The following is a 72,089-nucleotide window of genomic DNA, read 5'->3' on the forward strand; positions in this document are numbered from 1 at the left end:
GTCATACCAGGTTGTATATCTGCGATACTTTTCTATTGGGATTCAGGAGTACACAAAGCGGATTTTACTACTTTCTAATGGTTTAAGATTTTAGTCTAACATTCGGTAATTACTTTTGGCACATTGGGTTAAAATCATAATTTCCCCTTCAGGTTTTTTTATTGCAGCTACAAATTCTGGAAAAAAACACGTTGCAGTTTTAATATATTTCGAAACTTTCGAATTTCATAGGCTGAAGTACTCACACCTCTCAACGTACAAGATTGTTACTATACCTGTCCATTCTTATAGTATCCATGATTTTAAGAATGGACAGTTACAGGTTACTAATGGACAGGTACAGTACAAAATCCTGTATAATGGACAAAACTAACAAAGGATTACATCACAACCGTGTTTTACTACTATGTTACACAACACATTTATAAAGAAACCAACATAGTTTTGGGTAATTGTGGTACTAGTATACATTTTTTTTTAAACTTCATCTGGCGGTCGTTTTGTTTTCGGCCATTTTCACCTATAAAAATTATTTGTCAGATGGCTAATATACAGTTTTGAACTCAGCATACAGCATTATACTAGAAAAGTATATGGGACCTAAAAACTTATAAAATGCAAGTACCTACCACATTTATTGAAATGTGGACTAGATTAGAATTAACTGGAAGGTAACGTTTGTTCAAGATATTCAGTGTTGTTATATATTCTGGTCGTTTGGGATCATGGGGTCCTTTCAACATGCGTGAAATAGGGCTCCGCTTAAGCCGGTGCTAGGGGAGTGAAAAGTGTTGCACATTTTATTACCTCTGTTGACAGACTCAATCAAATCAAGTCCGTCATTGTCCTTCCTGGTTGCATTCTTGGCTTCTAAAGGATCTTTTTACAAATTTTATTATTATATTACTATAGCAACTGCACGTACGCTGCTGTTTCATAGATGTATATGTATATAGATATCCCACAAAATACAAATGAAAAAACATTGAAAGTTTGAAAGATGTAATATGTTAACGTGTACTTACAACTCATTATCGTAATTACACAATTTTGCACGTCGAATGGATAACGCATCAGATTCATACGACAGTAGTTTTTTGTCGAAAATCTAGAATGAAAAAGAGACAAATGTAAGATCTCATTGGCCGTTACACAAGAGAGCTTCCCCACGCCAAATTTTCCTTCCTTTCGTTTTGTTTGATTAGGAAGGAGAGCGAAAATACGACATAAATGGCAGGGACTGTAGGCTTAAAAGAATGACTACGTGCATTCATTCTAGTGGATCCCTTGCTATCACCATCCTTCAATAAAGATTGTACTTTTAGCAAAATACAACCGAAGTGGGATTGGAAAATTCTCATCTCACCTAAGGAAACTGATAAAGGCACTATATAATTGTTACAAGGCGAGTTTTGAATAAAAAAACGCTGACAGATTTTCCATTCGTCTTGTTATTTTTATGGGTGTGTTGGAGGCGGGGGGTGGGGCGCCGTTTTTCCACAGTATTTCAGTCATGTAACAGCGGTCAGTAACTTAACCAGTGTTCCTGGATTCTATATCAGTACAAACCTGTTCTCTGCAAGTAAATGCCAACTTCACGACATGATTTATCAGAGGTGGAGGACGCATGATTGCAGACACAATGTCTTTTATCAAATCGTCGCGCAGAACATACGCCCCACCCGGGGATTGTACTCGCGACCAACACTCCCTACTGAGCTAAGCGGACGGGCATTCGTCTCGTCTTGTTAAAAAAACCATCACGACCTAGTGATCTTTTTCCGCCCACAAAAACTTCATTAAATCATTCTTATAATACAGGTAATATATAGCTATACTACATGTTTTCAGGTGGACAGTATAGGCCCTTCCTGAATAAATGTGCTTTCACAACTTTATCTGCAAACGTATTCAGTCGATCTCTTTTCAGCATAGTTACAAGAATATAGATGAATATCTGTCTTGCATTGTTGAAACAAAGTATGATTGAAAATAAACTAAATACACTGATTAATATACATATTACTAAATAAATCCAATAAAATATTTAGACATTAAACAAATTGTCTTGGCCTAATATATGTCACCGTAAATTTGAAACTAAATCCTGGTATATTTCTTATTTTTCCTACAAATCATGTATAATTACCATCATAGAAATACAAAATACAGTTATTTTGTGGTGCTTCTTTAACTCACAGTTTCGGTCCGCATTTTGACCATTACATTCGCTCTATGTACATGAAATAATTTCACAAAAAGACTTAAATAAGATCAAGGAACCAAAAGGTGTGCGGTTTTATTCAAAGATTACAAGTAAGCCTTACATAATGTCATAGAATTCCCAAAAAATGGCCGATTTTACAGTTGGAACTAAACTAGCAGACATACATTTTTAGCTTTACCGGTACTGTTAATTCATCTGTCACCTACTAGAGGGACTACTGTTTCAAGTACATGTAGCATAGCCTCTGTAAACTGGTTCAAGAGTACAGATCGTTCATACATTTTATTATAACTGCCAAGGTAAAAATAGCATGGAAATAGAAGTTGATACGGAAGACATGTACTGGTAGCGCTTTTGTTGTTGTAAAATGTTAAGCTCGTCATTCATTGTAACTATTTAATCTTAAGACATTCACTGAATTCATACTGTCCCAGAAGTTGAGTATTAAAATATCGAGAGCGGACATTCGCCCTTACCGAAATATTATAGTTTGCCGCGAACACTTGCTGCGATCACGCCGCGAATATCCGGCGAACATGCCGCGAACACTTTGATACAATTGGTATAATTGTTCGCGGGATGTTCGTTTGGTGTTCACTTTTCACATACAAATTAGTTTTGCCGCGAACTTCCCAACAAGTAGCTGTTAACTTCCCGCTAACAAGTTGCTGCGATCATCCCGCGAAATAGTTATTGCGAAAATGTAATGTAATAATCCCATCAGGATCAATGTAAACAAGCTCTTCAGCTTTTATAAATGAATGTGCATCCGTTTTTCTCTCATTCCTTATATACAGGTCTGGTGTCCAAACCAGAGCGACCCTTTCCCCTGTTAGATCAAGTCGGCTGTAGTTTGCGATTTCTTTGAATGCTAATCGCTCATCTTGCCACTGCATCCTCATAAGCATCATTATTGTATATTCCTGAAAAATAGTAGTATTGATTACAGGACTTTTATCAAAAAGTTGCATTTCTTTGTAAATGTAAAATGATATCTTTGTTATTGTGGTAACGTAAATGATACGAGTACGGCACACAATGAGACTGTTACTTATTTACATTTCATGTAAACAGTCAGTCGAGACTGGGTAGGGTATCATATAGCTTGTCTATGGTATGATATTCCTATGAGGCATCACAATTAAGTTTGGAATTCTGCTCACTGCTACAAGTACATATTGTCGTTTTTATGCCTGAAAAAGACGTTAAACACGAACGCGCACGCATTCCACACGCACACATACACACAGGGGAATAAATCAGTAAGTCTTCCAGGCGCGTAGCGTGGTATACTCAGTTACTTGCTTGAGTAAACTTTAAAATTAAAACCAAAAAACAAACAAAGCTAACTTTTCGAAAAAAGACGATAAAAGTTAAAGGCTAAGGGGGGCAAGGCACTCTAGGTTACATTAGTGTTATTGCTTTTAATTAATTCTAAAGTTCAGTTAAAGTTCTATACAAATTGAAACACCCCCTATTCGTAATACATTCATGTACACTATTGCTTAGCATTGTCTTCGCGCTCTATTCTAAAAATACATTTAACCATCGTTGTCTGTACTGAGTATCCGAATGGAATGTTTACATGCCGAGAAGTTCAAAATGGCGAACGCTAATGACCCTCCATTCCAAGATTTATTTGATCCACGCATTGAAAAGAACGATGCAGTGAAAACTCATATGTTGAATTACTAGTATCTGTAAACAAGAAAAGTCATGGCCTCTTAATTAAAAGTCACCACGAATTTATACCTGCTAAATGTAAAGTTTGCGATACATATCCTTTATTCAAATTCACCATATACAATAGAATACAGTTATTCTTTGGTGGGTTTTCAGTAAAGGCGCCATATTTTGGCTTAAATATGTTTCTATTAAATTTGGTTATATTATTATGAATATACATTTTGTTCTTAATGTATCTTATAAATGCCAAATCAAGAAAAAGATGAACTAGCCGGGAATTGAACCTCATTACCATCTTTGTCGCTACACCACTTGTATTACAATTGTGGCAGTTTATGTAGAGATAACGCATATTTTTGTGTTATAACATCTGCAGGACCCCGATGATACTGGTTGTTGCCCGAGCCTGGTAGGGCATGGAATAGACATGCGCGAAAGGTATTCTAGAATAAAATGCGAATAAAACTAAGTCTTATAAATGAATACATTCTCCCTCAAGGTCACCATAAAATGAGTTGCTTTTCACGTTGACATGATTTCCTTTTGAATTATCCGTTTTGGGCCGTTATACGTTTATGCTTTGCATAGGAAAACGCATACAAAAAGTGTTTTAACAGCACGTGAGCGCGAGAATCTCTCGTACGCACACGTTTTCAAAACACCCATGAAAAGTGAAAAGAACAGAGTTTTATGCTAGATTGAATATATTCCTCGAGCAAAGCGTTAAAGCGCTGTAAAATTTGTAAAAACAACTACTCCTCATGTTTTTCATAACATTCAGTCTGTCAGTAATTGAGTTTCAAAGCTTTATTAAGAAATATCAATTTAATAATTCATCATATTTCCGGACCTCTCTCCATAATTCAGCAGTAAATATGCTCAGAGTAAAGAATTCGAGTGTATGTAGAGTCTAACAAAGTAATGCTAACGGTCATGCCTTCTTCTTTTTCATGCCTCTATAGAAACTAGGTGTGCCATGTTAATTGTCAGTTGCTAAATATCAGATATCAATGCTTAATGCCAAACACCTTATGCAAAATGTTTTGAAAACGAAATGACATTTATTAAGTAATATATGGAAAGCCGGTGCGCCATGCTATATGCCAAATCCTAAACATACGAGGAATCTTTCAGAACGTCTGCCACATTTACTTTACCCACTATGATAAAACGATTAAGTACAAAACAAAACTGTCTTTTCTGAACATAAGTTGTTATGATTATATTCTGAATGTTATAGATCAGAATATGTCTGAAGACAATATATAAAAATATGTTTTAAATATTGCTTAAAACTCCCCAGAGGCAACCACTTGTCATCTTTATTTCAAACTTTTCGCGGTGGAGATCCCCCGGACCCACACCAGTGGGCCCACTCCCTCTTCAGTAACTCCATTTTAACTCACGCTACGTCCTGTCTTCTCCCGCACGACTTACTTGTGGTCGGAGACATAGCAAGCAGGTGACTCCTATTGAAATCTTGGATTAGCAGGTCAAGGTCACAGTACCCCCGGAACAGTTACACCCTTTCCCGATGATAACTTGAGAACGAAAGGGCCTATCACAAATAGGGAGGTTGAACATGACCAGCAAATGACCCGTATCAATTCTGTGGCCGGTCGGTCAAAGGTCAAAGTCATACTGACCAAGGACAGTAGTCTTTATTTATACACGTTTTTGTGTATTATCATCTGCAGAAGCCCGCGGAAATATTTATGACCGAGACCGAAAGTCGAGTTATTACAAACATTTACCCATTAACAATAATTTTTCATATTACTTAAAATTCTGGTAAATAGGAGCACAATTTCAAGAATAATAACTTTACATTCGTGTTATTTTGGGTACGGACACACTCCGAGTACGGATGAGTACGAACGTAGTGAAAAGATGTCTAGCTTTTTTGGTTAATTCTTCGAGAAATTAGATTAAAACGTACTGACTGATACTTACAAAAATCATTTAAAACATTTCTAAAAATAACCAACCGCACAAGTTACACGCGATTCTTAAACATTCACTGAAAAAAAAATGAATCAACGCCGACTTCTAAAAGGGGAGTAAACAGGGGGTGAAGCGAGTACGAACGTTGTTGGGGCAGTGCGTTAAGTGTTGCTAACTGATACTGTAACAGCAAAACGTGCTATGGATTAGATTGCATCTTTTATGCTACAAGAAAAGATTGTTTATTAAAGAAACAAGACGCAAACACAAGATTTCAGTCTGTGCAGAAATACAGATACGTTCCTTGGAAAACATTTCAATAATAAAAATCTGGTATTAACAGCACGTGAACTGCCTTGTTTGCACACGATTTTTCTCCCGTTGATACATGCTCGGATCGAGTGAAAAAAGTAGTTTTTATGCAAGAATGTCAGATAACAAGATAATGTTTCGGTCTAACATCTTATTTGATAGGGAGAAAATTTTTGACTGGTTAATGACCCATGATTTTTGATTTTAGGTCAGAACGTAATAATATTTGGCTGTACTATTATTATACTCTCGTTTTATTTCAAAACTGATTAGAAAATCACATTTTTAGCTCACCTGTCACAAAGTGACAAGGTGAGCTTTTGTGATCGCGCGGTGTCCGTCGTCCGTCGTCCGTCCGTCAGTCCGTGCGTGCGTGCGTCAGTCCGTAAACTTTTGCTTGTGACCACTCTAGAGGTCACATTTTTCATGGGATCTTTATGAAAGTTGGTCAGAATGTTCACCTTGATAATATCTAGGTCAACTTCGAAACTGGGTCACGTGCCTATAAAAACTAGGTCAGTAGGTCTAAAAATAGAAAAACCTTGTGACCTCTCTAGAGGCCATATATTTCACAAGATCTTCATGAAAATTGGTCAGAATATTCACCTTGATGATATCTAGGTCAAGTTCGAAACTGGGTCACGTGCCGTCAAAAACTAGGTCAGTAGGACAAATAATAGAAAAACCTTGTGACCTCTCTAAAGGCCATATTTTTCATGGGATCTGTATGAAAGTTGGTCTGAATGTTTATCTTGATGATTTCTAGGTCAAGTTCGAAACTGGGTTATGTGCGGTCAAAAACTAGGTCAGTAGGTCTAAAAATAGAAAAACCTTGTGACCTCTCTAGAGGCCATATATTTCATGAGATCTTCATGAAATTTGGTCAGAATGTTCACCTTGATAATATCTAGGTCAAGTTCGAAAGTGGGTCACGTGCCCTCAAAAACTCGGTCAGTAGGTCAAATAATAGAAAAACCTTGTGACCTCTCTAGAGGCCATATTTTTCGTGGGATCTGTATGAAAATTGGTCTGAATGTTTATCTTGATGATATCTAGGTCAAGTTCAAAAGTGGGTCATGTGCCCTCAAAAACTAGGTCAGTAGGTCAAATAATAGAAAAACCTTGTGACCTCTCTAATGGCCATATTTTTCATGGGATCTGTATGAAAGTTGGTCTGAATGTTTATATTGATGATATCTAGGTCAAGTTCGAAACAGGGTCATGTGCAGTCAAAAACTAGGTCAGTAGGTCTAAAAATAGAAAAACCTTGTGACCTCTCTAGAGGCCATACTTGTGAATGGATTTCCATAAAAATTGGTCAGAATGTTCATCTTGATGATATCTAGGTCAGATTCGAAAGTAGGTCACGTGCGGTCAAAAAGTAGGTCAGTAGGTTAAATAATGAAAAAACGTTGTGACCTCTCTAGAGGCCATATTTTTCATGGGATCTGTATGAAAGTTGGTCTGAATGTTTATCTTGATGATATATAGGTCAGTTTTGGAACTGGGTCAACTGCGATCAAAAACTAGGTCAGTAGGTCTTGAAATAGAAAAACCTTGTGACCTCTCTAGAGGCCATACCCTTGAGTGGATCTTCATGAAAATTGGTCAGAATGTTCAACTTGATGATATCTAGGTCAAGTTTGAAACTGGGTCACGTGCCTTAAAAAACTAGGTCAGTAGGTCAAATAATAAAAAAACCTTGTGACCTCTCTAGAGGCCATACTTTTCATGGGATCTGTATGAAAGTTGGTCTGAATGTTCATCTTGATGATATCTAGGTCAAGTTTGAAACTGGGTCAACTGCGTCAAAAACTAGGTCAGTAGGTCTATAATTCGAAAAATCTTTTGACCTCTCTAGAGGCCATATTTTTCAATGGATCTTCATGAAAATTGATCTGAATCTTCACCTTGATGATATCTAGGTCAGTTTCGCAACTGGGTCATGTGCGGTCAAAAACTAGGCCAGTAGGTATAAAAATATAAAAACATTGTGACCTCCCTAGAGGCCATATTTTTCATGACATCTTCATGAAAATTAGTGAGAATGTTCATCTTGATGATTTCTAGGTAAAGTTCAAAACAGGGTCACGTACCTTTGAAAACTAGGTCAATAGGTCAAATAATAGAAAAACCTTGTGACCTCTCTAGAGACCATATTTTTCAATGGATCTTCATGAAAATTGGTCAGAATTTTTATCTTGATAATATCTAGGTCAAGTTCAAAACTGGGTCACATGAGCTCAAAAACTAGGTCACTATGTCAAATAATAGAAAGTACGACGTCATACTCAAAACTGGGTCATGTTGGAAGAGGTGAGCGATTCAGGACCATCATGGTCCTCTTGTTGTACTTTGTCACATTCATGTAAGCTGATGATTTACAGCCAAAACCAAAATTATGACCCACTTTAGAAAAATCCTTGTGGCCTATATTCTTGTTCATCTATTACAAACACGTGATGAATAAACTAACATTTAAAAGAGGTTCTTACATTAGCCAAGGCATATGATTTGTATTTTTGTACCATCAGAACTATTTTTCTAGTTTTTGTTTGCAGTAAAATTCGAAATATAAGCATGTTGTTTATTTCTGCTTTGTCGTCAAGTATACTGAACCATATAATAACTCTGTTAAAGAGAATTCCTATAGTTTTTTTCCTTTCATAGAATTTTTTTAAATTCACATATATGATAGGAAAATTTGTGCTGAAAACAATGAACAAATAAAAACAATAGGTCACCAGGCTTGTTTTTGTGAAAAATTGTTTTAAACACACCCACTGTTGCCGAAACTGCCAGCGATTTTTCAACATTTTCATAATTTTCTGCTTTTTTATAAATACCAACCAAAATATACATCCAGGCAGCACAATACGGTTTTTTCTTTTTATACTTATTTGATATCATAGTCATATTTGTAATACTCTGTCCTTACAATAATGGGTACAAATGAAAAAAAATATTGTTTCATATTTACTTTAGTGAACTTTTTTCAATGAAAAATACCCATAGTGAAGAATATTTTTTTTTTAATTTTGAAAAAACTCTTTCATAAATTTTTTTCTTTTTCTTCTTGTGTATAGATAATTGTATTGTGAGCATAAAAATGGCTAAAAATGTATGGGTCACCAGGCTAAATTTTATGTTAAGACCGCTAGAATACAACACCTGTTCGGACGGAAATGGCGTGAACCTGGCCAAATTGATTACATGTATGTCTGCTAAAAGTTAAAAAAAAGTTTTAAAAATTCTTAATTCTTTCTATAATTGAATACTAAATAATCTGAAAGGTGATATTGTCTTATCAGTACTAAGTCAATTATCTTACGTTATATGAACAACACTGTCTTTGTACTAAAATGCGATGTGTAAACACAACCACAAAAATAGCAAGATACCTGTCAGGCATGATAATTGTCAATACAACATAAACCAGTATCAACATTTGATTACGGCTGTAACTTATCAAAAATGTTATTTCATTCAAAATTCCTCATATTTAAGATTGTCTGTAACATGTTTCAACAAATGTTGACTTCAGTTCAGTTTTCCATAGAAAGTGCTGGCTGCGCAGAAAGATGCGCATAAAAAACTATAGGAATTCCCTTTAAGGGGACGCATATTGCAACATTCAAAGTTCATACAGAAATGCGGAAGGGGTGCATATTCAAGAAATCGATGGTGGGAAAATAAAAAACATATTCCTTAACTGATATAATACTGATGGACACCTGTAATATTCAGTATTTTGTGGATAAGGATGTGGTACTATGAATGTAATAGGAAAACAGAGGTCTTTGTGAAAGTACATTCAACACAAAATATTAAGCTTTTGTATAAGGAAAAAACAGGTTTTTACAATAACAGTGTTCCAAATAATGTTGAAGGGATGAGATTTTCTTTCTAACACACCTGGTTTGCTTAAACATGTAAAAATTTAACGCCACGTCATTTCAGCTCGGGATGGACGCCATATTTCTCATTGATAAAAATGTAAACAAAAAAAATCAGAGTGGGATTAGCATTGCAAGGGCATAACACGACATTCTACACAATGGATATCTTAGAACAGATATATAAGACGCTACACAGGTCAGATGGGTTAAATGCATAATGGCGATCACTTGAAATTCATCTTGAAAAGGTGGTTAATTTTAGTTTATTTACATGGTTTTTAATTTTCCCACGACTTCTCGGAGATTCACTGCAAATGTATTACTGCGCCGGACGAAAAGTAACTCTAATAAACAACGGGAGACAACTTAGGTGTCAGCACGTGAACGATTTAAAAAAAAAAAACATGTCGATGATTATAATTTCTTATCAAATAATGAATCCTATTCAGATATTCGTCTTTAATATTAGAAAATTATTAATTTCTGTGGACATTTGTCAAAACATATTTCTTACATTGGACTACTTTGCGCATCAAACTGGTTTCCGCTTCAGTTGTGAGGCACTTCCGTTATACTTTTTGACAACAATAACAAAACACAAAATGAATCAATAAAGTCACTTATAAACCGACTGCTACTTAAATCAGTGTAAGTAAAGTTGTTATTACACCATTATACATGTTCGTTACGTTATGAGATAAAGTTTATCTTGAACTGCATAATCCATTAATTACGTTTAGATGATATTGCATTTACAACTTATTTGACCCCATTTTTTTACGTGAATGACAGCATTCACGTGCAACTCGTGCAAACAGAGTTATGAAAAGTATGGTGGAGAATTCAAGGACAAATTATAAATGACATTAAAGTGAGGATAAATTAATAATGGCAACATTTCTAGGCCCTTATTGTAAGCCACTAGACTTCTGTAACATAAATGTTTAATGTATTAAGTGGAATATACTCTTTTAGTTTTGGAATGTGGCATTCCTTGACCACCGTATCTTTTCTTATGCACTACTTTGTAAACAAACTAAATAATGTGTTTTAGCTTACATATGCGAAATGAAAAGCAAGACAGTGACCATATTTCACATTCTTTCTTTAAATTAGAATCTGTAGGACATTGATAAATGTTTGGACAAGGTGAAGCACTATTATTTTCGCACCAAAAAGTCTTAATTGTTGACTTTGAATGTACACAATAAGTCTTATGTAATTCAACAATAACTTTCTTGTTTCAGTTTTCTCATTTTTATTTTAGTGAGCAATCCTTTGTGTACTTATAACAGTTGAAACAGTATCCATTTCATGTACCAAAACCTTGTACTTTTTTGCAGGTAAATTTTATCATACCCCACCCACTTTTTTCTAAGTTCAAAGTATGCGTCCCCTTAATAGCACAGGAGTACATCTGTGCACCAAAACTTCATGCAGTATTTTGATGAGGGTTCATTGTAATTGTTGATAGACATTTTCAATAATTAAAGCACAAAATGCATGTATCCCGGTCGTATATTTTACTGTCGCCCAAAACAATACTCTACTACCGTAACATGTACTAATATTTATACAATACTCATTTTAACCGAATTAAGGTTACTCGGCAAAAATGACTCCCCTTGTACACCATACCTTCAAGTGACCAGGGAATTCTGGGTCAGGTATATAAACGCCCGTCTCGCCAGATTCCAGTCTTTTCGATTCTGAGTCAGAGTCATTGATAATTAAACAAAAATTTTAGTTTAAAAACTTCTTAAGACTTAATATTCTGTTTCCAAACAATAATAGATATTAATTTAAGATGTTGCTGTTATAAATTTGTAATTTTTTACAGATCTAAAATGCGATTTAAGCAGGTTTTAAATACGACCACGTGGGAGCACATGGTGAGCACATGTGAAATATTGTAGATTAATAACCTTGTCTGTCAAACTTTAGATGATCACATATAATCGATGATTAAAAAAAATGTTATCAATTATTTATAAATATCTTATTGCATGCATTTATACATCTAGATCTTGGTCTATAAATAAATAATAGAATTTGATTTGTTGACGTAGTATCTTCATTAGTAACGGAGATATACCCATTTTAATTTGAAAATAAATGGAGGTAATTTGACATAAAATCAGTCCATAGTCATCTACCTTGATTGTCTCAGTCCAACTAATGACAATACTGAAATTTCAAATAAGTCCTATAGGACTTACAGATATAAATCCATTTGATTACAATCAGGGGAGGTAATCAGTTATTAAATAACCATGGAACCTACGATTGGATCTGACAGATTCATCATGGAATCCAAGATTTATTGTTGTTGAAGATATTTTGGAAGTTTGTATCAAATCAAACCATAAATGAAGTCTCTAAATGGGTGCAAAAGCCAAAATAGCAAACTGAGGACATTAAAGGGGACATAACTCATAACCCATGAAGGAATCTGGCCAGTGTTAAAAAGAACCAAGCTAGATCTTGCGGTGATACAAGTTGTGTGCAAGTTTGGTTAAAATCAAATCATAAATGAAGCTGCTATTGTGCAGACAAGGTCATACTCTGGAAACCATCATGGGATCTGGCCAGTTTAAGAAAGGAATTGAGATCTTATAGTGACACACATTTTGTGCAAGTTTGATTAAATTCAAATCATAAACGAAGCTGCTATTGTGCAGACACGGTCAAAATAGCTACTTCTGGCTTTTTCAGGGGCCATCACTCTGGAACCTATGACGAAATCTGGCCAATGCAAGAAAGGAACCAAGATCTTATGGCGATATAAGTTGTGTGCAAGTTTGGTGAAAATAAAATCATAAAAGAAACTGCTATTGTGCAGCCAAGGTCAAAATAGCTACTTCTGGCCCTTTCAGGAGCCATAACTCTGAAACCCAAAACAGGATCTGGCCAGTTCTAGAAAGGATCCAAACAAAATCTTAAGGTGATACACGTTGTGTGCAAGTTGGGTAAAAATCAAATCCTAAATAAAGCTGCTATTGTGCAGACAATGTCAAAATAGCTAATTCTGACCCTTTCAGGGGCCATAACTCTGGAACCTATAATGGGATCTGGACAGTTCAAGAAAGGGACCGAGATCTTATGGTGATATAAGTTGTGTGCAAGTTTGGTTTATAAGATCATAAATGGAACAACTATCGTACAGACAAGAAATTGTTGACGGACAGACGCACGCACGCACAGACGATGGACGAAAGGTGATCATAGAAGTTCACCTTGTCATTATATGACAGGTGAGCTAAAAAAATAACGACGTGTGGAATGAATAATTCTGTCCTATACATATTACTTGACAATATAAACTTTGCAAAAATAACACGCGTAATATCTACGTGATTTTTTTTAAAAAATTTACCAACTGTCGTTTACAATGTTGGATTTCCGACGAGTAGTCCCACTATGAAAACATTTACAAAGGAAAAATTGAAGTCAGGTTAAAAGACCACAGACTCCCAAATACTAGTTTTTTCAGCAGTGTATGTATGACTGTATACACTAAGACAGTGAGGAACAACATGAAATTTCATTTATGTCAACAGATGGACTTGGACAATCAGTGAAGATACATATTGACTGAATTTATGAAAAATTACCTCCCTTGATTTTTTATCTAAATGAGTACATCTTAGCAACTTCTAATAAGATTGGTTTTACAGATTTTATTGAAACGATCATATCATTTTGAGCAATGGTACTCAGGTGAACGATACATGGCCATCATGGCCTTCTTGTTTATTAAAATAAATCTTTATCGATGTAATTTTTGTGGCTGTACTTGGGTTTCTATTATACGGATGTAATTACCAGTTTCTCAATCAAGCAAAACAATGCTAAGTATTGTGGCTGATTTCTTCTATTTCGTGTGTTCGTGTAGACGAGGCGAAATTTCGAAGTAACGAAAACACGGAAGGTCGAAATAATGCTTAGGTGTCGTGTGTTCGACTTTCGAGGCGAATACACGAAGTAACGAAACATTGAAGGCGAAATAACGAAATTTCAGAGGCGAACACACAAACTTTTGTATTAATTTCTTTTCGTATCGGCGGGTTTTAAACTTCGTTATTTCGCCTTCAATGTTTCGTTACTTCGTGTATTCGCCTCGGAAGGCGAAAGGCGAACACAAGAAAATTGAACTGTTTTTGACCTTTCGTTACTTCGACCCGCCGAAACGAACACATGACAAATGTTTCGTGTAGGGTCTGCCTTAATACACTAGCTATAATAATGGCGCAAAATGGGGCGTAATCATATATGAATTTAATGCCAGAACTAAAATACTTGAAGAGTGACATCTTTTATTGCTTATGAAACATTTTCTATCATAAATTGAGAAGATTTTTCGTATAAATGGTAAAACACATTATCTAGATAGCATTCAAAGTTCAGGTCGGCGTAATGATATGCCCCATAAGATTGACAGAAGAGATAAAATATCTACACAATGACATCTTTTATGAAATATAAATCATTATCTTGCGTTTTATGACAAATATTATTTTATAAATGGTAAAACACATTATTTAGATTGCTTATGTGTAATTGTTATGCGCATGCCTACCGGAAGGCGAATACACGAAAGGACGAAATTGCGCATTTGTCGTTTGTTCGTGTCAGCGTGTCAAAGTAACGCAAGGTCGAAAACTGCCTATTTCTCGTGTGTTCGCCTTTCGACTTTCGAGGCGAAGACACGACAACAGAAGGGCGACAACATGAAGTTTTGAGACCCGCCGACACGAAAAGTGATTGATACAAAAGTTCGTGTGTTCGCCTCTGAAATTTCGTTATTTCGCCTTCAATGTTTTGTTATTTCGTGTATTCGCCTCGAATGTCGAAAGGCGAACACACGACAAATAAGCAGTTTTCGACCTTTCGTATTTTTGTGTCTTCGACAGTTCGACCCGCTGACACGAACAAATATGCATTGTTTCGACCTTTTGTGTTTTCGATTCTTCGGCATTTCGCCACGCCGACACGAACACACGAAACGGCAGAAATCGGCCACCATATCTAAGACTTTTAATACTTACCATATCTTGTTCACTGACTGAAGTCATATCAAAAATATCAAGCTGCACGATCACTGCGTTTGTTTTTCCTGAAATATAAATATTACAAAATATTCAAATACTTAAATTAAAATGACAAGATGTCACAGAAATTACAATGCCTTCAACGCACTTTATGGCGTTTCTATGCCTTAAAAATCAACATACTGAATATATTACATCTACGGAAGAAAACAGAAAAACAAGGCACGTTAAAAATGCGACCTTCCAACTGTTACTGATGTGCTTCCAACCGACGCACACGCACACGCACATGCACACCCACACATATCACATATACACACAAGAACAAAACTAACCGATAAAGGAACACAGTGGGACACCGCCTCGGAAGGGTCAATGGCAAAAACAGAACTTGGAGCTTTAATCGGTTTTGTGATGTGCCTAACCTCGCTAATACACCTTCCATGCTCCAAAGTCATATGACAGTATAAATTCGAAACACACGTAATGACAAGATAAGGCATGCCCTACCCTACTTGCTATTTTACCAATATCTTATGACATACTAAAATATTTACTTGAAATTTAATTACACTTAGAAATTTAGGTTATGTTTTAATTTAAAACAAAATCTTTAGTAACTTGTCAGATATTGGCTAAATAACGAATGGCGGGCTTGCTGCAGTTCTGATAACATGCACAGATACAATTTAATCTAACGGAGGAATATGCATATCCCACAAGGAATCCACCAACATGAAAGGTTTGATTTTTAAATGCCGCTTTTAAAGCACAACCGAACTGCTCTACAAATTCAAACTAGTACAAAATTAACATCAATATACTGAATCTCTGTCATCAACCACATTTCATTACGTCATCATGGTGCTCTCGTCAATACGCTGTACTGACTTTTTAAGTTTCGTGTGTGAACCACTGCATCAAAACAAAAGTAAAAACGCGCAGTAACAAAACGTGTTGGTGTACACGCCATGTACACTTTTTTGGCACGTATGAAATAGATAAATACACAAATAAATGTCTCATTTCAAAATGTTGAAAGAGGCACTTATGCAATTTACTTCTATGTATAATCTTTGTGTATTTTCTTTTGCTTTCTTGTCTTGATGCACAACATTCCAAAACGAACATTTTGTTTTTGGCGCGCGAAAATATGTTTTGTTCTGTTGTATAAATTGTTTTGTTGTGGCAGGCTGATAATTTCGTTCTGTCGCGTTTAGAGCAGACCCGATGGAACTTTAAAATTTTCATTTTGGCAAGTCAGCGTGCGTGCTAAGATGACACAGCAAAATTTGAATAACCCATGCGCACGCCAACACAATAAGTAAACTCCGCTGATATTCAGGGGACCCTAGAATTCATACCGTTACATCCAGATATCTTTACACGCCAAGTCGAGCTTGGCCTGGGCTGAAACAGAAAGTGGTAAGGTGTGCTTGGTTAGAGATGTGCATAAAACGTAATATAAAACTCAGTGTGTCCAATTTTGTCAATTACGGAAACATCATTGTGATACTAAGCTTTTTCTAAATGGTACAAACATACCCGTATTAGACGAAGCAAATTTCTTGGTATTACCTTTGATAAAAAGCTTTCTTTAATACCACATTTAAAATACTTGAAAGCCAAATGTCTGAAGTCATTGAATCTTTTAAAGGTAATTTCAAGTTCTGATTGGGGAGCCGGCCGCAAGGTTTTATTAAGACTTTATAGGGCTTTAATTAGATCTAAGCTAGATAACACTTGTGTTGTTTATGGTTCAGCAAGACATTCTTATTTACAAATGTTAGATATCATCCATAATCAAGGTCTTCGTATTGCTCTCGGTGCATTCCGAACATAGCCAGTTGAAAGCTTGCATGTCGAAGCAAACGAACCCTCTCTTAACACACGCCGAGAAAAACTTCCATTGCAATATGCTTTGAGAGTGGCTGCGAATAAAGAAGATCAACCCGAATGTTTAACATGCCAAACACCGCTTACTATTAAGCATATTTTTATCAACTGTGTGGACTTTGCTCCACAACACAGTACCCATTATTACGTTCAATCTTTGAAACACAAATGGTGCTTGTGTGACCCTCTACCAAGGTTGTTCAAATTATTTTGATTCGTCAAAAAACATGGCCGCCAGAGGACGTGGTCACTTTTCCCGGTAAGTATATAGTGGAAACATCATCTAGTGGTTCTTTTCTAAGAATGTTCAAATTACTCCCCTAAGGCGAAGTATGGCCCCGCCCTGGAGGTAACATGGATTTACAAAGACTTATATAGGGAAAACGTTAAAAATCATCTTGTCCAAAAACTACTAAGTCTAGGGCTTTGATATCTGCAATGTAGTGTGCCCAGTCACGTGATCACGTCATATTGTTCCCACTACAAGCTCGAAAATTATAAATCAGGGCTAAGTTTTTTATTCAGTATATTATGTAAATGCCAAGCATATGATTCGAAACCTATTTGAAAGTGCTACCGGTACTACGATTTCACTACCAAAACCTTCCCGTTTTAACGCTATTCCTGTTCAACCACTTTCGTCATGTGCACTCTTAGGTGTTCTCACTGCAAGCCAAGAGCGAAAATTTGCTAAAAGGCATTTTCTTGTACATAAAATTCATAGCATAGGTCATCGCTATAAACCATTAATTTCCTTAACACCATAATTAACTCGGATATTTACTCGTAGTCGCATATTGGACAGAAAATGCCATTTTATTGAATTTTCCCACAACATGTCCATCGCAGACCATGTTCTCACAGAAAGCAATTTTGTAATACAATGCAGGATTAAATCTTTAAAGATAAATATGATGCGGCTTCAAGAAGTCTTTTCGACTTCTATAATTTGCAGGGTGTTTGTTTTGTGTTATAAAGGTCTTAAACAATGTAGAATGATGTAGCTTAAAGAGCGTGTTTTCTTTTTCTTAACATGCAATCAATGTTAAATATAAGAACTAAATATATAAGGATACAAATTGCATATAATAGTAGAAGTGATGTGTAAGCTTTTTATTTTTGCTAAATAATTCGTAAGTTTATGTAATGCAGTGATTATAAGTACGATTTAGCTGAGAGGGCACGCGGGACTCAGAAAATGAAAGTGACCTCAATAAAACGTGAACCCTCGGCGATATATGACTATTTTGTATCGATTCGCCGTAAACCCCAACTCACTCACTCAGCCATAACGTGAACGAAATCCATTGAACAAGTGTGCCATGTGAGTTAGATATGACGGTTGTGCACGCAAAAATGAGTAAATAATTCTACCTACTCTGGAGATGGGTTTTGACATATAAAATGGTACTAAAGTGAACGAGGATATGCTTATCTGGATGTATTTTACTTCTTGTGTGTAGTCTTGGTTTTGTGAAGAAGCATGAAGTATTTAATTTCTTTCTAACAATTTTTAAATAAAACATGTGTCACATGTATAATACAAATAAACTATGTTGATAAAACAAGAGGGCCATCACAGATGATCCTCGATCGCTCAATTGAGAAAGTGCGCTATCTAATGAGACTTAATGAGAGATCCTATCACGTGTTAATAGAGGGTTAAAGATCCTAACATGGTTATGATTGGATTTCTAAAATCATATCACCTCATGAAACTGGTTGCGTTTCCCTCAATTGAAATATTCTGTCAAAATATTGTGAGTGAGTACCGTATCTGAGTGATCAGAAATAAGATCAACAAGTAAATTTGATGAATTGGTATCCCCCGCCGAAAGGGTTTGTGGTGAGGAATGGCAAAAACAATATATCCGGCAAAAAGTTAAGGATGTTAATAAGAAGTCAAAATCAGTTAAACAGAAAACAAATGTTTAATAAAAGAGTACATAATAAATGTATGATACTTTGATCCTGACTAAAGAATTTATTTTGAATGGGATATGTTTACTGTAGTAAGCTTAGCTTTTAAAATTAAATGCAGTTAATTGAAATGTGAGCTTGAAGTTTAACTGGAACGAAATATTGTCTTTGAGTAGTTTGGCACCAGGTAACTGTTTAACATGTACATTTGAAATTAAAAGAACAGATGTTCTTAAAAGCACACAGGTAAGATATCTTGAACATGGCTGAGGACAAGGTTTGTGCAGTCACAACTGAATATATTTATTTTTTTAGGGGGTGGGGGTGCGGGGGAATGGGAGAGGAAACAAAATTTCACATGCTGATTATAAATACTGATGGAAAATTAAAAATAAAAAAAAGGATAAAAGGTTGAAGTTGGTGGGGGTTGGGGGGGGGGGGGGGGGGGGGGGGGGGAGGGCAGAGGATGCATGATCAGTGGTGGGCAATTTTTTTTGGAGGGGGGGGGAGGGGGAGGTGGTGCGACCAAGGCAAGTGGGTGAGCAGGTGTGGGTGCGCAACTTCACATGTTTATAATAAATGTTCACAGAAAAGAATGAAAGAAATTTAATGAAATTCTGCCAAATGGTAAATTTGTTATGTACAACTATGTGGATTATTAGAAAATTAAAGGGCAATAACTCTAAAGTTACAAAAGAAACCTGTTCGAAATTGTGTGTGCACAACCACATTATAGTGCTCTAAATTCTGTTAAAGTTTCACAGTTCAAGGTCAAATATATCAAAAGTTATGACGCAGAAATTGCCATATTTATAATACCCTATATAGTTAACACTAGACATTTCTAAGGGCCATAACTCTGGGGTTACTTGGGCAATCTGACTGAAACTTGACGGGCCCCATAACCTCATAGTGGTGAACTTGTATATGAAGTTTGTTTAAAAAAATTTAAATAAGGATTTTTTTTTTGGGTGGGGTTGGGGTTGGGGCGGGGGGGGGAGGGAGGGATGTAATCAAGGTAAGGGGGTGACCAGGTGTGGGTACACAACTTCACATGTTTACAATAAATTTTCATGGAAAAGAATGAAAGAAATTTAATGAAATTCTAGCAAATGGTAAGTTTGTTATGTACAAATATGTGGATTTTTATACAATTAAAGGGCAATAACTCTTAATTTACAAATAAATCCGAACTAAATTGTGTGTACACAACCACATTATGGTGATCTAAATTCTGTTTAAGTTTCATAGTTCTAGGTCAAATATATCAAACATTATGATGCAGAAATTGCCATATTTATAATATCCTATATAGTTAACACTAGAAATTTCTAAGGGCCATAACTCTGGTGTTACTTGGGCAATCTGACTGAAACTTGACGGGCCGCAAGAACACATAGTGGTGAACATGTATATGAAGTTTTAAATAAATATTCCCAACCATTTCTTAGATATGGCTCCGGACGGACGGAAGGACGGATGGACGGACGGACGGACGGAAAGACGGACGGACAACGCCAAAACTATATCCCTCCGACTTTCGTCGGGGGATAATAAACCAGGGTCTCACTGGGTTTGAACGAGTTACAAGTCTGGCTTATAGCGACGACCTTGGAACACTTTAAAATATAAAGACATTAAAAAGGTAAAACACATCTACGTCGCTGCGTAATTATCAATCGAAAATATTATCAACTTTAATTTGGCAAAATTTCATAACAATCCGCTGAAAATTGTTAGGTGGCGCATATTAAGTGTACTGACGTTGTCGCCACACGGCTCTACTTGTAACTCGATCGAACCTAGTGAGTCTATCCTAGGAAAATGCTCATGTGTTCGTAACGTAAAATAATCAATTTTAGGCACAAAAAGAATGTTTGTGTAAAGGAATGTAAACTTTCGTGGCTTATTTTGTATCAGTGTCAGTTTAACAAAGGGACAAAGTATCATCCAAACACTTAAATGGTATACAGTATGATATTAAATATAAACCTACATCTTACGTAGATCGAGGGAAAACATCTTAATACTACCACTCAAGCTGGAACAGAAATTTAAACAAAGTTTGTAATTTTACTCAATAACATGGCAAAGACCTTAAAAAGGTTCAAATTTTCGAAAATGATTCAAACTGGTTTCGAAATTCTTAAAGCTACTCCACTGAGATTTTAACACTAGAGGACTAGAACAACAGTTTGTGGTTTTTACGTATTAGAAAGATTTGTTTCTCTAGGAGCTTCGTCAGAATGAACATAGTAGTGTAAAATCGCCGTAAAATGAAACGTTACATCACATCAGTTTTTCTTGTGTGCCGTCCTGATGTGACGGTTTAGAGCCGACCTGTGTTTATATGTAGAATGACAGTGTGGATATTCTACCAATACCAATGAATTAACAACTGGTAGATATAAAACAACTCTTCTGCACAATAGCAACAGAAGTTTTATAGAAATCGGTTCTCAAAAGAAAACAGTGCGCCCAGTTGTTAACGGAAACCCCATGCCCACTAAGCACACCGAAAAGTGCTAATATGAAAATAATTCTTTACACATCCGACGTACATGTATAACATTTCTTAAATATTTCACCATTAAAGGGTTTCATTGATTACTCTGTATGCACAGTTCCTATATGTAGTAAAATTACAACCCTATGACGCTCAAGCTCCCTTTGTGACAAAAAGCCCTGGTCACAACAGACAAAAGGTATTGTACCCGAATGTCCCTTCTCATGAGAAAAAAGGTTACGTCTATGTCTGTATTTCTTTTCGCATGTTTTACAGATGTGTGTTGTCGTCCATTCTATAAAAAGACACATGACAACTGACTTGTCGTGAGAACATAAAGTTGCTTTCTTTGAGAACATGGCCTGCGATGGACTTGTGGGAACATTTCATAGAATGGCATTTTCTGTCCAATATGCGTCTATGAGCAAATATCCGAGACAATTATGGTCATATCAATGGGTTATAGCGATGACCTATGCTATGAATTTTATCCACAAGAAAGTGTAATTCTTTTGCAATTGACTTGCAGTGAGAACACCTCAGAGTGCAGATGTCGGAAGTGGTTGAACAGGAATAGCGTTAAAACGAGGTGTTGGTGGGGAAATCGTAGTACCGGGGATAGCACTTTCAAATAGGTTCCGAATCATGTGCATGATATTTATACAATATATTGAATAACAAACTTACGCCGCGATTTATAATTTTTGTTTACCTTTTCACTTTCGAGCTTGTAGCGGGAACAATATGACGTAGCGCGATCACGTGATTGGGCACACTGATGTAGCATCATCTAGTGGTTCTTTTACCAAGTTTGTTCAAATTATGCCCCTAGTGTCAAATATGGCGCCCTGGGGGTCACATGCTTTATATAGACTTATATAGAGAAAACTTTAAAAACCTTGTCCATAACCTACAAGATTCAAGGTTGGACCACACGTATAGTTTTGAGTGGCTAGATGAAACTTGACATGAGTTGACCTAGTGACCTTCTTTCGCATTTCTGTAGCTTCAGCCTTCAAATATGGACCACATGCATAGATTTGTGTACCGAAATCAACTTTGACCTTGACATTGACCTAGTGACTTACTTTCAAATTTTTGAAGGTACAGGCTTCAAACTTGGACCACATGCATCTTCCTCTCTGAATCAATAATAGCTAGAGCCTTGATTTTTCGGCGAATGCCGTATTAAGAACGAATTCGTGACCATGTCACGTGACATCAGTTTGCAAATCAGACTACTCGATAACGCATTATAGATAATTTATCAAAATGAACGATTTATGCAACACTCTGCCTGATTGGACAAGAGGGTCTATGTGTTTCACTCTGCTGATTGTGCTACGCTGGGTGAAATGTAGACAAAGCATTTATGCTAAATGACGCTGTTCACAGTTTTAGAGCTAAGTTTCGCTCAGTATATTTAGCAAGAATATTGATATATCTAAAAAATGAAAATTTAATAAATATGATAAAAACCTGTTCAAGTACCAACATATATCAATTTACAGAAAGAGCTGAATACGGTCTGCGTATCACATAAATAAGGGTGTGATTAGAGTCTTCTATGTAGAGAAGTGCCAGACCGCTGCTGTAATTATTTGTCGTAGAATAAACAAAACAAAATTGCACATCTAGGAAACATTTGTGAACATTTTAAAGAGAACCATTTAAATTGTTTTCAAGTTAGGTGTTTGGTTCTGCCATTTGCAAAATGTTAGATAGATGATAGAATGACACGATTTGTAAACCTCATATACTTTTTGTCTTACTACAATTACCGACAATCTTTCTTAAAGATTGTTCTTGTTAGTGTGTGATGTCAGAGTTGTACTGTCTGACTATTGCCATAGACTAAAGAATGTGTGTGACGGCTAACATAGAAGAAACCTATCAATACCTGTACCCTTTCCTTATGCAAACACACATAAAGCTTTATACTCAGGTGAGCGATTTAGGGTCACTGACCCTCTTGTTACATAATGTGCTTTACATTTTACATGGATGATTTTAGATATACTTTATACAAAATTTTTACATCAATGGTTTAGGGTATGCTTTGCATTAACGTTTACATTATAACTACTCTTTGGCGATATGTGACCAATTTGTGTCGATTCGCCGTAAAATCCAACTCACTCACTCACTCACTCACTATTAACTTCTCAAATGATTTTATGATTAAATTCTATATCTTAAACATTTTTTCTTTCGATCAGGAGAATCCATTATTTTTCATGTATTGCACGAAATTGCAGTCATGTAAAGTTTACTTTTAGTATTAATATTTACTCAAATATGCTCAGCAAAACATTTAGCTGTAAACGTGTAAAAAATACTTTCAATTTATACATAGTTACTGCGAGAATTTGACCGTCATTGTCAAGACTTCACATCGTCTGGCAAACCATAACTATCACATCAAATAGGAAAACAAAGCATATGGGACCTGAAAAACGCATCGTTATATCCGAAACTCCGTTACATGCGATATCGGTACATGCGGAGTCAAAGTAAAGAAAATATAGAAGGCCAGACTCGGTACTGCAACCACAGCATCGTTACATGTGGTATATCGGTACAAGCGATATCGGTATAAGAGGAGCTTTACTGCATTATATCATATGGCACCGTGTATGATATTGTCAACCCGAGGACAGAATGTCACCCAATTCGAAAGGCGAGTGGTGACATTCTGTTTCGAGGGTTGACAATATCAATGTCACACACGCTGACAAATCATATTTATCTTATTATACCAAAAGTAACTACATAAAAAGTTTTTAAAATGTTATCAATTCATATAATTCAACAAACCATAACTATCTCATCAAATTGGAAAACAAAGCATATGGGACCTGAAAAACGCATCGTTATATCCGAAACACCGTTACATGCGATATCGGTACATCCGGAGTCAAAGTAAAGAAAATATAGAAGGCCAGACTCGGTACTGCAACCACAGCATCGTTACATGTGGTATATCGGCACAAGCGATATCGGTACAAGAGGAGCTTTACTGCATTATATCATATGGCACCGTGTATGATATTGTCAACCCGAGGACAGAATGTCACCCAATTCGAAAGGCGAGTGGTGACATTCTGTTTCGAGGGTTGACAATATCAATGTCACACACGCTGACAAATCATATTTATCTTATTATACCAAAAGTAACTACATAAAAAGTTTTTAAAATGTTATCAATTCACTAGGTAAATAAAATGTATGATCTATTTATAGGTTGAAGGTCAGTAATTCAAATCCGTCTTTGCTTCATATAAAAACAAATTCAGGTCGTCCTTACGTATCTTTATCGAACAACACTTTTTCCTTCGCCTATTTTTCATAAAAGTTCTATCACAAATTAATGAAAAAAAAAGATGAAAGAGTAAACAGGTGGTTCGATAGTTCCTTGTGAAATGCCAGTCAGTTGTTGTCTGCTACCCCAAAACTGGTGCAAATTTGCTCTTGTCCGAACAATAAACACCTAAATCTGTTTTCGATCGATCTGCAAAACTTGCAATGTGGAGTGTACAAACATGATAACCGTCTCATTTCATACAGAATTTATTCTAGCAGTGAAAACATGCGATTTAAGTACTCGTTCTACATGAATATGCGTAAAAATCGAAGCAGTTATTTGCCCTTATATGACATCTTAAATAGCGCGGTCACATGACATTACACTTTCGCCTGGTCACGTGTAAAAATGTGTGATAGTCAAAACATCTTTTTGGGGGTATTGGGATTTTATCATTGTAGACACAGTTGAAATAAAACGAATCGCCCTGATCTACCACGATTCCCCTGACAAGTTACGACAAAATGCATGCCACTATCAGTTCGAATGCATATTCACTGACCCCAAAATACCAAAATATCGAACAGAAAATGTACAGGATTCGGTAAAACCACAGAAGTTGTTTTGGTATAATCTGCTATCAGCATTAACGCTAAAAACGGTTGCTATTTTACTGATACAAGAAACGTCTGTTTCGTGTATCACCGACAACAATAAAGGAAATATCCAAATCTCCCATAGTTTTAATTTTATTTATTTAAAATAAAAATCTGTCATACTGAGGACAGAAAGCTGTGACGCGGAGAAATGAGTCGTCCTAAAATCCGTGATAAATGGCAGAGTTATGGACCAGACAAGAAAATATTTGATTTCTCAGTGTGACCTTGACCTTGGAGCTAGGGGTCTAGGTCTTGTGCACGACACCTCATCTCATTATAGGGAAAATTTACCAAGTAATTTCAAAACCCCTTCATCAAAGGCAGAGGTATGGACTAGACAAGAAACTGACCATGATATTCTTTAACCTCAATGTGTGACCTTGACTTTAGAGCTAGGGTCTGGATCGTGAAAAACATTTATGCCAAGTAGTTTTAAGATCCTTGATGAATGGCCGAGTTATGGACCGGACACGAAACAGACCCTGTTAATATTTTGACTTCTTAGTGTGACATTGACCTTGGAGCTAGGGGTCTGGATCTCGCGAACGACACGTCGTCTAATTATGGTTAACATTTATGCTAGGTTATTTGAAAATTCCTTCATGGATTGCAGAGATATGGACCGGACACGCAACAGACCATGATAACCTTAGCCCTCTAAGTGTGACTTTGACCGCCTTGGAGCTAGGGGTCTGGGTCTTGCGCATGACACGTAGTCTCATTATGGTGAACATTTATGCCATGTGATTTCAAAGTCCCTTCATGGATGGAAGACTTACAGTACGAGTTCGTTATTCCATAGACTTTGACATAGGTTTAAGTGCTTTAATAATGCTATTAACATCTGAACTGCTGACGGCATGTCCCCTAATTGGATGGCATATGATTTGTTTTCAAGATAAAGGTCACGAAATGATGTGTGATTTGTTTACGCATACAGCTTTAGAATTATTGGGCATGCTCTGGAGCATTTTTACCATTAGTAACAGCTCAGGTTTTGAATCTAAGAGATTTTTTTCCTTTTTTGTAAATAAATCATGTATAAATTTACAGAATTGCTTATAGCCCGGTTTTATTATATAAACTAACTAGTAAATGTATGTGTGTAATGGAGTTTTCTAAAGAAAACGGAACCTAAGTAATTATTGTTACCTTTATTGGGATAAGCCGTTATTTAAATATTATTTCAATTACACAACAATGGTCACATTACCTAAACAGTTTTTGTTGATTCTGAACCAGTACTGACTTGATCACTGTAAGAGCTTCCGGGTCGTATAGTTAAGATCGCTTACTTCGAATCACTCGGCTGTTACATAATGTGGGTTCAAAACTTTGCTTAAAGGTGCAAAATAAAGACAAATGAATAGACATAAATCTTAAAAAAAGACTACACATTTTGTAATATATCACTAAAAATTATGATAGCCATGCAATATTCCCTTGAAATCAACACAAGAACAGAGAAACAAATGATTGTTTCTGTATTTTCTTAGACTGACATGGGGGGTCATTTTGTCCTACTTTCATGTTTATCGTTTTTCCGTAATAGGTCGGAAATTATTAGGGATCACGTGATTTTAAAATTGTTTCAATCGAATATCCGTTTAAAGACGCGCGACAAAATAACTGTATTTCTATGATGGTAATTATACACGACTTGCACGAAAAATATGAAATGTACAAAATTTATGTTTAAAATTGATAGTGACATATATTAGGCCAAGACAATGTGTTTAATGTCTAAAATCTTATTAAATTAATGTAGCCATATGTACATAATCAGTGTATTTAGGTAAATTTCAATCAGATTTTGTTTCGGCAGTGTAAGACAGTTATTCATTTATATTCTTAAAACTATACTGAAAAGAGATTAACTGCAAAAGTTTGCAGACGAAGTTGTAAAAACACTTTTATTCGGGAAGGGCCTGAATTGTCCTCCCGTAAATTTGTAGTATAGCTGTTTATTACCTGTATTATGATTTTCATGACGGTTTTGTGAGTTACAAAATTGTTGAATTCCATCATCCATGTGCTAAGTTTGCAAAAATCACGTTATCGTTTCGGCATATAATATATTTTGCATCTTTTTATAAATTATAGCCTCGTTTCGGAGGATTCTTCCGAAAAAATCCGAAGGTGCTCGACGGGTACGTAAGCAGTCGGAAAACATACTTTCGGTTTGACATAGGCAACATTTTTTGTTTATTTGTTAGTTATTCGTGAACATATTCATAACTATTTGGTCAGATCTGATGCAGTGGGCCATATTTTCAGTAAATAGGAAGGCTCAGCTACAAACTCTGGTTTTCATATAATACTCGTTCGGGTTTTAGTAATGGACCTTTAAGGTTCAGAATTCTTTCGAACACAGCCCGTGTTGAAATAATGTGTGGAGGGTAAATGGAGTTATTTTTCACCATCAATAGCCAAAAAGTTGCCATATAACCAACAAGTGTATGGCGTTAAATCCAACAAAAAAGTATCACCCTAGCACCTTCCTTATCAGACTCGAATGTGGAGAACATACAGCGCTTCTGTGGATCAAAGTCGCGTCCTCTAAATGCAAAGAAATTTTCTAATTTCTGATACAAACAGACAGGCTTACATGACAAGACGAACTTCTAAAATTAATATGGCAAATGCTGGAACTTAAAATGGAGTTGTAAATTTCATTCTATCTATTTGTTAATTTTCCTCTGTATTCATAAGACTCATTGCAGAAGGTTATTAACAGGGTATTTTTTCTCCGCGCCAACAAGCGCGAATTATCTGTGTTAGCTTTTTTCTGAGTGCAATTTAAGTCGTGAATGACAATTTTGTTTTCTTTCGATTTTGCAAAACCTCTGTTTTTTATTTGAAATGTCTGACCTGTAATAATGGTATCAGAGTCAAAACACACACGAGATAAATAAGTTCCTCTAGAAGAACAAAGGAAGGAAAGAAGTAAAAAAGCAGAAAAAAAGCAATTTATATCAGACATCACGTGTCAAATTTCTTTCGTTTTCAGTTTGATGAATGCGCCAGAAAGGAATAGTATTGCTTGGCGTATTTTTTCCATAAACTCTAAAACATGCAATTCCTAAGTACATATTTAGAGCTTACAAATATTATTTAAATGTAAGCACGTCCAAATAATTTGTTCAGTGTGTTGCAATAATTACCGTGTTCGTTATAACATTGGCAGTAGCTGTGCAAATATTATGCGCAAATAACTGGTATTGTGCGCTTAGCGGAACAGTTGGCAACTCGGACGTTCTCACGAAACGGTATTTAAGTGACACCCCCATTGTTCTCTCTATTGGTTTATCAGTCACATAAAAAGAAAAAGGTCACATAAACAGAACGGAATGAATGACATCAAACAGAAAGTACCGTTATGAAGTCACTTAACCATCATTTCGCGGGCACGGGCAACCTTACTCACATTTGTTATACGCACAAGTAAGCGACCCTGTGCGTTTGGTAAAATCAATCTGCGCTAAAGTATGGTGGCTGATTTCTGTCATTTCATGTTGGCGGGGCGAAAACACGACAACCTGAAAACTCGACAAAAACCTAATTTTACGCGAAAACTTGACGTTTAGAAGGTGCCGACACGGAAAATTTATCTGTCGAGTTTTCGTGTTGGCAGGTATAGATTTGTCGTCTTGGCGACATTTATTTGTGATGTTTTCGCCCCGCCGCCTCGAAAACAGGACAAATATCTTATTTGTTTTGCTTTCAAGTTTTCGCGCCGCCGACATGAAAACACGGCAAATACTTTTCAGGCGTTATATTAAGCTATTGGAGAAGAGATTTAGGAATGATTCTCTTTCTATTCGAACGAACCGTCAACTGGGAGCGGGAGCGGAACCAGATAAAAACGAAGACAGCATAAGGTGAGTCAGGGCGTGTCCGCCTGGAAGTATTTGAAAATGTATAAAACGGTAGCCACTGTGCACGTGAGCGTTAATGAAGATTAACTTCACACGTTAATAAAGGCTGGATATTATTATTACGATATTCTTATAAAACATTAATTATATTGCAGAGAACAAACTTATCATAGCATACTACACATACGATACAATAAATTGATTGTAAGTCTGTATTATCATGGGATCAATATCAGGTATATCAGTTTTTACCCTGTAATTTTAAATAATGGTCATATCCTCCATATGTGTTTTTACAGGCATTAGCTAACAGCGAACGCTGTAACACTGAGTATAAAAATCAAATTAAAAATCTGTCAAAATACAGATTGGTCAGATTTGGTCATTATAAAAAAGGTCTTAATATTGTTCTAGAAAGGAAATTGTTTTGATACATTATCAGAAAATACATAAAATGTAGGTGAAGAGTAAACAGGCAGAAGTAATTAGTTTGATCTTCTTCCGATATTTTTATGTAACAAATGTGGTATTTGGCCGAAATATACATAGAAGTCAATTTTTATTAATAAAACTATATTCTCTAGTTGTTTAATTTTGACATGTGTTTACGTGCGGAAATGTTGTGTTTAGTTCAGTACTTGTTGTGCGCATGTCTAACGGAACACGCCAAAACGAAAACTCGACAAATATGTGTGTCGTGTTTTCGTGTCGATGGGATGGAAACTCGACCTTTTATACGAAATTGTTTAATGATAAAAATCGCAAAATCCAGACATGCTTTAAGGTGTGAATTGTCCGAATCGGTCTATTTGACGTTTGTATTATTTACATGAAACAATAGGGACATTGACCCAAATGCGCTGTTTTTTCAGACTCCTGGAGAGAAGCTATTATTATTCCCATACAAAAACCCGGAAAAGATAGCACGAACCCAAGTAATTATAGACCGATAGCCCTTACTAGTTGTTTATGTAAAACTGTGGAACCTATGATCAATTCCAGACTAGTCTGGTACCTCGAATCGCAAGGATTAATTACAAACTTTCAAAGCGGCTTTCGCAAACTACGCACCACAACTGATCATCTTGTTCGACTAGAAAATTCTATTCGTGATGCATTTGTTAACAAGAAATATCTTTAAAAATGAATTGTAATAAAGAAAGAAGTTTGAATTTTTCATCTAACATTCATCTTTCATCTAACATTTTTCAAATTGCAAAACTAAACACCGCACTTTAACAATTTAAATGGTTCTCTTTTAATTTTTCGCAAAGGTTTCGTAGGGTTGCAATTTTGTTTCGTTTATCCTTAGACGAATAATTACAGCAGTAGTTTGATGAAGATTCATGAAGCGGTTCATGAGAAGAGGTCATTAAACGTGTTTATATTTTTAGCTAAATTGGTCCCTATCCCCATTTGTAACAAAATAGCAGGAGACCTTACGATATTGTTACACATCGAGTTTGATAAAAATCCATTACATTTTAGTGGTTAATGTAGGGATAATACACGTTTTTTTGTGTATTAACGTCTGCAGAAGCCCGCGGGATTGTTTGTGACCGAGACCGAAGGTCGCTATTCTTGCATAAAAAATATTTCACGACGATTTAAGTATTGTTTTCATATGTGATGACTTGACGATTCCGGTACATTTTTTATTTACCATTCCTATTGTTCTTGGAAACGGTAAACATGTTTTAAATATCCGTATCCAGGGCCCGGAAATAAACAACACTATCAAAAGCACATCCTGATGGTTTTTGAGCGATTTTTTTTTATCTCTCATTATTACAAACATAAAATTACCAAAAATTGTTCATATCATTTCACAATTTGGTATACTCGATCACAATTTCAAGAATAATAATTTTATATTCGAGTTATATTGAGTACGGACACGCAGTTGGAGTACGGATGAGTACGAACGTAGTGTCAAGTTTCCAAGCTGTTTATATAAATTCTTCGAGAAATTAGATAAAAACATACCGACTGATATTTACCAAAATCATAAATATAATACCTAAAAACGAACAATAGCACAAGTTACACGCGATACTTATTTATTCACAGTTATTTACAATAACTGAACAGACGCTATGTAAAGGGAGTGAACTCTAAGAGAAGCTAGTGCGTACATTGATGGGGGCAGTACGTTTGGGGTTGGAAACAGATACAGTTAAACATACTATGGATTACATTGTATCTATAATGCTACAAGAAGAGGTTGTTATGGAAGAAACAAGACGCAGATGCCAAATATCAGTGTGCGCAAAAATACATACATATATCCCTGGCAAAGCATTTCAAAAATAAAAATCATGTATTAACAGCACGTGAATTGCCTTGTTTGCACATGATTTTTCTCCCGTTTATACATGGGCGGATCCAGTGAAAAAAGTAGTTTTTATGCAAGAATGCGAAGAAAGGCATATCTACTTTTAGCTATAGTGGTCCCTAATAGGGCCCAAGTTCCTATATAAATAAATTTGGAAGAGGACCTTATAATGATGCTCCAGACCAAGTATGACAAAGATCCACCAAGCCGTTCATGAGACGCTGTATAAAGGCATTTCTAGTTTTAGCTCTAGCAGCCCCTAAAAGGGGTTAAATGTCCCAGCTGAACAAAGTTGGCTGCGGGCCTAATAAAGATGCTACAAATCAAGTTTGATTAGAATACATGAGAAATCAAAAAAGGATTTTTTTATTTATTATTCTTATTTATTTCTAAAATAGGCCAACTGATCCCGCTTTAACAAATGCATATTCGCTATTCATGAATCTTTGGACAATGACGTCACACCTATAAAAAAGTGAAGGTCAAGCAAAACATACAATTGTAATTATTTCAATATTTCTGTTTCATAAGCAAAGTTTGACCATATTCATATCACATAGATAAACTGTATGCAGCGTACCTTCATTTCAGTGTAATGAGATTCAGTCATTATAATATATAATAATTTATAACAAATATATCAAAGCAAACAAGTACTCATTTTAATATGCAATCTGAATAAGTCACAAAAGCAAGAAACCTTTTCATATACAGACGACAATTGTAACAAGGAAAATCTTTTAAAAAGCACTTCTCTACATAAAAGACTCTTATCACACCCTTATTCATGTGATACGCAGACCGTATTCAGCTCTTTCTTTAATTTGATATATGTTGGTATTTGAACAGGTTTTTATCATATTTATTAAACTTACTTATCATTTTGAGATATATCAATATTCTTGCTAAATATACTGAGCCAAAGTTAGCTTTAAAACTGTGAACAGCGTCGTTTAGGATAAACGCTTCGTCTACATTTCACTCAGCGTAGCACAATCAACAGAGTGAAAGAAATTGACACTCTCGTCCAATCAGGCAGAGTGTTGCATAAATCTTCCATTTTGATAAATTATCTATAATGCGTTATCAAGTAGTTTGATTTGCAAACTGAAGTCACGTGGCATAGGTAACGAAAACCAATTTAGACGGCGTCGCCGAAAAAAGAGCATATAGTGTCTGTCTTTTTCGATTTAGAAAAAACTTATGACACTATATGGAAATATGGTATTATAAATGATCTTAACGACATAGGTTTAAAATCTTATTACAAATGTTAGGTACCATCCATAATCAAGGTCTTCGTATTGCTCTTGGTGCATTCCGAACATCGCCAGTTGAAAGTCTATATGCTGAAGCAAACGAACCGTCTCTTTACACATGCCGAGAAAAACTTTCATTGCAATATGCAAGAGTGGCTGCCAACAAATCCAATCTTGCTGATGAAATTATTTTTTAAACCAAAGTACTCAGATTCATACGAGGAAAACCAAAACAAATCAAACCGTTTGGATTTCGCATAAAATCTTCTATGAATGAAACTGACGTTGAATTCGATGGTATTAAACTCAATTGAAGATACACCACAATGGACCCTTCATACCCCTACAGTTCCTTTCGATTTGAAAACTGCCTTTAGAAAGTCTGAAACAAACTCTGAAATATTCAAGTCCAAATATCATGAAATCAAATCTACTTACAAGGACTATTTTGCAATTACACAGACGGTTCAAAAGATGAATCAAAGGTTGGCTGTGCTGCTGTCAGCCTTCTTCATCAATCAAAATTACGTTTGCCAAATAATGCAACAATATTTTCAGCCGAGGCCAAAGCTATTGATTTAGCTCTAAATTTTATATAAAAAAATAGTGAAGAAAAATTTATTATCTTTTCCGACTCGCTTTCTGTTTTAATGTCAATTCATAACCGAAATATGGAAAATCCATTCATTCAAAATAATTATTCTTGTCAAGTTTCATGAACTATCTTTAAAAAAAATCTATCATATTTTGTTGGATTCCCCGTCATGTTGGTATTCATGGAAACGAGGATGCTGATATTGCAGCAAAAAATCCTTTTTATTATCACAATCTACCGACCAACAACGAAAACTCGACAAATAATGCATTTGTCGTGTATTTGAAATTACCACATACCGATTTTAGGCCAAATAAAAACAAATACATTTTATCTAAATGACAGTCATCATGGAACAATGCTTCATTCAATAAACTTCATGATATTAAACCTACTCTAGGGGAATGGTACCAAGGGAACAGATCCGTTCGCAGGGAGGAAGTTGTTCTTTCTCACTGTCGAATAGGTCATACCCGTTTGACTCAGTTTTATCTTTTGAATAAAGAAGATCAACCCGAATGTGTACCATGTCAAAGTGTGTGGACTTTACAACACAACGTAGTACATATTATGACGTTCAATCTTTGAAAGAATTATTTGAACACGTTTCAGTCGGAAATATTTTATCGTTTCTAAAGCAGATAGGAATATATAAAAAAATCTAACATTTCATATTTTTATTTACATTTTGCAATATTATTATGTTTGCAGCTGATATTTTAACACGCACTCATACATTTTTACATAACTGATTTTAGATATGCTTTGCATTTTACATGGATGTTTTTAGATATGTTTTACATTATTCATAGTATTCTTTTAATTTTTACATGGATGTTTTTAGGTATGCTTTACAGTTTTACATCAATGTTTATGCTTTACAGTTGGCGTTTGCAATATGACTTCTTCTCGGCGATATATGACCATTTTTTGTCGATTCGCCGTAAAATACAACTCACTCACTCACCGCGCTTGCATGTGTACAAGGGGTCAGTTGTGTTTGTATAAGTACAGAGTTAGGTTTCGTCTATGTTACCTTATCTTATATACATGTCACACACACTTTTGAACCCAGGGCAATAATTTTACAATTACGGTAATGCGGTCGGTATTTCAACAACAACACGTACTATGTATAGATTTCTATCTCATCAACGTTTCAGCTAACGCTTTCGTCAGGATAATTTACATACAACAGTATTTTTACAATTATGTTAGACAGTACAAATCTGATATTACACGCCAAATATCAAGGCTCAAGCTATTATTGATTCAGAACAAAAAGTGAACATGCCCCCCACCCCCACCCCCACAGCAGCCAATTGTTTTGACGCAACAGCAGAATAATTTGAACAATCTTTGTAGAGGGTCACACGTGAACCATTTGTGCAAAAATTATATTAAAGTTTCCACTTTATACATATAGGGAAAAGTGACCACGCCCTATGGCAGCCATGTTTTTTACGAATCAAAATAATTGGAACAATTTTTGTAGAGGGTCGCACAAGGACCATTTTTATAAAATTATTTTAAAATCGGACAAGCAGTTTCACACAAGATCATTTTTAAAGTTTCCACTTGACCCAGAATGTTGAAACTTAAATGGATGATTGGTCATAAAGAGTAGATGACCCCTAACGGTTTTGGGGTCACTCTGTGAAAGGTCAAGGTCACAGGGGCCCGGACATTGAAAACCATTTCCGGTCAGTAACTTGAGAACCACTTGACCCAGAATGATGAAACTTCGTAGGATGATTGGTCATGCAAAGTAGATGAACCCTAACGATTTTAGGGTCACTCTGTTAAAGGTCAAGACCACAGGGGCCTGAACATGGAAAACCATTTCCAATCAATAACTTGAGAACCTCTAGACCCAGAATGTTGAAACTTCATAGGATGATTGTTCATGCAGAGTAAATGACTCTTATTGTTTTTGGGGTCACTCCGTTAAAGGTCAAGGTCACAGGGGCCTGAACATTAATAACCAGTTCCGATCAATAACTTGAGAACCACTTGACCCAGAATGTTGAAACTTCATAGGATGATTGAACATGCAGAGTAGATGACCCCTATTGACTTTGGGGTCAGTCTATTAAAGGTCAAGGTCACAGTGGCCTGTTCATGTAAAATCATTTTTTGGAAATAACTTGAGAACCACTTGACCTACAATGTTGAAACTTAATAGGATGATTGGACATGCAGAGTAGATGACCCCTATTTATTTTGAGGTCACTTGATCAAAGGTCAAGGTCACAGGAGCCTGAACAGTGACTTGAGAACCACTAGGCCACGAGTGTTGAAATTTAGCGGGATGACTGGACATGCCAAGTAGATGATCCCTATTGCAGCCAACCATCAGTGTCTCTTTGACTTTCGCTCCTGACCCCTATTGACTTCTTGCCTATAGGACTTTGCATTGGGGGAGACATTCGCTTTTTTACAAAAGCATTTTCTAGTTCGACTTTAATTTTTCAATATTGGAGTTAGAATTCTGTCTCATTAAATCTGTTTACTTGAAGCACCCTAGAAAAAATGATATTTACAGATTTATTTTTTGTTTTATAATTGTTTAACAACAGTTTGATGTTTCTTTCATCAAAACTAATGCTGTAATGAATTCTCTGCAAACGTTTTAGAAAGTGGCCATCACATTGAAATTTATCTCTATTTGAGCTTGAGGAAATTCCATAAATTATACAAAATTTACCAAAAAACGGCACGGTAAAAGTTGTTTAAAATTTGCAACATGGAGCGAAACATGGTCAACTTTAAGAATATACCAAGCAAATGCCATTTTTAAAACATTACTATTAGGGGTCTAATACCTTAAGGACCATTTGTGTGAAATTTTAAGATTTTTTCTTCTATTTTTAGCTCTGGCAGCCCATATGTGCACAGCAAGCGGAACCGTTTGAACAACTTTAGGTAGAGGACCACCCAAGAAATATCATGGTCAAGTTTCATCAAAATCCATTCATTAGTTTCGGAGATTTCGTTTAAACGCAAATGTTGACGACGAACGGACGACTTGAGGCACGCACGACGGTTGACGGACACAGTGTAATAACAAAAGCTCACCACGAGCACTTTGTGCTCAGGGGAGCTAATAATAGAAAAGTGATCCAAATATCTATGCAGTTATTTCGGCCTTGGTAATTTACATACTATTTCTTTAAAAGTCGTTTTAAGGCTAATTGTCGTCATCCCAGATATTTCTATACTGTTATAATTAAACCTTTTTAAACTGAAAGGTAACTTTTGCAAAAAACAGAAATAAAATAGCAAATCCTGATATTTATTCTGAGTATTTTTCATGTATTTCTGATGTGTGTACGTTGCTTGCAAAACACGAGCGCAGACTAACCTTCTAGTCAGGTTAGTATTTCGTGATACGCTTCATACTAGTTAGTTATCTTAAAGTGTAATGTGACACTTATGTAGCAGAGGTGTGCTATCGGTATATAAAGGGCTCACATATCGCTTAGTTTAATCAAACACTCGTTTGATATGAAAAATTTACACAGCGCAAGATTGGCAAATTCTTTTGATTATCTTCATGGATATTTAGTGATAACAACAAAATATCACCGTTCTAAATCTCGTTTCATACATGACGAAAGTGGTTTGGACCCAGTATTTTACGAAAATCAACAATGCTATTCCTTAATACCCGGCTCCAATGATGGTTATAGTAGTTTCGCGCCTTCAGCCTGCTCATTGTTTAGGGCGACTTTGCAAACGGAATGATTTAAATTCTACAGTTATGTAGTAATTCTTGTATTTCTAAATCCACGAAAAATCTCCTTAACAGGTAGAGATAGGCCAAAATACACCTCAAAGTTGGATGTAACATGCATGTTGTTCTATCGAAAAGTAATCCTACGACGGACCAGTAATAAAAAGTTACAATATATAAGCTATTCATAGTTACAAAAAAAATCTAAACTAGGGACCTGGTTCTTTGCACACGACACTTCGTCTCATGATGATGAATAAAAATCCAAGAATGCATGAAGAAGAAATGCTTTGGTCAAAGGCGTTCATGTATCTGACCTTTGGCCTCTACATGTGACATTGATCTTAGACCTAGGGACCTGGTTCCTAAGCATGACACTCCGTCTTTCAGTGGAACTCCTGTATCATCTGCTCACTAAGTGTGACCTTGACCTTAGTGTGACTCAGTAACATCAAAAGAAGAAATGCTCATCTCAAGACAATCATTATTGAATTTGACCTTTGACTTCTTAGTGTGACCTTGACCTTAGATCTAGGGACCTGGTTCTTGCGCATGACACTCCTTTTCATGATGGTAAACATTTGTACTAAGTTACATTAAAATCTGCAGAAGATATGCTCCGTACAAAGTTTTAGAGGCTGCCCGCCCGCTTGGGGTGCTCCCATAATACGTCCTGTTTTTCAAACGGGCGATTGAAAATGAACGAAGCAAAAAAACAGATTTAAATGAAAAACAGGTATTGAATTGTAACGTACCTTCATCATAGCCTGGAGGATAATTCGGGTCATATGTTGTCTCGTTAGTTAAACGCCGTAGTAGATCACTCCTATAAAATTAGAAATCATACGGTAGTGAAAATTTGTGTGAAAATGGTTTTTAATATCGCCAGACAGTATTCTCACGTGTTTTACACATGCTGGAAAAAAACTCTTCTAGCACTCTGGGATGTAAGAGGACTCGCGTGCTGTAACGAATGCCTAAATTCAAATGCATCTTTAAAGTGCATCCAAGAAAAACATTCTTTTTACTTGTTTTTTTTTTAATAGAAGAATACGGCTTGCAAGAAAAAAGATATATCACAATGGAAAGTGCAGATGGACATATTTTACTCTCGGGTAACTGTTTTATGGTAATTTGACAGGGTCTCGGTTCCACGTAAACGGTTACCATAGACACAGATAAATTCACCCGAACCGATACTTGATTAACTTTAGTATCTATCACAGAAATTAAAATAGAATCTGGCTTCCCTTCTCTTCACTCATACTCTCGTGGCGGTAATGGAGATACCATCAGGAATGAGATGTCAAGTATTCAGAACTTGTTTTACAATTTAGCAAAAATTAAATTGTATAAAATACGAAGCAATTTATGCCTAGAAAGTACGCTTAATTTAATTTAATTAGTGTTAAACCTGAAATGGTACGACTCCGCTACAGATTTTTTGTAAGATGATATGGTAAGATTATTTGATATAATCAATGCCAATTATATATTTGACCTACCTTGTTAAATTCGTTGCATTAATTCCGGGGAACCGCACCAGAAGACAAAAAAACAAGAGAAACATTTCATTTCTTCCCATCATGGCTTCAAACAGATGTAGCGATCACAAAAGTTGCACTTTGTAATGAGCACAGCGACAGCTCTCTAGATAATGATTTTGATAAAATGGAACGTTGAAGTTGGTATTATCACACACTCAGCATAATTTCTATCCACCGACCCGGTTTCAGATACTTGAGATAAACTTACAAATTATCAATTTTATACATATATATCTTCTAGATATATACAGGAAATTTTGAAAAAAAGAAAAGTGAAATGATAAAAGTTGATCAAATAAGACCATCCTAATACAAGGTATTAGAAAAGTGGCATCATAACAAGTATAAGAGCCTCCTTGACTGAGTGGTTAAGGTCACTGGCTTCGAATCGCTTGCTCTTACGAAGGGTTGTTGGTCCTACCTAAGAATCCGCTTGTCTAAAAAACTGCCCGGATAGGAACATTGGATCATCCCCCACAACTATAAGCTGTAACTTGCGATAAAACAAAATAAGATATATCTTTATTTTGCGTCGGTTTTTACTATTAGCTTAAGAATAGCTAGTAAAAACTATATTCCGACAAAAAAGACTGCTTAAATGTGGTCAATCAGATTTTGGTCAACTACTTGAACTGTTCAAAACTTTTAGCAACTGATACTTTACAATTACCTGTGTGCACTGATTTCTCAAAACACGTTAAATTTTCAATTGAAGTATCTTTAAAATTTGGTTTCCTTTTCCTGGTTGCACAATTGAGGTAGCATTATTTTAGCACAAGTATGAATTTATCCTAATGAAACACTATTGTATTAAACGTTTAAAAGATTTGCATTCACAAGTATGTATGATGGCACCATTTTGACGTTTGATGCTATCACATATTCTAACACGACCAGCAAATAACCTACATATACATATGCAACTACAAAGCGATGGACATTTTAATAGTCGCAGTTATTCTTTATTCTAACACGACCAGCAAACATACATGTAGAGCAAAATCTATCTCGGGTTATTCTGCAATAAACCACTCGCGTGCAATGACGTCATCCGATCCAGGTGCGTAGTACGGTCATATAAAGTAGTTACCATTTTTTCTAACACTGTTGATACTAGACTGTCGTGTTAGAATAGAAATAATAAGTTACCAAGTATAATTTATCGTAGAATAACCCGAGTTTTTCATCTTATGCGAAACAGTATATCACTCAGGACTACGGCCTTTGTGATATATTCTTACGCATAAGAACTCAAAACTCGGATTATTCTACGATAAACCACGTTTGGGAACTTATTGTTTCTTAAATAACTGTAACGTAAAACAGTGCGTGTGCTGCGTAAAACGTAGCTTCAATCTACTTTGTTTATTTGGTATATACATCGGGCCATGCTATAACGGTTTAATTAAAGGGAATTCCTATAGTTTTTTTATGCGCATCATTCTGCGCAGCTGACACTTTCTATGGAAAACTGAACTGAAGTCAACATTTGTTGAAACATGTTACAGACAATCTTAAATATGAGGAATTTTGAATGAAATAACATTTTGATAAGTTATATCAGTAATCAAATGTTGATACTGGTTTATGTTGTATTGACAAGTATCATGCCTGACAGGTATCTTGCTAATTTTGTGGTAGTGTTTTCACATCGCATTTTAGTACAAAGACAGTGTTGTTCATATAATGAAAGATAACTGACTTAGTACTGATAAGACAATATCACCTTTCAGATTATTTAGTATTCAATTATAGAAAGAATTAAGAATTTTTAAAACTTTTTTTTAACTTTTAGCAGACATACATGTAATCAATTTGGCCAGGTTCGCGCCATTTCCGTCCGAACAGGTGTTGTATTCCAGCGGTTTTAACAAAAAATTTAGCCTGGTGACCCATATATTTTTAGCCATTTTTATGCTCACAATACAATTATCTATACACAAGAAGAAAAAGAAAAAATTCTATGAAAGAGTTTTTTCAAAATTAAAAAAAAATATTCTTCACTTGGGTATTTTTCATTGAAAAAAGTTCACAAAAGTAAATATGAAACAATATTTTTTTTCATTTGTACCTATAATTGTAAGGATAGAGTATTACAAATATGACTATGATATCAAATAAGTATATAATAAAATCTGTAAAAAGAAAAAAACGTATTATGCTGCCTGGATGTATATTTTGGTTGGTATTTATAAAAAAGCAGAAAATTATGAAAATGTTGAAAAATCGCTGGCAGTTTCAGCAACAGTGGGTGTGTTCAAAACAATTTTTCACAAAAACAAGCCTGGTGACCTATTGTTTTTATTTGTTCATTGTTTTCAGCACAAATTTTCCTATCATATATGTGAATTTAAAAAAATTCTATGAAAGGAAAAAAACTATAGGAATTCTCTTTAAGTCACATACAGGCAGCTTTAGCTCGTATGGTGCCATCTGCATGTTAAGCACTGGTGTATGAACTTGTGGAATCACCGACCATCCGTAAGTCATTTAACAAAGTTTCAAACCAACAGAGCTATTGAGAAGATCAATGTTTTCACGTAAATAAAAAAAATCGATACAACAGTAGCATTTGCATAGAGTAGAACTGAAGAGACTCTATGGACAAGAAGATTTTATTTTGAAATAAGTCATCAAAAACAGATCTAATAATACTGTTCGTGATAACTCAGTGATATTTTTAATTGAAGAAACTCACAAAAATAGTTCCGTCAACATTAAGTTCTACGTACTAGGTTTAATGCGTGTACACCTGACTTAACTATTCGAGGAACTCCGTACAGGATATAAAGCTGATGACGGCCTCCGCCATTGCTTTGGAAGTCTTGCTTTTCAATTCTTTTGTTATCCCCCGACGAAAGTCGGAGGGATATAGTTTTGGCGTTGTCCATCCGTCCGTCCGTCTTTCCTTCCGTCCGTCTTTCCGTCTGTCCGTCCGGAGCCATATCTAGGAAATGGTTGGGAATATTTATATAAAACTTCATATACATGTTCACCAACTATGAGTTCTTGCGGCCCGTAAAGTTTCAGTCAGATTGCCCTAGTAACACCAGAGTTATGGCCCTTAGAAGTTTCTACTGTTAACTATATATGGTACTATAAATATGGCAATTTCTGCATCATAACTTTTGATATATTTGACCTAGAACTATGAAACTTAAACAGAATTTAGATCACCATAATATGGTTGTGTACACACAATTTCGTTCGCATTTATTTGTAAATTAAGAGTTATTGCCCTTTAATATTATAAAAATCCACATATTTGTACATAACAAACTTACCATTTGGTAGAATTTCATTAAATTTCTTTCATTCTTTTCCATGAACATTTATTGTAAACATGTGAAGTTGTGTACCCACACCTGGTCACCCCCTTACCTTGATCACACCCCTAACCTTCTCCCAACTCCCCTCCCCCCCTCCCCCCCCCCCCCCCCCCCCCCCCCCAAAAAAAAAGCATTCCTTATTTTAGATTTTTTTTCAAACAAACATATTCATGTTCACCACTATGAGGTTATGAGACCCATCAAGTTTCAGTCAGATTGCCCTAGTAACACCAGAGTTATGGCGCTTAGAAGTTTCTAGTGTTAACTATATAGGGTACTATAGATCTATAGATATGGCAATTTCTGCAACATAACTTTCGATATATTTGACCTTGAATTATGAAACTTAAACAGAATTTTGAGCACTATAATATGGTTGTGCACACACAATTTCGTAGGGATTTCTTTTGTAACTTCAGTGTTATTGCCCTTTAATTGTCTAAAAATCCACATATTTGTACATAACAAACTTACCATTTTGCAGAATTTCATTAAATTTCTTTCATTCTTTTCTATGAACATTAATTATAAACATATGAAGTTGCGCACCCACATCTGGTAACCCACTTGCCTTGGTCACACACCCTTCCCCCCCCCCCCACCCCCCCTGCCCCAAAAAAAATATTTTTTTAATTCCATATTTTAGATTTTTGGCCATTCAAAATAAATTCTTTAGTCAGGATCAAAGTATCATACATTTATTATGTACTCTTTCATTAAACATTTGTTTTCTGTTAAATTGATTTTGACTAATGAAATTATTTGCTTCTTATTAACATCCTTAACTTTTTGCCGGACATATTTTTTTGCCATTCCTCATCACAAACCCTTTCGGCGGGGGATACCAATTCATCGAATTTGCTTGTTTTGTTTTGTTTTGTGTTTAACTTAACCAGTGTTCCTGGATTCAGTACCAGTACAAACCTGTCCTCCGCAAGCAGCTACCAACTTCCCCACATGAATTATCAGAGATGGAGGACAAGTCGTCCGGATCCTGTAGCCCTCTACCTATTATTTTTTGTGGATAATATAACGTACAGGCTATCGCACACAGTGTTTGCGTTGTGTTTCGCCTTTTCTTTCTACAGAGTTTTAAGTAGACATTAACGGTTTTGAAAAAAGAAGATGAAAATGCGATACGTCTTATTAGTTATTAGTTTATGTAATCAACGTGACATTACCAAATATTGGTTGAAAGTATCTATCAATTTTCAGTGTTAGTAACTCAAGAGTCACAACTACAGAGCGGACGAAATAAAATTCCCATAGACATTGTGACCAGATTATGTGAACATTGCATAAACTATAATGGCTATACCATTGAAACTGTAGACGACTTTAATTATCTTGATACTGAGAAGATACTGGTGTAACGTTAAAAGAGAATATTAGGTTACTGTCTTATCGATTTAAATTTTTTAAGTGAGTCGGAGAAAAATATAAAATTGAGGCTCTGTCGTGACTTTAATATTTTTGTAGACGAACTTTCCTCCCTCTGTTCTTCCCTTTTGTCCTCTCTTGTCTCCTCATTTCCTCATTTTTTTCTCATTTCTTCTTTCTTTATTTCTTCAACATTTCTCCTCTGCTCCTCTATCTCCCTCTTTGAAAACTCATTTATTGCATTTTGGCTGCACAAGATCATTTAATTATACGAATTCTAAATATCTTTTTTCCGAACATTTTTATCAATTCTCAATCAGCTGTGTTTCCGAACATTTTTATCAACCCTCAATCAGCTGTTTTTATTGTTGAAATATCAAAGGGCAATAACTACTTGAAAAATAACCAAGAACACAAATAGAACACGCAGATAGTATGCGCATCTCCACTTGATAGTGAAACTTCCTATCTCATATGGCAATTTAGCGATTTTTCCCTTATATAAGCGGTACCGAATTTCGGACATGTTCACAATTGCAAACGGTCATTTACAATTTTCAGATTGGGTACATTGGTGTAAAAATCTCTAAAATTAATAGAAAAACATAAAAAACTTTTAAAAAGAGGTTTGTTATCGACTTTGTGATGAACCGCGTCTGATTGATCAAGATTTGTGACGTTCGCCACTCAATTTTATCGGCCCTTGAATGTCAATTCATCATGTGTTTACTGCATATCGGGTACGGATCATTTAAATGGTTTTGTCCCTTGGTTGTTTCGTACAACCCATTGAATAAATCAGGAGACGAGTGCCCGTCCGCTTATCTCAGTTGGGACAACGTTGGTCTACGGATCGCGGGGTCGCGAGTTCGATCCCCGGGCGGGGAGTATACGTTCTTCGTGATGACTTGATAAAAGACATTGTGTCTGAAATCATTCGTTCTCCACCTCTGGTAATTCATGTGGAGATGTTGGCAGTTATTTGCGGAGAACAGGTTTGTACTAGTACAGAATCCAGGAACACTGATAACTACCTGCCGTTACAAGACTGAAATACTGTTGAAAACGGCGTTAAAGAGAATTCTTATAGAGTTTTTTTCCTTTCATAGAATCTTTTCAAATTCACATATATGACAGGAAACTTTGTGATGAAAACAATGAATAAATAAAAACAATAGGTCACCAGGCATGTTTTAGTAAAAAAAAATTGAACACACCCACTGTTGCTGAAACTGTCAGCGATTTTTCAACATTTTCATTTTTTCTGCTGTTTTATGAATACCATCAAAATATACATCAAAACAGCACAGTATGTTTTTTTTCTTTTTACAAATTTTATTATATACTTATTTGATATCAAAGTCATATTTGTAATACTCTATCCTTACAATAATGGGTACAAATGAAAAAAGATATTGTTTCATATTTACTTTTGTGAACTTTTTTCAATGAAAAATACCTATAGTGAAGAATATTTTTTTTAAATTTTGAAAAAGCTCTTTCATAGAAATTTTTCCTGTTTTTCTTGTGTATAGATAATTGCATTGTGAGCATAAAAATGGCTAAAAATGTATGGGTCACCAGGCTAAATTTTATGTTAAGACCGCTAGAATACAACACCTGTTCGGACGGAAATGGCGCGAACCAGGCCAAATTGATTACATGTATGTCTGCTAAAAATTTAGAAAAATAGTTTTAAAAATTCTTAATTCTTAATTCTTTCTATAATTGAATACTAAATAATCTGAAAGTTGATATTGTCTTATCAGTACTAAGTCAATTATCTTACATTATATGAACAACACTGTCTTTGTACTAAAATGCGATGTGAAAACACAACCACAAAAATAGCAAGATACCTGTCAGGCATGATACTTGTCTATACAACATAAACCAGTATCAACATTTGATTACTGATAAAACTTATCAAAAATGTTATTTCATTCAAGATTCCTCATATTTAAGATTGTCTGTAACATGTTTCAAAAGATGTTGACTTCAGCTCAGTTTTCCATAGAAAGTGTCGACTGCACAGAAAGATGCGCATAAAAAACTATAGGAATTCCCTTTAAACCCAACACAAACAAACATGTTCGAATGGAAAGTGTACTTCAACAACTGAGAACGAAATATTTCGTAATCAAGGGTCTTAATGATAAGCGATCACGATGTCGCGAAACAGAAAATATTACAAAAGAAACTCCAAAACAATGCCCAAAAGGTGCCAAAGAATCAATAATTTGTTTTGGGGTCAATCTTCAATAGAACGCCAAGAAAATTATACATCCGTTGATATAGAAAATGAAAGTGACATGTCAGCTGCCAATGAAACTGACAGTTTGTTTGAAACCAAAAGTGGAAATAATCAATAACGTATCAGACACCCAAAGCCCAATGTCAATTGAACCATCTTGTAGTACAACCAGTACAGAAACAGACAGCAACCTAAATCCAAATGGCACTCCATTATATATTGCCTGACCTTTATCAAATCAAAGTCTGAAAAGGGTAAACAACTTGTTCCAAGAAAGAAAGAGTAAAAAGACCAATGGCCGTGAATTATGAAAGCGAATATGAATGGCTCTATTAAAGCTCGGTCTAAAAGGGGTATGTTTGCAAAACAAGTGAAATGTTTAAAAGCCCTGTGGCTAAAGGCTCTCTCAACCTTTTTACGTGGAACACAGCTGGGCGATCACCCAGTCAGAAAACTAGATAAACTCCAAAAACGTATTTTAAATGCAAGTTCTGTTTCTCGACAAGTAAGGTACTAATCTAGTGAAATGTGCAGCACTTTGCATCTGGTTTATAAAGAAGACACAATAATGAAAGAGATGTCGAGAGAAATAGAGCATATATGGAATGCCTTGTTGACATTTCACGGTAAAGAAACACTGGGCATTAGACAGTGTCTCCGACTTAGTAAACCTATTGTCCCGACAACAGTGCCTTGGAGTGGTGAACTTTGCCAAATTTAGTAATTTAACTTATACGTCATCAACATCTGATACTGAATTGCTTACATGTATAAGCATTGGTGAATATTTTAAATCAAAACTTATTGAGAAAATACATAAGTTAAAATACTTAGCACTCCTGGCAGACGAGTCTAACGACGAAGCCAACAAAACACAATTTGACATCCTCATCCGATTCCTGCAAGGTGAAACTGGATGATCACTTCGTTGATATCATAAATGTTAAACAGACTGATGCAGCAATTCTGATGATGGAGCTCAAACAGTTCCTAACTGCAAAAGGGAAAGATATCTCAAAAGTTATGTATGTGGATTTCGATGGCTGCAATACTATTACTATGAGCGGTGTTAATAAAGGTATTTAACTAAGCAATATGACATTCGCGAGGCTTATTTTTATTTGTTAAAGCACAGCCTTATAAATAATATATCAGCAATTAATGTTTTATGCTACCATGTAGCATTTAGAACAATCACTAATAAAAACCCTGTAAACATCAATTTATTAAATATCTAATTGATGCACATAAAAAAAACAAGGAAGAATATTCAACAGGGAAAGCAACGTTCAAAAAACGCAGCCTCCCCAAAGACACACACGAACAACTCGTGTCAAAGATGTTCAAGCTAGCTATGCCATGATGGAACTAGTTCTTGTCCGGGTTGCAGCAACTCGTTGGCTATCCCATGGTATCGCATGTGTGCGGATAATTGACCGATATGTGCAGGTAGCTCTTTAAGCGCTTACTGTTTAAAAAGTGCCTTACACTTATTGTAATTTGGTAAAATGATTGCATAATAGATTTAACACTATGCAAACACATACAGATATCACTGAGTCTGGGTTTTATTGAAACTGTTCATTAACCAGCAGTCAGTGCTGATATCTTGTCAACCCCTAGCGCCAGCTTAAGCATTGCTTAATCTTAAATAATCAAAATAAAAATGTTAAATAACCCATCCTTTATCTTCAAAACTTTGTTTAACTGTGCTAAATAATATATTGTAACACCTTGAACAATGGGGTCTTACCATTTTCTTGTTTTCCTGATCCTAGTCAATGTTGGCCGTGATTTAAATTGTCTTTGTGACATTCACTTGTATGATGAAAGTAACGAAACACAGAATTGTACACATATGTGTTGATCTACATAATATGACCGACCAATCGCACATTATACACTCCCATGTTCCCATGTTCGTTGAGATTTATCCGAACTTTGTTTACTTTTTGGAAGGACATCTGTTTTGACTGGCTGACATATAATCCTGATTTTAAATCATTTGAACGACGCGAATCACTATAGCTTAAGCACAATCAATCTAGAGTATGTAAATGTTTGTTTAAGACAAGTGTCATCCTCTAATTCAATCCAATTTTTCTGTAATTACAATATTTTCATGGTAACTCGCTGAATTTGTAACATTTACTGACAGGATATGCACACAGACACTTGGGGTCTGGAATCCCCACCCCCCTACAGCCCAAACTACTACGCACCTGTATATATTTTTTATCATCATCATTGTATATCCAGACCCAGACACTAATCACACAAACATTGTTAAACTTATTTCAGCTAATTTAAAAAAATATATATAATACCTCATTAGCTTTAATACACACAAGACAGAAATCTTTGACAGAAATTTTTCGTACACCCACCTCGAATATCCGCTCGGGTTTTACTCTATTTGCAACTTTCCCGTATATTTCTGGTGTCCTTCGTTCAAGTTCACATTACTCTTCACGACGATGATAGTAACAGTACTCAATCTTTGCTCCTGCCTGCACAATATGCGATAAATTTTGTAATTGTCAACTCATTTCGGTCCATTTACAAAATCTTTCGACGATTTGAACGCTGGCTCCAAGCCTGATAGCTAAGTATGCGTCGCGCAGTGAACGTTAGAACCAGCATAACGATTAATAGAAACCAGTCTATGTTTACAATTTTAGGCGGTCAATTCAAACTGAATAAGATTCAAGATCAATAATTAAATTCATAATTAATACACGATTATATTTCGATTTCAAGATGTGGAATGCAAAGTTTTGTGTACTTGGTGAGTATTTATATAGATAATATGTTTCGATTGGCCCTTGATTGGTAAAGGGACGTGACACTATCAAAAAGCTGTTCGCGAGGGAGCACCCCGTGTCTTGAATTTTTTAATCTGTTTATGTTTTTATCATTTCACATCAGTTTTGAACTGATATCATATAATTAAGCACACAGCCTCCCCAAACTCCTTTTTTCCGGGGACAATTTAATACGGGTGGTCATCAAGGGACCCAATTATCAATGACCTAACCACCGCGACTGTTCCCATAGTGCAGGCCCCGTCTAGACAAAGTGTAAAAAAATGTTTATAAACCGTATTTTCTTAATGTTGAGGCACAGTGCATCTACAATGTTTTGAAATAGTTCTTTTTAAATAAACAGTCAATAACAAGAGTGCAATCAAATGAATTTTTAGTAGGGTTTAGACTGACCGAATGTTTTCCAGAACGGATAAAAATACATTCCTTAGATTTCTAATATTATGTTTGTTTGCGTCATGCCTAGATATTGTGCGATACCCTGCCTTTCTTTTTACAGAAATAGTATAGCAGTCGGTTTGATCTTAACATTGTATATATATGCGAACCGGCTATTTTGCTTTTATTATTGCATAAATTATTAAAACACTGAAAAGAATAGTTACTTAGTTTATAAAATAAAGTATTTTTCATTTTTTCTGATATTTTCTTGGTGAATATTGAGAGAACTCTCCTATGAAAGTATTAAATATATTAACGAAAATATAAATATCCATGTATTGTTAAAGTAGGCTAAAATCTACTAGGCAACTTTTCAAAGGAAAACGATGGAGACCTCAGTAAAATAGCACTAGGCCGATATATACAAAATTTGTTTCCAACAGACAGCCATTGCTTATACAAAATGGTTTGCTGAAGACAAGAAAGAGTCATCTGTATATAAAGGATTGAAAGAAAAAATACACAATCATGAAATAGAATTAAATGAACTTTCTACAATTCATCAATGGGTCCCATCGCCATTTTTCGTTTGCAAAAATGATCCAGGACACGTTCAGTATGCAATGTTTTGTGAAGTAGTTAATGGAAACCACTTAGTAAAGAAAGTAACATTCTACAACAATGGAAAATGGCAGCTCCACGTCGGAGAAAATCAAATAAACCTGGAAGACTTTACAATAGAAGATACTTATTCAATTACAAGGGAGTCAGTACATAATGTTTGCAAATTAGTCACATGTAAGGGTAAGCAAAACGAAAATTGTGATGTCCAAAAAATAAAGGCCCTTGTTACTGAAGTCATAGAGAGAAAAAACAAAAATATACAGGTCACTCAGATGTAACATGCTAGTACCTTTAACTGCTTCTGCAACAACCTGCAGAAATTGTCAACATTATGTGAAATTTAATGAAAATGAACAATCCAAGTCCAAATATATGGAGCCTGGTATTTCTACAAATGAAGAAAATGATGTAATACTTACTGACAACAATGACGCTGATATGAAGGAAATCCTTGAAAGAATTCTACCCGAGGCAAGCGGGGAAATGTTAGATTTGCTGCTTATGCAAAATTTACAGAATTTATCACAAAACCCAAAAGGGAGAAGATGGGATAAAAAAACCCTCAGCCTCTGTTTGTCGTTATGGTGCAGGAGTAAGAAAAACTATCAACAACGGCAAGGTGCTTGTTCTGCCTTCCGGAATAACATTGGGGTTGTATAAACGAGCAGTAGACCAGAACGCAGGTTTCCTAAATGATGTGTTCCGTTGGATGAAAGAAGAGGCCAGTAAATATAAGGTTGCAGGGAACCAAACGCTCGGGGGTATCTGTATAGATGAAATGAGTATTCAGGAGGATTTATGTATGGTCAAATCAAATGGTGAAGTTAGATTGATCGGTTTTATAGACATGGGCATAGAATCGGATAATTTACAAATGTTATGCACCGGAAAGAAAGAGCGACCACTTGCAACCCATGGGTTATCTTTAGGATTGAATGGATTTAGATTCCCATTCGCGAGTTTCCCCGTAACACAAACTAAAGCTGCTAACCTTCATTTTTTAGTTTGGCAAGCAGTTAAATATTTACATATGTACAACTTCAAGGTACTTTTCTTTTCTATGGATGGCGCTCAAGCAAATAGAGATTTCATGCGAATGTTTTTCTCTGGAACAAACCCGTTACTGCAAAACTTTTCAACCAAAAATATCTGGTCTCCAAATGATCCCGACATAATTTTTATAATAGACTATTCACATGTTATAAAAAAAGAGTCCGGAATAATTTACTAAAAGTGGTGACGGAAAAAGTTACATCAAAAGTCTCTCCTATAACCAAAACATCTACTGGGAGCACTGGGTGAATACTTTCAAATGGGACAGGGAAACAAATGCGTTTCCAATGCATCGCAAGCTTACAAATGATCACATGTTTCTCACCCAGGAATCTAAAATGCGGAACAAACTTGCTGAAGATGTTTTAGACGAGGACATGTTGCACCTAATGGAATGTTTCCAAAAGGCAATGGGTGAGACTGGTTACCTGATAGATGACACCCTTGCACTGTTAAAGGCCACAAGCAGCATGGTGAAAACGTTCTGAGACAGAAGGTCGATCCATGACATCGAAGATATCCGCCTTGAAGGTCTTTCCGAAGCTCTGGGATGGTTTAACCAGTGGGAAACCCACGTGAAGGACAGAACTGGTTTGACTGCAAGTGAAAAAGAAAAGATGCTTCTTTCAGCACAGACGCGCGAAGACTTAAATTCATGACAGGCTTCACTAAGCTATGTAAAGACACACTGAAATATGACAGAAATTCAGTTGTCCCTGCACGGGTAAATAGTGACGTCATTGAGAACATCTTCTGTCAACAAAGGGGAATTTTCAACGGCAACAACACAAATCCAACATTTTACCAGTACTCAAAGAACATAAATACCGTCACCATAGGTCAGAACACGCTATCAAAAAATTCAAATGCTGCAAATAAAAGATGTGAACCCCTTTGCTTTAACGCTGACAGACCTGTTAAAGAAAAACGAAAAAGTTGACATGTGAGAAAACCCCCGTCTGTTTTAAACAGGTAACAAAATGGATGAATGTGCAAGCAGAAGGAGCCAAGCGCGTTTGGACTGGCCAGACAGCTGGTGAACTCTGCTTGCATTTCTGGGTTAGTTACTGTAAACTGACAAACTAAGTGTTGAGAAACTTTACAATATTCATGACCATTTGTTAAATATGCAAATTCAATGTTTCAAATTTCATATTTTAGCAGAAAACAATAACTTTTGATTGCAAATTTGTTATTCTTGAATCAATATATGTTGAATCAATTACCTTTTCAACGGCACAATTGCATTTGTTTGAACAGCTTTGTTGTAATGCACCATTTGGGGTCACCTGAAATGAAGAATAAACGCAATGACTATTGAAGCTTGTTTTTAACAAGTACAGGAATTGAATTGCATTATTTATATATTTATTTTTATTCAATTGTTTTTATAATATATATTTCCATAACACACATTTATAAATAGAAAATTTATTCTTACAAACAGTCTGCTTATATTTCAAGTATGTTGTCCATAATATCGTTTCCCGGATTCCCAAAGCCACCACGTTTTAACTGACGGAATGTTCATGAATTTATATGAGAAAAAAACACAGAACAGTAATATATGTAATTTCTCTACCTTCCAGAAATCCTTTTAACATATATCATTTACAATGAAAAAAAAAACAAAAATCATGAGGACAGCGATTATGTCGCACAAGTTCAGTCCACAATATTTATAAAGCTGTATGGCCAGTCCACACGCGCTTTTAAATAACTGACTAGAATTGTAAACCTTTAACATATATCTTAAAATTACATTTAAGTTATAAAAAAACACACATTTCTGAGGACAGTGACTGTTATGTCACACAAGTCCAGTCCACAATATTTATAAAGCTGTATGGCCAGTCCACACGCGCTTTTAAATAACTGACTAGAATTGTAAATCTTAAACATATATCTTTTACATTTAAATTAAAACACACACACACACACACACACACACACACATTTCTGAGGACAGTGACTGTTATGTCACACAAGTCCAGTCCACAATATTTATAAAGCTGTATGGCCAGACACGCGCTTTTAAATAACTGACTAGAATTGTAAATCTTAAACATATAACTTTTACATCTAAATTAAAAAACACACACACACACATTTCTGAGGACAGTGACTGTTATGTCACACAAGTCCAGTCCACAATATTTATAAAGCTGTATGGCCAGTCCACACGCGCTTTTAAATACCTGACTAGAATTGTAAATCTTAAACATATAACTTTTACATCTAAATTAAAAAGCACACACACACACATTTCTGAGGACAGTGACTGTTATATCACACAAGTCCAGTCCACAATAATTATAAAGCTGTATGGCCAGTCCACACGCGCTTTTAAATAACTGACTAGAATTGTAAATCTTTAATATATCTTAAAATTACATTAAGTTATAAAAAAAAACCCACACATTTCTGAGGCCAGTGACTGTTATGTCACACAAGTCCAGTCCACAATATTTATAAAGCTGTATGGACGGTCCACATGCGCATTTATATATCTGACTAGGATTGTAAATCTTTTACAATCGAAAAAAAAGGAACAATTTATGAGAACTGGCCAGTCCACACTGACATTCATGTAATGACTAGCATTGTAAATACCAAAACCAAGAGGGCCATGAAGGCCCTGTATCGCTCCTCTGACCTATTGACCTAAAGATCATCAAGATCAACATTCTGCCCAAGTTTCATTAAGATATGGTCATAAATGTAGCCTCAAAAGTGTTAACTAGCTTTTCCTTTGATTTGACCCGGTGCCCTAGTTTTGGACCCCACATGACCCAGTTTCGAACTTGACCTAAAGATCATCAAGATTTAATTTCTGACTAAGTATCATGAAGATACATTCATAAATATGGCCTCTAGTTTGTTAACAAACATTTCCTTTGATCTGACCTTATGACCTATTTTTTGACCTTCGATGACCCAATATCAAACTCGTCCAAGATGTTATTGCGGGTAACATCCTTTCCAAGTTTCATTAAGATTAGGTCAAAATTGTGACCTCTAGAGTGTTAACAGTCAAATTGTTGACAAAGGACGGACGACGACGGACACAGGGCGATCACAAAAGCTCACCTTGAGCACTTCGTGCTCAGATGAGCTAAAAAAATCATAACAAAATGAATAAGTAGTAATTATCTGAACTTACAGACCACAATGATAGTTTTCATATTTATGAATAGTTTAATTACTAGTAAATGAATTTATATTAGACCTGAACTCAATGCATACAAGTTTTCACTTACAAGTACATCATACGAACAGTATGATGGTAAACATTTCAGTATACAGATACTTTTTACATGTATGCCCCATGTGGTTCTGGGACGATCTGTGTATGAAAAGAATTGGAACTACTGCCTTACCCTGGCATGATCGTAAGAGGCGACTAATAGGGTCTTAACACTTGGTTTTGCTGTAACACTGTGATTCCAGCAGGTATGCAAATTTTGATTCCATATCTCATGTTTTTATTTCTATTTAAATGAGATGTGAAACCAAAATTTATAGTCATGTTTGGTGCCATATAACATAGACTGTGTTGGTGCACCGTAAAACCCAAATAAATAAATTGTTACATGTATACATTAGAAAAGTCACTCTTGATAGGTGCAGACAGACTTGAAAATTTGATACAACCACTTCTGGGACACAACACTGACAGGGTGGACACCATCGCTGAATAGAACGCTTATAAATGATGTTCTGTGTGTAGACGAAGATTTTCTTTCCCTAAATTCCATGCAATCCAGTATGAATTTTGGTGACAAGTAATTCAGTTCCTTGTTTTTTTTTCTTATGTACTCATTAACAAGATCTATCTGCTCGTGCATCTTGCCATCTTAAAAACTTTGCCAATCAGGGTGTTGTCTCATTCTGTTCCACTGACTCCAAAATACCGGCGGTGCTTCTAGAATTCCAATGTCATCAACAAGTTTATCAATACTTGGCCTTAAGTGATCCAAACGTTCACAAGGTGTATTGAATTTTGGCATCAAATAGCGTTCAGGACGCTTCAAATCATTTAAATCACAGGTAATGTGCCAAAATAATACAATAAAGCGATCCCGTTTAATGTGGCCTGCAGTAATTTCCTGTTCAAGGTAGTGTATACCACCTGCAGTGTTTCGACCACCACGATATAAAAACGTCACGTTTCGTGTATCTACAAAATCCAGGATATGGCACATTTCATTTTTAGTTACTTGCCCTTACTGTCTGAAACTATGTAAATGTTCCTGTAATTGAGTATCAGTTCTTGTTTTTGTACCCGTCTTGCTTCAACGAAGTTGCTTACTTTTCTAAGCTCAAGTGGGTTTGCCTTAGCCATTTTGTAAGGAAATCTGGAAGATACAGTGTACTTTTTGCATGCAAGATTATTTAATTGTCGGTAAAAAAAGTTGAGTGTAAAATGGGGTATTAGAAAGACCTTTGTTTTGCAATTACACCATGCCTTTACATCTAATGAGCATGCATAAAATTCAGCAGATTCAAATACATGTGGTGTTAATATGAAATCTGTCTGTTTTATTATAATAACCAACTGGTCATTTAAATATTGTTTATTGTGATTGGAGTGTACTGGTATTTCATATGCTTCACAAAGCTTCTGAAGGTCTTTCTTAGTATAAAATCTATCATTGAAATAATTTACATTGTCCATTACACCTGACTTCAGCTTAAAATGTGAAACAACTTTACCGTTTGATTTATCTGACTGAATTTCGTTCAGAGAGACCATTTTGGGTGTCTTTTTTTCCCATCACTTATTTCCTGTGAGCCTTGCCTTTTTCGCGTTTAACATACAACAGATAATCTTTCCTAAAGTGCGATGCGGAAATATTTACAAATTTAGACACGGTCTCATTGAAAAGTTCGGTGATATGACAAACCAGAATTTCCAATCCCTCCTCTGATTCTTTGTCTTCTGCGAGTTCAGTGCCTCTTTCATTTAACAAATTCATCCACTGCTGAAATAATGCTCTATCATCAAAAATATTCGACCTTATCATTTCCACTACATGTTGGCCATACTCATGGAGGTTACTAAAAGTTTCCAATTTACGAGTTACATTTGTAAGCGCTTGAAAAAACAAGTAAGTAGAATCAGTTATATTGGTGAGACCTTGCCTTATATTCTGTTTTCGAGCTGTACCGGTAAGCGTTTCACTGAATTCAGTTGTAATGGATAATTCAGAGAAAGGAATGACAAGTTTAGAAAGCAATTTTTCTTTCTCTCTACACATTGCAAGTTGATTTTCTTTTTTAGGATCAAACAGGGAAGACCGGATTTTTTTCTGATATCGATACCTTAACTTGCTTACACAGAACCCACCGATGTAACGGATGTTACCTTTACCTTCTCAGTAGGAATATTTCGTTCACTGACATCAGATGGTTTTAACATCTCAGTTTTTTGTTGCATTACAAAATTTTGGAGACAGAAACTAACAGAGTTGCAGAAAAATTGACCCTCAGTTTTAATATTAGCCCCGTAGTTCGCGACAAAACTTTCACATGAAGAAAAATACGCATCACTTTTCAAGAATGCATTAATATCTGTACAAAATTTTGTTATAATTTTCTGCTTGTTCTGCATCCGTAAAATTGTCATTAGATATCATGTTCATTTTAAGATAGTGTGAACTGAGCCAATTGTAAAAAGGCATAAATGTTTTAAAAATTCTTTCAATAAAATCTTTAATAGAGTTTTCCATTGGACTCCCTTCATACTCGCAAGAAATGCTGTTTAGCACTTTTACAGGGTCAAGGCTATCTGGGATCGGCACAGGTTTCTGTCTAATCAATATTTCATCAAAGTTAGCTGAATCTTCAATATATACGGTAGAAGAAATATCCCTGGCGTCATCACCGACATCATCATCACCTTCTCCATCATCATCATCATCATCATCATCATCATCTTCTGCGTAACTGATGTCAGCATCAGAAATGCTATCAATTTCAAAAGGAGCGAACGTCAGTTTCAACTGTTTTTGAAATAAACTCATTTTTACAACAGCTACAGTCTTGTAGTATGATCTTGGATTCAAAAGTGTAAAACGTTTTACGGGATCAGGGTGTTCTTTAATCAAAGATGGCGTAAAATGTTTTACTTGCAAATTTTCAGAGGATGTAGCACGACCCAAGGCAACACCTATTTGGCCTGGTATTCTTGCATTAGTGCAGTCTATAACAACAGATTGTAATGTCGTACCTTGGGACTTATGTATGGTTATACCAAAAGATAATATCAGTGGAAATTGTAACCTTTTTGAAAGCGTACGTCTACATACGGGGTCTATTTTTGTAAACAAATAACGTGTAACGTTTATTGTAATGTTAGGTTTAGAGAAATGAACGGTGACAAAGTCGTTACCCATTGCTTTGACTGTGCCTCTGGTTCCATTCACTAATGTGTCACTAAGATTTGCAACTAGCATAACTGGACAGTTCACTTTGAGGCCTAAAAGAGCAGGTGCTTGAAATTTATTCAAATAATATGTATCACCCTCATCTTTAGCACGATACAGTTTTACTTCACCTGATAATGCTTTCAGTTTGTCATGGTTGAAAAGTTTTGTTTTAAAATTGGTTGAAAATAAATAAACAGTTTCTTCGTTAACACTAATGTTTCTTTCTAAATTTTTTTATGAATTCTAGAGACTGTTTTGAAGGTGTTCCCTTTTCTATTTCGTTCACACATGATATTAAGTCTGTGTCATTTTGCCTAAATATAGTATCTAAACTAATACTATGCGGTAACGCATTAAAGAAAATATTTGAATGGAAACAAAATTCTCCAGTTTCTCCGTACAACTGATCTGGAACAGAAGGGAGTTGATAGAAATCTCCTGATAGAATTATTTGGATCCCACCAAAATATTGTTCTCCCCCTCTTACATGTCGACATAGAAATTCAACAGTATCAAACATTTTCTTATAAACATTGAACATTCGTCAATAATTAACATATTACAATCAATAATACGTTCCCTTGCTTTTCTATAACGCTCGTCAATTAATAATCAACCGGCTTAACTCTGATTTCTGTATGCTACCATCACCAACACCACACCAACTGTGCAATGTCTGCCCTTTCTCATACTGAATCGCGGCGATACCAGTAGTGCAAGTGACAGCAACACTTTTACCACGAGAACATAGTTCTTTCGCTAGTTTCTGCAAAACAAAGGTCTTACCGCTACCACCCTGGCCAGTCAGTGTTGTATTATGGCCATTTAAGGCCGTAGTAAAAATCAAGCTTTGACTACGACTTAACATACCTTGCAGATTGCTAAAATTTGCGATAACAATGAAACGTTGTTTGATGACACGGCGATTAGACAGCTCGCGAAAAGAACAAAAATATTTAATCGAGTAATAGACTGGTTTCTATTAATCGTTATGCTGGTTCTAACGTTCACTGCGCGACGCATACTTACCTTATCATGCTGGGAGCCAGCGTTCAAATCGTCGAAAGATTTTGTAAATGGACCGAAATGAGTTGACAATTGCAAAATTTCTCGCATATTGTGCAGGAAGGAGGAAAGATTGATTACTGTCACTATCATCGTCGTAAAGAGTAATGTGTACTTGAACGAAGGACACCAGAAATATACGGGAAAGTTGCAAAAAGAGTAAAACCCGAGCGGATATTCGAGGTGGGTGTACGAAAAATTTCTATCAAAGAGTTCTGTCTTGTGTGTATTAAAGCTAATGAGGTATTATATATTTCTTAGATTAGCTCAAATAAGTTTAACAATGTTTGTGTGATTAGTGTCTGGGTCTGGAGTTACAATGATGATGATAAAAAATATATACAGGTGCGTAGTAGTTTGGGCTGTAGTGGGGTGGGGGTTCCAGACCCCAAGTGTCTGTGGATATGCATCCTTATTCGCATTGCATTGTTGGACTCTTTACTGTTACTAAGCAACATTAAATATCGTTGTCATCCTTAAAGATGTTTGAAGCCGATAAAAGCCTTAGATTTAACCCGTAGTACATAATTTTACTCTAAATAACTGTTTCATTGTATAAAGTATCCATTTTGAAGCATTTGGCAGAATTCTCCAGTAATTTGGGTTTATGACCAATTATTTTCGGTCACTTGGTCACTGTGATCAATTATTTTCGGTCACTGACCATTTTTATTTGGTAAATTTACCGTGTGACCAATTTTAACCAATTTTTCTTGGTCAATTTTCCTGCCTACTATAAAAGGGACAGATTTGTGACCATCTGGGTCATTCCAGTACTGAACAGTAAGCTAGCTTAAAGGCACTTTTTCCTAGTCTTGAGAATTTTACCAATCTTTATCTTAGATTCATATACAACAGACTCAGCATGAATTATATTTGTGTAAACACATTTTAGCATAAAGCTGCAGTAATTTTGATATCCATTTAGAAGATTTGAAGGAACATGTATTTTTATATTAACTTTTCAAGTGAATTTAATGCAATAGCTGCCTTATTGAAATGAAAGTTACTAAGGACACGTGTACTCATCTTTAGAAGTTATGGAAAACCTATGCAGTCATAATGATGAATATTTGTACTGATATTTTACAAGTCCTCACTGCTGAATGTTGAATTATTTAGGCCTTTCGAGATAGATAAAGTGATGAATAGAGTTTAATGCTCAAGTTAATAGTGCATTTAATTAAGTTATGGAAAGCTGACACTGTCTTCTACATTAATACTGTGTTACATTATAAACACTGTGTGGTATCTTGTGAACTGCTGAGTTCTTTTGAAATTTAATGTGATTCGTGTAACATTTTATTCGTTGATGCTTTCACTTTGAATTTTTTGTGTAACTTATAAGACAATACACAAATTAAACTTCATGAACAGTTAGTACAGAGTTTCTAGTCCTTGACCTAATACATTATAAGAAGTTTTCTCATGTTGATCGGCCAAGTCCTCCTGAAAGTATTTAGCTCCTAACAGAAGGCTACATTCAGACAGAATAACTACTCTAGTGCGTAACAATACTTTATAATATTTTTATATAATTGAACCTTGCAAGTATATCTGCATAACGCTGAAACTTTATTTTAATATAACAAGATGTCAATCAGAAAATCATCTGAATGAGATTGTTGACCCGATAGATCACCTATTGAGGAGAAAAAATGATCCTGAGCTGACAAGAATGAAGGAAGCACTCGTGTAAAAATACCACAGCATATCTTCTTTCTATCTGACATTCTTGAGCATGTGAATATCTTCTGTAAATACAATACCTGCAGTGCTCTGTAGACTTCTCGATGGTTACACTGAAACTATGGTAGCTTTTATCAATGTTTATGACACATTATTTGTAAGTAAGCTCATAGTGCTTTCTTTACAAGCATCATTTTGTATTTACAATACTCCTCAGTTGTTTATAACAAAACTAATGTACCAGCAATGACGATTTTAGATTGCATTGATAATTCATTAGTCATGTCTCAGTTTAAACATGAATTGTTATATAAATTAAACTTGTTTGAACTAAAGTATTTTCTCATTTACTGTACTTGATTGATACTCTACATAGTCTGATTGGCAGGTTCAGGGACCCTCTAAAAAGGCCCAATGACCTATACTTATCGAAAGTTGCAGATTTATTTCTTGAGATTGACGAGAGAACAGTTTACTAGACGACTAAGGTATGTATCAAATAAGTTTGAATATAGCATTTAAATGATTTTTTCTTGTAGTGTGACATAGATGATTGGCAGACCGTGATCCTCAAAACTAATACCCTGAAATCCCGAAAATAAGCCGCGGCTTATTCTAAATTTTCGTAAGGATTTGGTGGCTTATTATCGAGTCCGGCTTATTTTTGAGTCCGGCTAACGTTTGAGTACATATATTCAGTAACGGTTTAAAAACCGGCGTATTTTCGAGGACCGAAATACTGAAGATATGGATGTCATATAGTTTGCTTTTTAGTAAAAACATCGATAAATACTTATACTTCTGACATACCAGTTTTGTTAAAATTTATTACAATTTCTTAATGAAAGTAATCCGATGCTAACAGATAATTACCCATTAAAAAGTTTTGTCTGGCCTAACAAACAAATACATCTATGATTTAATCGGCCAACGGGTATGAATAACTTACACAATAATTGATAAACACTGCATAGCGTTATAAAGACCGGTCAGGTTAATTAGTAGAATTACTGACGTGACAAGAAGTGTTTGAGACAGTATGTTTTTTTTTGTTTTTGTTTTAAATGTCCATGGTTTTAAATATCAACTCAACTTGCATTGTTTTAGGTGTTTTTATTCCAAGGTATGTTTTATTGCTATTACGTGTGGAAATAAAGGATAGCTCTTATTTTGAATCGCTTGAGGTTTGAAATAAGGGTTTCCCGGAAATAATTCTGCTATGTACACGTTGGTAACTTTTGTTATCTCATATGGTGTCCTAACAAAGTCATTGATACTATAACTGATACAAAAAAAACTGGATGGCTTATTTTTGAGTGCGGCTTATTTATGAGCTCTTTGTGCCTGTAGTGAAATGGTGGCTTATTTTCGAGACCGGCTTATTTTCAAAACCGGCTTATGTTCGGGATTTCAGGGTATATTAATAAGTAAAAAATAAATATTATTTACAAGTGGTATTGTGCACATTTGTTTCAGCAATATTTTTAAAATGTATATGTTTACATGAACAGGAATGTGTACACACCAGAGCAGGTGGTAGAAAAGCTGGCTGTGCCAGTAGTTTACAAGCTGATACAGGAACTTGAAGATAGGTTCCAACTGTCCCCTGTTTTGGAGGTGTTCTCCATCTTCATCATAGCCACCCTGCCAAATTCTGTTGTTGAAATGGCAGAATATAGAAATGTAACTTCATTATATAAATTTGGCAATGGTATTGTCCGTATTTTTTTTTGGGGGGGGGGGGGGGGGGGGGGGGGGGTTCGTTTTGAGGAGGCTGTGCTTTTGGTGCGTGGCATTCCCTGTTTGATATTTTTCTTTGTTTTTTTTGCACTTATGAAGCAATAAGTAACAATCATAATCATTTAGATTTAGACAGTAATTACTTTTACATTCTTCAGTTTCCTACCTTTATTCATTGGTGGGATACAAATATACAAAACAATGCATTGTTCAAGAATTATAATATTAAATTATTGGCTTTTGCATACAGTGTTCCTGAAAATATTTCCAAGACTGTTGACATGTTTATAAATTAAACATTTAAATTTGCAATAGCAATAATGATTTAGCCATTTCAGCAATTTCACAAAATAAGAAATTTAAATAATAATTCTATAATAAAGACCGCCATACAAAACTTTTCTGCACACTATGGAATGAGAGAGACTGACCAGTTTCAAGGGCAACAATCACACGTCCCACCTCTATTTGACAAGACATCACTTGAGGCTGAACTTCAAGCATCAAATGTTCATGATTAGGTGAAAAGAAATGTTAATAACCTGAAACATGAAATGAGTTTCGTTGCAGATGTTTTTTGTTGAAAAATTGAAGTTTTATTCAAGAATTTATATGATGATTTTGTAAGACAGGTTCTGCTTTGTATCCTTTTATCAGGACAGAACTTTTCTTTCAGATGCATAAAGAGTTATTATGTTAAATTTTAATGCAAAATCACGTCTTACATTGTTATTGTTCCTTAATACTTCATGTATTGTACAGTTATTTTCATGTTCTTTACAGTATTAATTTATAGATGTTACTTACCTCTTCCAGTTTTACAAATTTGTTATGTAATTATTATTTTTTTTTATTCTTTACTGTCTGTTGTATTTAATAAACAATTTCATGTACACATTTTAACATTTACAGTGTTACTGTTAAATTGATACCTCAAGCATGTGTTCAGTTGAATTTCCTTTAAAAAGTTATATTTGTATTAACTGATATTTGTATTGTTTTCAAGGAGGAGACAACCAGACGAATGTCTGTTGAAAATGTACCATTAGGGCCCAGCCTTGAGACAATAATAATCGCTCGTTGTGGTTTGTTGACCAAAGAAATGATACAGGTTTACCAAGTGCATTTTTGTTTTCGAAAATCAAAATCAGCATCTGTGTATACTAAAACATTTTCGACTGTTGATTTTATAATCAAAATATTTGTGACAATATTTTTTGGTTTTCTGGTTGAAAAGATATCACTGTACCTTTATGAACTATTTATTGCAATTGAGTAAACATGTGTGCCCATTAGGAGGTTTTTCGGCAAAATACAGAAGAAATCAAAGAACTGACTAGAGTACTGATGGAAGGTGAGTTATGTTAGTACGTGTAAAATGAATTCATTCAAAAAATTCAAAAAATAAAAAGTTGCGCAAGCTCTAATAGCGCTTTGATAGTTAGAAACCCAATACATATAGGAATTGATTCGGCTGCAAGAGTGAGATAATGTGCACCATAAACCGGTTTAAACGCCACAGTAGTGGTTTTGCCACTGACCGTTCCAAGGCGGTGCCCCACTGTATTCCTGTTTTTGTTTGCTTTGCCCTTGTATGTTTATTCCGTGTGTGTGTGTGTGTGTGTGTGTGTGTGTGTGCTTGTGTTAATCGTGTGTGCCTTTGAGGAGGCGTCGTTTTTGGAACGTGGCTTTCCCTGTTGGATATTTTTCTTTGTTTTTACCGTATCATCAATATGATACTGCGATTTGGTGATTTAGACAGTTATGCATTCAAACCCCCTGTAAAGTAAAAAGATGCTAAGTCGATAGTTATTCGTAGTAAATTTCTGCGCCATCGATATATATTCAAATTATGTTCAACTATTTTTACTAGGCATGAGAGTTTGTGATCAAGTACACGGCTGCCTCAAAGGTGGTGATAAGAGTGTTTAAAATTTTCCGATCAGTAACGATAATGGTGTCAGAGGTGGCAAATTCCTCCGCATTGAACTACATTGAACAGCAGATAGAATGGATACGAAATGAGCTGTTCGACAGTCTATTTCTGATTAAATTCTGCGCGGTTACATAGAGGTGATTTTGATTAACCACCTTCCAAAAACGAAAACTCCTCTTAGAAAGTTAACATATGTTGGCTTTTGTTGCCTGTATTCATTGTATTTTAGACAGAAGTATCAGGTATGTGGACATCAGATGTCCGAGAGAAGTATGTTTTGGTCGGAAATGATAAATTCATTTTGATTTTTACAAGTTTTTGGATTACCCTTTAGGTGCGCCATTTAACTTACCGAGTCTCTGATGTAATATTATGTAAGTAGGTCAAGTTTTTTAGCAGGCAGAATATGTTTCGGTGGTTGTTTGAACAGTTCATACGTATACATATTTTCATAAAAAAGTATATTTGTTATTTGAAATCAAGTTTTTATACGAATTTTCTTTAGAAACGTCAATTCATTTCCTAAGTTCTCCATTACAGATTCCGAGAGAATATTTTCTTTCAAGCGTATTATTTACAGAAATCGTTGTTTAAAGACACACACAGAAGCTAGGACATATCGATTGTTTAGTAGTCTGAAAAAGTACTATTTATAAAGGTTCCGCCGATTAAAGTCAAACGACGATTGAATGTGAATTGGTGATTATGGTATCATGTACATTGGATAAAAAAACACCAGCTTTCATTTGAAAATGTTTATATCATTTTATTATAAACAGCTGTTGATTTGGAATTTCGAAAAAACAAACAGTTGGTATAATTTATTTGTTACATCTTACAAAAATAAACGCATTATTAATGATGTTTAAATTTTATTTAATACATGTATTCTGGCGTTGTATATTGTCTGAACGTATTCCAAAAAGTATTATCCTAAATTTGTAACACACCCAGAAGTAGCACCCTACAACTGTAACATATCATGCTAAACTGTAACATTTTATAAAACCGCGAAAAATTAGACGCACTGATTTTTCTACTCGTATTATAAGTGGATGCCTGAAAAGGTTTTTAATCGATGCGAATAAGCATAAAATATGGTTGAAATATCTTTTAATCATTTCCTTTCTGATAATTTTATATCAGAATTTCAAATTATGTCATAAAACGCTCGAAAAACTTCAATATACTGTGTTTCGCATGTGAAGCCATGTCTCAAATGACGTACATACTCGTACAATTTATATTCTTGCAAAAAAAAGAGATAAAGCATTACCATTTCTTTTTGGTCAACAAACCACCTCCACCGGTTATTATCCTTCATATGCTGTAACTTTAGCCGGGAAAACTGTAGCAGCATCCTAAATCTGTAACATGATATCCTCCACAACCGAGTCTCGTGTTACAGTGCCTCTAGATCTCCCATGATACATATACCTTGTATAGTCAGGCTTAAATTGCAGGAGTCACAAAGTGCACAATTTAGCCCGGTTCAAATGTGGATAATATCTTCTGACTTTGTTTTTGAAAATGTTTACAGTGCATCAATTAAGCGATTCATTTTATACATATATAAAGTGTAAACTCCTCCTGGCAGCCATATTTTACGGCAAATCAGCATAGGTAGAAGGTCATACAAATACCACTTCTGTGGAATTATTTTAAATTCGGGCCAACAGTTTCATACAAGAAAATGTTTTCAGTTCCACTTCAGACATACAGGAAAAAGGGACCACGCCCTCTGGACGAATCAGAATAATTTAAACAATCTTTGTAGAAGGTCACACAAGGACAATTTGTATGAACTTGTTATTAAATAGGAACAAAAGTTTTATAAAGATTTTAAAAGATGCTGCTATATTCATGTACAGAAAGTGACACACATTGTAATAAAGCAGAAAAAATACCTTCAATTATAAATCATTCTTTTAAGGGCGGACATCTTTGCTTGAGCTTTAGCTGGAAAGTACATATAAAATTACACATAGAATATATATAGAATTATAAAAGAAGTCTTTTCATAGAGGATATTACACGAATGTCTTTTCATATTGAATTTATTAGATGAGTTGAATAAAATGATAAAATGCGAGGCTCTGTCGTGCATTTTACCAATTTTATTCAACGAGTTTAATAAATTTGATGTGGAAAGTCACAAATGTAATACTCTTTTTATCACATGTTAGCCTTTCCTGTCGAAACATCAAAAATTCTACTTCCTTTCACTATATAAACAAGTCAGTTTGACCAACGTTTCCTATACTATGAACGACTTCGACGTCAAAGCTTTATTACACTAGTGTATTTTCATTTTATTTAATGGCTTTATTACACTCCTGCAACGTCAAACATGTGATAAAAAGCCTTTAAAGATCAGTGTCATTAATATCAGATTAATATCACATGCTTATTGCAAGGTCAACTACATACATCATGATACTGCAATTATTTAAATTGAAAATTCATATACGTGTATAATGTATCAATTTTATTTTACATTATAATATGATGGATTACAACACTTTAATGTTATTAGTAAAAGCTATATATTTCGAAGATGCTTGTTCAAACTATATTTTTTAAATATATTCATATCATTAATAATCCAAACAAAAATATATTGAATGAAAACAAGAGCACAGTATGACATATGCTCAGTGGAAATGTTTCATAGAATTAAACATGAACTCTAAATTGGGGTACACTTAGTACAAATATTCATGCAATAAACGTGCATATGTACTTCGTCATGGTGACCAAAAACAAATTTCATTTGAAAAGAATGGAAACTGTGCAAGTTGATTACTGGGTACTTAATTCAGTAAAATGATTGTTGTTGTTGTTTACTGCACTTTATACGCACTGAATGAGAACTGTCGGAGGACTTGAGTGCACAAGAAAAGAATGTACTTGTAACACGGCCAGATCGTAAGAGGTACAGTAGATGCCAGATCATTCATATATGCTAGCAGTATTAGTCCAGCTCAAAACGAAAGCTCTGTTCATGCGAACTGAAAAGCTATGTAAGATGGATGGAATGACAGTAAGAAATTTCAGACACTATATTCCAATAGTGTACACAACACCAATGGCCAAAAAATCAAAATGAAGTACTTAGTAAACATTTATTAAACCACTTGATAAACTAGGAATTATGTCCATAGGACAAGGATGTCCCCATATACTGCGCAATCTTCTATATAGCAAAAGCTATCAAAGGGCAATAACGGCAGTAAAACTATTCACAAGAAACTTGCTTTATGGTCCTCTGCACATCAGTTTATCTGTGAAAGTTTAAAGCAAATCAGGCTAATAGTGTGGGAGGGGTTGGACACACAATATAGCAAAACTATAATAGGAAAATAACTGTAGTAAAAATAGTCACCGAAAAAAAATCCTTCCTTATGGTCATTTACACATCAAGCTTAATTATCCGTTAAAGTTAGAAGCAAATCCGGCAAATAGTATGGGAAGAGTTGGATACACAAGATTTCGGGACGTACGGACAGCAGCACACTATTTGCCTCAACATACATGTGTGGGGGCGTTAAAAGGTAGTAATCGTACACGATATAATGTCTAGTTAAAATTTCCCCTTAATAAATGACCATGAAAAATACATTAATACATGTTGTGATATGTATATCTCCTCCTTATGGAAAACTTACACTAGGGGACGCACCACTGGGTAAACTTGAACATGATAAGGTTTAAGACAGCTTACAACTTTCTGCCTAATCTGACTCTATTCCCTGTTCTACACAGTCTGTAAAAATAATGAGACAGTTCACACATACAGCGGGTGTTAAGTGCTGTGTGGCGTCCGTAAAAAGTCGCCCCGACTTCATCGCAGTATTGTTATATTTTCTGGTCCTTCGGGATCATTGATTTCAACTCATTTAGATTTGAAGATTGCATACTGCTTAAGCCGGTGCTAGGGGGCGTGGGCAGTGTTACATTTTCTGTTACTGCTCATGAACAGACTCGATCAAACCGAGTCTGCAATTTTCACTGTTTGCCTTGTTTTCTGCGCTTCCGAGGGATCTACTTTCCAGAATTTATTTACTTCACAACAGCGGGTGTTAAGTGCTGTGTTGCGGCCGTTAAAAGTCGCCCCGACTTCATCTTAGTGTTGCTATATTTTCTGGTCGTTCGGGATCATTGATTTCAACTCATTTAGATTTGAAAATTGAATACTGCTTAAGCCGGTGCTGTGGGGGTGGGAGGGGGGGGGGGGGGGCGTGGGCAGTGTTGCATTTTCTATTAGTGCTCATGAACAGACTCGATCAAACCGAGTCTGCAATTTTCACTGTTTGCCTTGTTCTCTCTCCTTCAGAGGGATCTACTTTCCAGATTTTATTAATGATTCCAAAATATAAAGAAATTCAACACACCACTTCGTTTGCTTTTTTCAGAGTGGTACATATGTAATGCTTCATGCACTGACGAACATCACGGTAGAACCACAGACATTCATTGTGTCAGTTTAGCAGAATCCTCAGAATGATGAATAATAAAATATGAGCGAGGATTCAAACGCACATTCTAAGGCATGTTCATTTTGTGTTAGATCATCTTCAAACCAAAAAATAAACGTGCATTTTCTCTCATTTGTATATGTAAAACTGATTTAGCAGGGGAAAGGTTAAATATCATGTTCTGATCAGGTATTATATAAAATATAAGAATCATTACAAAGTATAAAAAATAAAAAAAACAAGGATAAATATCAAACAAGGAATGACACGTTCCAAAAACGCAGCTTCCCAAAAACGAAACCCACTGCACGCAGATGTGCACACTTTTAACACACAAACTCACATACAAAGCAAACCAAACAAATAAAAGAAGGACTCATTATTCTCCATTAAGGGGAAATGGGACAGGGCAAATATTTTCCTACGGGCAGAATTTCTTTAAAATTTGTATACTGACTGAGAATCTAGTTTAAAACGGAAATATGTATAAAAAATTATAGGTACCATGGCTTGATGTTGAATTACCTGCCCTTGAAAGTAGATTTTTTTCAGTAATTTCCGACTTTTATGGGCAGATAATTCATGACAAGGTTGGGTTCCTATGATTTGTTTTATTTCATATTATTGTTTTTTTTCTATTTGATTCTCTGTCAGTAAAAATGTTTAAAGAAGAAACTCCTTCTGTAAGAAAATTTTTGCCCTCTGTCAATATAGAGACTGTTGCAAATGTCCTTAACTATGAACATGACAAAATGATACCGCAATGTCCTAGTCTTTCTCATTGACCAAATTTCTTTAAACTTTGTATACTGACTGCAAATGAAGCTGAAAAAGAAATAAAAAATAAAATAGTTCTCTTGCCTTGATCTTGAATTATCTGCCCTATATACATATATGCAATTGTCCTATTTCCCCTTAAATGGATATAAACATGTTAACAAAGTCAAAGTAACATATATGACAAGTTATTATTATTATACCACATTTATATAGCACTCTTTTCATGCACTTGTACACGTTCAAAAGTGCTTTACAGAATAAATTGCAAAAATACAAACAAATACGTATACAAAGATAATGCATTCCACATTAACAAAAATCATGAATGAAAACAAGTATAATTTAAAAAAAAAACAAGATAAAAAAAATAAATGTATCGGTCAGTTAACAAAATATTGTACAAAAAAGTGGGTTTTGAGCAGGCTTTTGAAAGCAGCTAGCGTGTCAGCTTCCCTGATTTTGACAGGAAGAGAGTTCCAAAGCTTTGGAGCAGTGCACGAAAAGCTGCGATTGCCATACATCATGGTATTAGATTTTGGCATAACCAGTGACAGCGTGTCTTGCGATCTTAGGGTCCTGACCGGTTTATACACTTCTAGCATATCCCTAATATAGGCAGGGGACTGATTGTGTAACGCCTTAAAGGTGTGGGTCAGAACCTTGTACTGCACCCTGTATTTCACTGGCAACCAGTGAAGCTCCTTCAGAACCGGTGTTATATGATTGCGACGGGGCGTCTTAGTGATTACGCGAGCTGCAGTGTTCTGGACATGTTGCAACTTGTTAAGTGTGCTGTTTGGTATACCACTTAACAAGGCATTACAGTAGTCTAACCGTGAAGTAACCAGGCTGTTTATAAGGGTTTTTGTGGCATCACTGGTAAGATACCGTCTGATGTGACCTATTCTGCGAAGTTGTGCATATCCAGCCCGGCACACCGAGTTGACTTGTTGTTCCATATCCATACCGCTGTCAAATACTGCTCCAAGATTCCTAACACATTTCGTGGATTTTATCACAGAATCACCGACCTTCACAGAAACGTCATCAATGTACTTGGAGTTACGCTTTGATGTCAATAGCATTACCTCAGTTTTGTCAGCATTGAGCTTCAGCATGTTGGAATTCATCCACGAGACAATTTCAGTCAGACAGCTCTCAATGCGGCGCAAAGCTTCACTTCTGGCCACAGCCTCTATCGGCTTAAAAGATAGGTATAATTGAGAGTCATCAGCGTAGAAATGATGAAGAAGTCCATGACGTCTGCATATGGCACCCACGGGTTTAGTGTACATGATATAGTTCTTTGGACCAAGCACTGATCCCTGGGCCACACTGTATTTCATCAACGTAGGCGTCGACAACTCACCATCAACGCATACAGTTTGATAGCGGTCACTAAGATATGATGACATCCATGCAAGTGCTTTGTGTGTGACTCCAAAATGATGTTCGAGCCGGTGTAACAGTGTTTGGTGATCAATCGTGTCGAAAGCCGCAGAAAGATCGAGTAGCACGAGGACTGTTACAAAAGTTAGGCCAAGTTTCTGTTCCTTTTTTCTGACATATTGCCATGTTAATGTCCGACTGGCAAATTGTACATTTTAACAAGGACCGAGTCCGACTGGCCATTAAGAACGAAACAAAATATGAAAAAAAATACTTTTTAGGTAAGTTTTAACTTGTATTAATATAACATAACAAGTATTATCAATTTCGTTAATTGTACTAGGAACAGAGTTAGTAGCAAAGCTTGAAACAAGGTCTAACAACTTTTGCTGATCCATCTAAACATATTTTTGTTGTTTCCAGGCTATTTTTGTTGTTGTGAAGGACTTCAAAGCCAAGTGTGTTAAGAACATGTGGCAATACATGTTGTTTAAAAAAGGAGCTTGCTCAAATCTTCTAGATTAATTGATACTAGATAAGTACAAGGCCAATCATTAATAATTCACTTAGTTTGACATTCAAACTAACCTGTGCTGGTAATGGCAAAATAGGCTTAGATTCAGTTGGAGACTCATTGCTCAATGCAGGCATTTCATACAACTTTTCTGCAACTTAAGTATTTGTTTGTTTGTTTTGGGTTTGACGGCCGGCAGTAGTACAAACCTGTTCTCCGCAAGTAACTGCCAACTTCCCCACATGAATTACCAGAGGTGGAGGACGAATGATGTCAGACACAATGTCATTTATCAAATCGTCACGGAGAACATACGCCCAGCCCGGGGACCGAACTCGCGACCCGTAGACCAACGCTCTCCCTACTGAGCTAATTGGGCGGGCCTGCATCTTAAGTAGCCTGATCAAAGGATTGCAAGGTTGAGTTGTCAACAAAGGAGAACAGGTTGTTTAGCTCTGTAGAGTCAATATCCAAGATAGAATCTTCAAATACATATGTTTCATTTCTCGAACTATGGAACTAGAACACTGTGTAGATTTTATCTCGTGACACTGTATGTGTAGCAATACTCTGGTTTGTTTGTTTATAAAAGTTAAATAAATGGTCTGGTAAACCCTTCAATTGTTCATGTTTTGCCACCGTGATGATTTGTTCATCATTGAATAATTGCACTTTGTATATGCAGTTCCTAATGGGTGAACGATATCCGTTATTTTGCCTTTCTCGCTACTTGAACCCACTTGAACAGTGTCCCCGACCGAAAAATCATGCATTTATTACAAATTTTAATACTAACGTTATTTTGTACTCGCCAAGGGAAGCAACTCTTTGTAAACGATCTCGTGATTTTACAGATATCAACCTCCCTTGGTTTAAGGCGTATGAAGAAGAAAGTAGTTCGCAAGCGGAGTGTGGGATAACAGATGTGAGATAAGATTTTCCAGCACTATAAAAATAGAGAGTTTTCTGTCCGATAAGTGAGAAACCATTTTCTTAGTTCAGGAGCTTGAAATGTGACATATTGACCTCAAGGGATTACATGGACCAATGAGCAAAGGAAGTCTAAGGGTTCTTGGTCAAACGGATTTCAAAGTATTGCTCGGAAACCGTTTTCAATGTTTAAACACCTCTTTTTGTAACAACAAGATCTATCCTCGCAAGAAAGAGATATTTTCTCGTAATTACAAGATCTTTTCACGTTACTAAAGAAATGAGAAATGAACGACAGAACAAGATTGGCAAATCTATGAATCGCGCTAACTTCCGATATTGCTATTTTCATTTTTGCAAATCAATCTTTTATTTGAACCAATCAGACGACTCGTTTCAACAAGCTGGCTGAACCATCAAAATAGCATCGAATGTCACAGGGTGAGAAAAATGAGCAGTCAGTCCGTGGTTCGAACCCGGAACCCCTCGCTTACAGAGCGAGTGTTCTACCGACTGAACTAACCGGCTGCCTAACAC

At 35.5% G+C, this 72,089-nt stretch overlaps 1 protein-coding gene across 1 annotated transcript; it reads right to left on the reverse strand.

The window, feature by feature from the left end:
- Positions 1-2,901: 2,901 nt before the first annotated feature.
- On the reverse strand, positions 2,902-39,224 carry LOC128546700 (gamma-aminobutyric acid receptor subunit rho-1-like). Its single transcript, XM_053517957.1, has 4 exons — positions 38,713-39,224; positions 37,963-38,033; positions 15,117-15,184; positions 2,902-3,150 (listed from the first exon to the last, which is right to left on the reverse strand). Exons 1-4 carry the CDS (start codon positions 38,793-38,795, stop codon positions 2,902-2,904), a joined length of 471 nt encoding a protein of 156 aa, XP_053373932.1. The 5' UTR covers positions 38,796-39,224.
- Positions 39,225-72,089: the final 32,865 nt, after the last annotated feature.

Source organism: Mercenaria mercenaria, chromosome 11, assembly GCF_021730395.1.
Source record: "Mercenaria mercenaria strain notata chromosome 11, MADL_Memer_1, whole genome shotgun sequence".
In the NCBI taxonomy this organism is placed as follows: domain Eukaryota; kingdom Metazoa; phylum Mollusca; class Bivalvia; order Venerida; family Veneridae; genus Mercenaria; species Mercenaria mercenaria.

Coding starts and splice junctions, on each gene's coding strand:
- LOC128546700 (XM_053517957.1), bottom strand. CDS start 38,795: ATGATGGGAAGAAATGAAATGTTTCTCTTGTTTTTTTGTCTTCTGGTG. Junction 38,034..38,712: donor AATGCAACGAATTTAACAAG/GTAGGTCAAATA, acceptor CTAATTTTATAG/GAGTGATCTACTACGGCGTT. Junction 15,185..37,962: donor TCCTCCAGGCTATGATGAAG/GTACGTTACAAT, acceptor TTTATATTTCAG/GAAAAACAAACGCAGTGATC.